The 72089-nt window shown below is 35.3% G+C and overlaps 1 protein-coding gene across 1 annotated transcript; it reads left to right on the forward strand.

Moving 5' to 3' along the window:
* The first annotated feature begins 18650 nt into the window (after positions 1-18650).
* LOC149565095 (uncharacterized) lies at positions 18651-58622 on the forward strand. The gene is made up of 6 exons (XM_089818640.1): positions 18651-19248; positions 56681-56931; positions 57074-57449; positions 57606-57737; positions 57825-58000; positions 58298-58622. Exons 1-6 carry the CDS (start codon positions 18691-18693, stop codon positions 58419-58421), a joined length of 1617 nt encoding a protein of 538 aa, XP_089674766.1. The 5' UTR covers positions 18651-18690; the 3' UTR covers positions 58422-58622.
* Positions 58623-72089: the final 13467 nt, after the last annotated feature.

Here is a 72089-nt window from a genome sequence, read left to right on the forward strand (position 1 = left end):
CGTAGATCGATCTATTTGGAGAAAAAACACTTTGTTCTAGGAGATGACCAAATGTACCACATATTTCAATCTATTTGCAATGACTTTGGAGATGATCTTATATATAGTATTGCATAAAGTAATGGGTTTATAGTCCTCAAAGGTTTGCGAGATCTTTTTCTTTGAAATCAAGGTAATGAAGGTGTTGTTCAAATCTTTTGGGATGAAACCGTCTTGTCTAGATTCCTCCACCATATCCCAAATATCCTAGGAAAAGATGTCCCACATCTTTTGAAATAAACTAGCAAGGAAATGACCAAGAGCTTTGTTACTGCCCATTCCAAACAAAGTAGCTTAACTTCACTAAGAGACATTGTACTTAAAAGCATTCTATTATGTGCCTCACTAATTCAAGCCGGTATCACATTCAAAAATTCATCATAATCATGATCTTGAGTCACATCTTGTATAAAGGCCTCAATGAAGAATCTTATGCCTTCCTGATGTATATCCTATTTTTCACTCAAGGTGGAGCTTGTGGAGTACATAATAAAGTAGATGCAATTTATAATTCATCTAGATTTTATTGAGTTATGGAAGAATTTGGTGTTTTTGTCACCTTCTCGTAGCCACATTTCTCTAAACTTCTATTTCTAGAATGTTTCTTTTTTCTATACGACTTTAGAGTACTCTTCTTTTTAGTTTTTTCTCTACTTCAAAGTCTACACAATTCATCCCTTCAATGATTACCTTTTCATTTAAAGTTTTCAGCTCCTTTTCAATTTTTAGTTTATCTATAAATATATTTTTGAAGACTGCACTATTCCATATTTTCAATTGTTCTTTTAAAAACTATAATTTTTTTTGAAAGACCAAAAGCTTTGTTACCTTCCTAGTGTGGGGTTGTGGTCCACCAGTTTTTTTATCATGTCTTTAAATCCCTTTAAGCACATCCACATTTCTCAAACTTAAAATGACACTATTATGGGATAAAACCCTCGAGGATGTGTAATCTGATAAGGAAGTAGTCTGACCCTATAATAGGGAAAATGTTAGCTAAAAGATCCAAAGGAAACGTGGCCCAGTTGCTAGAAGTGAGGAATTTGTCCATTTTTTTTTAACAATTTTAGATAAGACTTTTCTTCTATATATCCATGTAAACTCCCCCAATTGAAAGGACACCTCAAAAAGATTATTTTTCATTACAAAGTCATTAAAATTTCTTTGTTTAGCACTAACCCAACTTAAACCACCTTTTTTGTCTATTCATATTAGAATAGAGTTGATTTCTCCTCTTAAAACAAAAAAATATGTCCTTCTCTCACCAAAGGATGTCAACAAAGATTTTGTCATAGTTCATACAAGAATGTAGTAGGGTTGGGCCATACACATTTAATAAATCAAAACCACCATTAAGTTGCTTATAAACTACACAACTAGTTCTCATGATCTCTTTGAAGCCATTACATTAATGTCTATAACTTAAGAGTTCTACAACAAACCCAACCCCATGGAAGCTCCCTAAGCCTCAACAAGGCAACACTGCCAATTACAAAAAAATGCCTTGTAAATATCTCCAACTCTTGGCCCACTCAACTTTAACTCTTGTAAGAGAATAGTCTTTGGTTGGGTTGGACAATACATTGTTTGATCAAATGCACTTTGTCAGGGCATTACACTCGTGACATTCCAAGAAAGGGTCTTCATTGACCTTGTAAAAAGGGGGGATACCCCTTTCTTGATCTCAATTTGGCCAAACCAAAGGCACATCCATGAATTATCAAATGAGTTGTGATTATGTTTTTGCTACGCCTTTTCTTTTCTTCCCCTTTGCATCTACTTTTTAGCGGGGAGGTTTGCAAGATGTGCCTCTTTTTAGGGGTACCAACAAGAGCCTCTAGGTTAAGAGGTCATTGCCTTCCCAATACTCATCCATAGTGCACTCAATTTTTTCACTAACACTCTCATCCTTATCGAAATATTTTGCAAACGCCTTGTCCAAGTTCTGTTCTGATGAGATGGAAATATCTTTGAAGATGGAAGGTTCCTCTAGAGTATTCTTGGAATTTGGTGTAGGAGCACCTAGCCATCATATAATTAAAATATATCATAATTTATTCTTTAAATATTTATGTTCATTCATATATGTTTCAATGTCATTCTATGTAACGGAATCCAATTGAAAAGAAAAGTTGTAACAAAAATGTAATCTTGTCGACATTGTCATGGTTAAGGTCCTAATTGGTTTAATATATCAAAAGTTGTAATATGAACCTTGAAGGGATAATAAACATGTAAAAGGTTATTAAATTTCTATTTAAATATGTCTTTAATGTTTATGCAAATTCATGGCATCACATTTGTCAAAAGTCTCAAAAGTTGTTAAGAAGGTGAATAGTTGCAAAGAAAGCAACAATGTAAAATTGCATTAAAGTTGTAAAAGGAAGTCCAAAGGCCATGGCTGGTATTTTTAAGGTCTAAAATGGATAAGAAACTATAAAATTCATTTTAAGGTCAAACCAAATCAGAATGGAAGGAATTAGTAACATTTGAAGTTAATTTAGAGTGATTCTAACTTGTTATTTTGATTGGCTTTTTAGTTCTCTTGTTGTTTTTGGGCTTTGTACATCCATGTACATCCTGAAAATGATGTATTATTGATATGGTAGAGTAGGAAAATGAATAATCCTTCTATTAATTTTGGTTTGAGTTTAATTTCATGCAAATTTGAGAAAGTTATGAGCATTCTATGGATGGCAACTTTTTTTAGATTTTCAAATTACAGTCATATTGAAGCAATGTGTATGAATATTTAATTGTTGTTTCAAGAGATTAAACTTATATTTATGGAAATAGGAATGAATATTTTTTCTAATGAAATTTATTTGGTACATTTTTGTTAAAATTTGTATAAGTTATGACCATTTTAGTAAAAACTAGTTTTTAACCATCTTCAACGGAGTCACAAAAAATGGGTCTCGGTGTAGAGACCATAACTTTCTATTCTACCGTTGGATGTTTATGAGTTTTGGATATATTTTTGGAAACCTAATTACACTTAATGTGGATGGTTGGATTGAAGAAATAAGATTTGGTTAAAAAGTTATGAATCTCTGTGTGAAGGCCTATCTCGAATGACAAAATTGAAGTCTATGTTTTCAAGTTTGATTTGTTATTTAATAATGGGGATTTGATGGATGGTTGTATTGGGAAATATGTATTGATTCCTCTATAATTTTGAATAAATTATATTTAAGATGAAGATACATGACTTATTTGAGGGTTCTTGAAAGGGTTACAATGATACTTGCATCAAATTGGTATTAGAGCTAGAAGCTCTCGAAAGTGTGAAGGATTCACACCAAGACCTTGTTGGGAAAAAGATGGATATTTGATTCTTGTTGTTGAGTTTTGGTTGTAGGTGCATGTTCCCTCGCTACAAAGAGGTGAACATGGAGGTCTACCTAAGGGACCATAGGAGATGGTCCAAGGGCCTGAGAAGGAGGTCCATTTGGTTGCCAAAAGACCTAAGGAGAGGCAAGAGAGGACTCATGTGTGAGGCAAGTTGTTTTTGTGTGATGCAACATGAAGGAGTGAACTACTGATAGTCATAACACCTTGTAGGTAGCCACTCACACTCCATTGATGAGAATCATAGTTCTTGGATAGAAAAACCAACGAAGACATCAAAGCTAAATGGAGGCAAAGAGGCAAAGTTTCTTTTGCAAGTCATCACCACCATATTTCCATGGGACATGGAAAATTTTCAAGCTTGAGAGTACGGTGCAAAAGCACCTAGCCATAATATAATTAAAATATATCATAATTTATTCTTCAAATTTTTATGTCCATTCATATATGTTTCAATGTCATTCTACGTAATAAAATCCAATTGAAAAGAAAAGTTGTAAAAAAAATGTAATGTTGTACACACACCTAATGTGGATGGTTGGATTGAAGAAATAAGATTTGGTTAAAAAATGATGACTCTTTGTGTGAAGGCCTATCTCAAATGACAAAATTGAAGTTTATGTTTTCAAGTTTGATTTGTTATTTAATAATGGGGATTTGATGGATGGTTGTATTGGGAAATATGTATTGATGCCTCTATAATGTTGAATAAATTGTATTTAAGATGAAGATACATGACTTATTTGAGGGTTCTTGAAAGGGTTACAATGATACTTGCATCAAATTGGTATTAGAGCTAGAAGCTCTAGAGAGTGTGAAGGATTCACACCAGGACCTTGTTGGGAAGAAGATGCATATTTGATTCTTGTTGTTGAGTTTTGGTTGCAGGTGCATGTTCACTCGCTACAAAGAGGTGGACATGGAGGTCTATCTAAGGGATCATAGGAGATGGTCCAAGGGCCTAAGAAGGAGGTCCATTTGGTTACCAAAAGACCTAGGGAGAGAGGCAAGAGAGGATTCTTGTGTGAGGCAATTTGTTTTTGTGTGATGCAACATGAAGGAGTGAACTCCTGATAGTTATAGCACCTTGTAGGTAGCCACTTACATTCCATTGATGAGAATCATAGTTCTTGGATAGAAAAAAACAACAAAGACATCAAAGCTAGATGGAGGCAAAGAGGCAAAGTTTCTTTTGCAAGTTATCACCACCATATTTCCATGGGACATGGAAAATTTTCAAGCTTGAGAGTACGGTGCAAAAGCACCTAGCCACAATATAATTAAAATTATATCATAATTTATTCTTCAATTATTTATGTTCATTCATATATGTTTCAATGTCATTCTATGTAATAAAATCCAATTGAAAAGAAAAGTTGTAAAAAAAGGTAATGTTGTCCACATTGTCATAGTTAAGGTCCTAATTGGTTTAATATGTCAAGAGCTGTAAAATGACCCCTGAAAGGATAATAACCATGTAAAAGGTTATTAAATGGTAATTTCAATATGTCTCTAATGTTTATGCAAAGTCATGGCATCACATATGTCAAAAGTCTCAAAAGTTGTCAAGAAGGTGAAGAGTTGCAAAAAATGCAGCAATGTAAAATTGCATTAAAGTTGTAAAAGAAGTCCAAAGGTCATGGTTGGCATTTGTAAGGTCTAAAATGGCCAAGAAACTATAAAATTCATTGTAAGGTTGAACCAAATCAGAATGGAAGGGATAGTAACATTTGAAGCTAATTTAGAGTAATTCTAACTTGTTATTTTGATTGGCTTTTTAGTTCTCTTGTTGTTTTCAGGCTTTGTACATCCATGTACAACCTAAAAATGATGTATTATTGATATAGTAGAGTAGGAAAATGAATAATCCTTCCATTGCTTTTGGTTTGAGTTTATTTCAAGCAGATTTGAGAAAGTTATGAGCATTTTATTGATGACAATTTTTTCAGATTTTTCAAATTACAATCTTATTGAAGCCACGTGTATAAATATTTAATTGTTGTTTCGAGAGACAAAAATTATATTTCTGGAAATAGGAATGAATCAGTTTCTAATGAAATTTATTTGCTACATTGTTGTTACATTTTGTAAAAGTCATGACTGTTTAAGTGAAAATTGGTTTTTAACCATCCTCAACGGAGTCAGAAAAATGGGTCTCAGTGTAGAGACCATAATTTTCCAGTCTACTGTTGGTGTATATGAGCAATGTTAGTATGCTAATAGAAACCAAATTTAAATAAAGCTTCTACAAACTAAACAAAATTCATAAACTTCAAGATAGACTAAGATGAGCTCTCAATTGAGAATATGAGCCATTAATGGGCTCTCTCAATGAGAAGCTCTCTTGTTGAGTGGCTTTATCTAAATGGATAGGATGTATGCTCAATATGCTTCCAAAGGCTTCAATGGATGATGCTGGATTTTTGGTGTGGATAGATGGCTTTAGTATGGATTTGGCTCTCAAAATAGCATTATAACTTTACTTCATGGATTGTGTTATTTTGCAAAGGGGAAGGATCCAATTTATAGGCAAGAGGCTTGAGGGATTGAGGGCTAAGATGCAAGGATGGGAAAAAGCTCATGGAGGGCTCAGATTGCATGAGAGGAGAGCACATGGATTGTGCTTCCTTACAGCCAATCAAGGAGTGACACATGTCACATGGTGAGAGTATGGAGGAAAGGGGAAGGATGAGTCAACAAAAGGAGGCTCAAGAGATAAAATCTTCATAAAGACCTTCATAATGACTTGTAAGAGCAATAAAAGGGCTTGGAAGAGTCATTTATGGCCTAGTGGGCTTCATAAAGTTTTATGGTTGAGATATTTTGAGGGTGATGAGAGCAATTTTGACTTGGACTTGATTAGGAGGGTTTTAAGCTTGCTTAGGCTTGTGCAAATGATTAGAGAAAGGGTTAGAGATGGCTTAAGACTAGGCAAGTGGATGGCAAGTGGATTGCAATTAATGAGGGTGGGTGAAGGAGGAGATATTTGTTAACTTTGGCTTGGGTTAGTAAGTCTTAACCCATGTTTAGGGAATGTGACAAGGTTAGGAGGGGATTAGGATTAGGGTTAAAGACATCTTCTAGAAGAGTCTAGACTTTGGATGAGGATAAAGACTTTTTAGAATAGTCTAGAATTTTTTAGGATGAGGATGAAGACTTTCTAGAAGAGTCTAGAACTTCTTAGGATGAGGATAAATTAGATTTTTAAGAAATAAATAAAGTTTTATTTATTTCAAGGGTTTGGGTTGAGGAGATATTTATTAGAACTTTTTTAATAAACACGAGGATTAATATTTAATTTTAATTAAATATTTTGAGTTGGGGTTAGGGGTAGGAAATGATGAGATTAGCCTTTAATCGAAATTAAAGAAGGATTAGAAGATTTTGGAAGAGGTTAGTGGTCTTAAGGAAATTGGCCAAGTTTTGGGAAAAAAAAAAAAATTATTTATTTTAGGATTTTTGGTCAATTTATTAATTAAATAATTAATAAATAAGGAAATAATGTTTAAATAAGATTTAAACATTTTTGGGAGGGATTTCTTAATTAAATATTTTTAATTAAGATAAAGGGATTTAATGGCATAAAAATAAATTAATTAATTAAATAAATAATTAATTAATAAATGATGATGTCATCAGGACTTTTTCAGAAAATAAAAATACTTTATTTTCTAAAGGTTTTTAGGTGTCTACATTTTGCCCCTCTTTGATGTGATGTTGCAAGTGGCATGGCATCAAAGATAAGAAAATAAGATGCCCAAGGCTAGAGCAGAAGAGGAGAGAATGGATTGTGAGATGCCCCCTCAAGAAGGTAGCGGGGAGAGAAAGCGAGGCTCGATGGCTTCTTGAAAAGGACAAGAATCTCGGATGAGAAAGGAAACTCAGATTGGCAAGGAGAAGGGGCTGAATTAGCTCAAACTCTCACTATGGGAGAATGATAAAGGAGAATCAGATGCAGAAGAGGAAGCAAGCTTAAGACTTTAGGGAAGGTGGAGGATGAAGGAGCAGAGCGCTATAAAAAGGAATCCAGGATGGGGAGATGGATGAGGGGATTAAAAAAGCTGATGCAACAGGATTTCAAAGAGTCAGATTGGCGGAAGATGGGTTTCAGAGATCCCTAGGACTAGGATTGTGGATCTCGAAAGATGAGGCTTGGTGGATTGATTTGGATTGGTGGATCCCTAAGACTAGGATTGTGGATCCCTCAAGCTAAAGGTGAGGAGTGATTCAAAGAGATACTGATGCATAAGCTGGGGTAGGAGAGACGGATGTCGGATATGGATGGGGGATAATGAAGATGAAGGAAAACCATTGAAGCTTTTTGAGCGGGGGGGATACTTCAAAGAGAAGTACCACCATGTAGTTGAGCACTAGATTTGCTATAGGACTATTGGTTAATTGCCAAGGTTACCAAGAACATCAAGGCCTTTTCACCAACTATCCAGAGGACTGAAAAAATGACTCAAAACAAACACGCAAGGATTGCCCTAGCATCACACATGAATCTTGAAAGAATCAGAGTGGAACTGACACTGGGTAACCCACAAGCAGAAAAGAAAACAAGCAAAAGACATGATCAAGACCTTACGCTCTGATTGCCCCATTCGCAGTATACCATGATATGGAAGATCGTGGCAACCTTGAGGAGGGAACAAGGAGATTGCTTGGAAAAGATATTTCAAGACCCAATAGGGAAGAGTCCAAATCAAAAGAAAGCGAAAATCCAAAAGAGAACCGTTTGCCAATGAGATGGGTAGGACGAGGTACTAACGGACCAAGATCAGACATGAGGAAAGCTATATCCTGCAAGGACCTATAGGAGAGCACCTAAGCTAGTGGATTTGGATGAGTGATGCATCTGGCAAGATGAACTAAGAAAGATAACACTTTGGTGATAGGAAATCTAGCTAAAGGATGCATTGGAATAGCTAACCAAGATGTGCGATGGGTGCAAGATGCTGATCAAGGACAAACTGACACGAACGCTGGATAGATGCAATGGTACTAAGCTAAAGAGGATGTACAAGCTGACAGACCAAGATATTTACAAGTGAGCTAATCAAGATATGGTACAAGCTAACGGACCAAGATAGTTACAAGCAGGCAAAAGCTCAAGATGATAGGATAGCGGGATGGTTCGATGTTGTGCAAGATGCGAAAGCTAAGGGTGGGGTGATAGCGAAAGATATGGATTTGGTAGGATGCATCCAATGATGATGAGAGATTTTGTGACCAAGGATAGCTAGAGGAGCAAGATGAGATGGCTGGATAGGATGGTAGATAGCTAGGATTATGATGGATATAAAGAGATGACATTGGGTTTGCATGAGGATAGCCTAGAGCTAGATACCAATGACAAGGGAGGATGGACAAGACAAGATCTCCAAGGAATATAGTGCCCCCAATCAGAAGATAACATGCAAAAGGAGGTCTTATGATAGATGTGATAGGATTGAAGCTAGGATGGAAAAAGCTGAAGGAGCTAGGGAGATGGATGATAGCTAGGATGGTTGGCTAAAGCTGCAGGAGATGAGTGGATGGTGTGAGATGGAAGATGGAGGGTGGAGGATAGGTGGATAGATTGGAAGATGGAGTTGGATGTCAAGAGATGACCAAAAGCATGAGGGTGATAAGCTAAGCTGGGGATGGCGGGATTACGCATGACGCTTGTTTGCCAAGTTTTCATCATGGTACTTGTCCAAGGCGCTTGAATTGCCAAGTTTTCACCAGTGGACGCTTTATTTTTCTTTTTCTTTTTTGAATTTTTGACTTTGGACTTAGCTGAAATGATTTTGGCTTTCTTCAGCTATTTTGGCTTTTTTGAGATTTTTCACTGGCTGTTGGAATGTTCAATTTTGTTGCTAGCTATTGGTACACCGGATGTGTGATTTACGAAATAGATTGGATTAGATGGGATTGATGGTAGGAGATGGAGGGATGAAAATGCTAGAAAGGAGCATGAGATAGGGATGCTTGCAAGAGCAACATTGGCACATGTTGGAACGGGTGTGAAAAGAGCATATGGGGTATAGATGGTAGATGCAGGCATGATGGAGGATTTGTGGAAGCGTGCTTGGGGATATAGGCACCCAAGATGGAGTTAGGAGATGGGGGACATGGGTCACTAGATGGGGGATTAGCAATGGTGGATGCCATTATGCATTGGGTTTCAACTTTTTTCTTGGGGATCCACATGGTTTTGGATTTTCTTTTCATAGGCTTTTGCATTGTTTTGCATTCTTTGATTGAATTTTTCCTTTTTGGAGTATGTCTTTTAGAATAGACATATGATTGCCTAGGATGTGGATTTTTAGCTTTATGCATTTTGAAGTTGGCATTCACATTGTTGTGGTAAGCTTTGGGAAGATGGTTAGGAGAAGCTTTGTGAGATGGAGAGGATATGAAAGAGCATGTAGGGGGATGATGATGGATGATGTGCCCTGATATGTGCCTTTGTTGATCTTGCATAGAAATGGATGGAATAGGATTTTTATGATGGCTGATAGGAGGATGGAGGATGGTAGATTTTGGGACATAGGGACCCAAAATGGATTTAGCGGATGAAGGGGGGATATGGTAGGTTTTTTTGGGTTGCAAAGATGGTGGAGGGGGGATGACATAAGATTTCTTGAAGGAGTGATGGGAGGCTGGCATGGTGGGCTTGGAGATAGTCTTGGTTTGGGGGTGTGGTGTACTAACACCTTTAGATGGTGAGCCTTTGGATACATATCCAAGACCATGAAATCCTAGATTTTTTTGTGCAATAATAGGCTCTCTAATTCCTTGCTCTTGTGGTCCTAAACCTTGACCTTGATAATGCCATCGATTGAGCATTTGAACAAGCTGAGGAAAATTTTTGCTTGCAGAAAATGGTAGAAGTGATTTATTAGGTGTATTGCAATGGGGAGATACTGTTCTTAATTCTTCTGCTGAGAGAGGGCCACCGTGGATGAATGTAAGTGAACCAAGAGGGTAGATTATAGATGGTGGAATAGCTTGGATAGGTGGTAAGATGGAAGCATGGAGTGGGGGAGATGGAAGGATAGGATCTTGATGTAGCTGGTGGGATGACAAGATATCTTGTAGTGGAGGAGATATGGCTCGAGGTTTTGGAGATGGAGGAGATGGTGACTGCACTATGGATGGAAGACATGGTATGATGATATCTTCATTTATGCTTTGGGGGATGTCAACATGATTTTGGGCAGGATCTTGATAGGATTGGTTTGGAGTGGATGGTGCGGTAGGAGGTGAAGGGATGGATTCTTCAAAGGCAGCGGATGGATAGATGGGAGATTCAGTAGTGGAGATGGGTGAGTAGAAGATGGATGCATAAGGGTCATTACGAGAGATTTGGGAAATGCTTGGAGGCGATGTGGATAGGATTTGGAGGGATTTGACAGGTGGTGGGATTTTGATGCTTGCAGGAAGTGGAAGGATTTTAAGCAATTTGATGGATGGTATGGGGATGATAGCTATGGGAGATGGAGGTGATATTATAGATGGGGAAGCTTCATCACTGACTACTTCACATGGTTGGATTAGATGACATAGCTTATCGACTATTGGAGGCAACTTTTCTTGTATTTCCTCTAGGAGATTCCTTGGAGACTCATGTGTCGAAGGTGGAGGTGGATTGACAGGAATAGCTAGTGTGATGGGGGTGGAAGATTGGAAGCTTGGTTGATGGGGTGATGGAGGGGAAGCTGGAATATCAGATGGCATGACTAGATAGTTTGGAATAACTTTTGGATTTTGGGGGATGCTTGGGGGAATGTTTCTAAGGCTTTCAATATACTCGTCATAGTCAACAAGATTTTCATCATCATTGGAATAGGAGGTGGCGGGAGCAAGGACAATGCGACCAAACACATCATGATAGGATTGGTACTTCATGCTTTGATGATGAGTTTGATGGGGATGGGGTCTTGCGTATGGATGAACACGAAAGCTCATGGTTGGATTTGGGTTAAGCACAAATGTTGGATTGGCTAATGAAAGATTTCCTAGGGAGAGTCAAAGTTGCATGACAGACCTAAGGAGGATTGGCTGGAGATTTTTGGCTTTCCTGTGGATGGAAGACTTCAAGGGCATGCTGTCAAAAAGTGAGAGTTTTGCTTTCCTATGCGCTGGATTGGTGGAGATTGTGTCAACCTAAGAATAGACTAATGATCCTATGGGCATGACACGAGATTGATCACTTGTGGATCCCAACCTTTAGCTCAAGGTGATGAGGGATAACAGGTGACAAAGCTAGATTACCCTAGACAAAGCTCTGTCAAAAGGATAACCGTGGTGAGGCTGGTGGATTGGTCGGATTGATTGGATAACAAATTCTAGCAGAATGACAACAACTCTCTAAAGGCTTGGGTGTGATTTTGGATTGGGTTTCTAGCTGGCTAGGGGGGGATGATTTGGAGAGACTTTGGATTTGGGATTGTTCTAAAGCAAGGAACTAGATAGATTTGGTTGCAGCGGGGGAGCTTGGATGATTTTCTGATGAGGCAGTGACTACGCTAAGTATGCCTTGAGCTGGGAGATTTTTGCTTTTTTGGAATTTTGACCAAAGTTGGCAAACATTCATTCAAAAGCTATGAACAAATAAGCAGACAAAAGTTTTGAGCAAGCACGTCAAACACACCAACATCCTAGGAAGCTTTCTACAAGGATGAAATTTGTTATAGCTAGGGAGTCCTCGATATACGCAAGGTACGTGAGGCCCAAATCCATAGATGAAACCAAAAAGATGTCACACAGCCGAGAGGAGCGGTAACCCACTTCTCCTCTTTCACTTCTCAAGGGTATAAAGTTCCTTGAGGCTTAGCCCTCGTGACAAAATTTTGATCCCAAGAGAGGTGTCTTTGGATTCACCTCCCGATCTTTATACTCCACCGGAACGCTGGAGTTGAGGTCGTCCCAAGGGGTGATGAAATCCCCAAGCAAGCCTCCTAAAAAGTGTAAAACAAGACCACATACATGATCTTCGGCTTTAAAAGACACGCATTCATTCCAATTGATGATTTAAATTTTGTAAGCTATGATTGAAGACACTTGTGATTATGGCATACAATGTTCATTCCAATTTGACAGCGTCATTAGCATAATGAAAGTCGAGAGATCGTAAACATAAGAAATGCGAGCGCCATTGAAAATGCGTCAAAACCATGCGATGTTCATTGATTTTTAGGCATTCAAGATTGAGTGTGAGTTTATTTTAAGCCCAAAACAAAGATGTGTGAAACTCGATTGCCAAGCACGCGCCCGGAGGCCCTCCACGTCAATAGTGGTTCAATTTTAGTGCCCAAACTTGAAGTGTGATCGATTTAATCTAGAGTTTTGGTCATTTAAAATTTTTGATAAAGTTAAAACAAACGTTCAAAGACCAAGTGAGTGAGTTAGATTGTGGAACATTTAACACCTTTTTCAAGTAGACCCATCCCCATAAATGGTGCTGAGATTGCAACCAATGGTTGAATTGATGGGTGATTAGAAAAGAGGTGAGTCCAAGGAACTACTCAAATTGATTTTTGCAAATTTGTATTTAACTTAACAAAGTCTCTTAAATATCCAAAAATCAAACTTTACCTAAATTGCATGTGGAAAAGAGATTTGTTTTGTTCAATTTTAGAAGCTCCAAATGAAGTGTTTGATATTGCAATGGTTAATTGATCCTTGGCATTCAAGATTGGATTTGTTGTTTTAATCATGCATTCAAGGAAAATTTGATTTTAATCCATGGCATTCAAGAGTGTGTTTAGCAACATGCATTCAAAGACAAGTGATTAAACATTCAAGTTTTTTCCTTTGAGCATTCAAGATTGAGATTTTGTGTGTTGTTTTAAGAACTTTGAAGTGCTTTGTTTTAACCTTAGATCATTCAAGATTGTTTTGGACTCAAAAGTGAAAATGACTCTTTGGACTTTGATTTTCATTCAAGATTTTGTGTTCTAGTTTGCATGTTTTAAGCCCAAAAATGATATTCCTAGATTGTTTTGATGCATGAAAAACCTAAGAAACATTCAAGATTTTGCAACAAGATATTTGTTTGGAACAAATAACAAAGCTTTTTAGGACAATTTTTTGGAAACCATTTAGGACTCTTAGTTTTCATAAGATTTTTAAAAGAACTTTAAAATATTTGCAAATGAGGTTCATTTTATCCTTGATTGATGCTTTGAGTTTGATTTAGATTTTAGTGTGCACTTAGTGTTGATTTTGAACCTTTTGAAATGGAAACTTGAAGTTCTTTTTAAATTCCCAAAAATGAAGTGTTCCTAACTTTGCATGAATGCATCTAAAACCTTGATGTTGCAAGGATGCAAATGATTAGATTGGTTTAGTTTCACTTGTTAAAAGATTTTTTCTTTTTTGCAAATTTTTAATTTTTTAATGGATTTGAGTATGATTTGGGGGTTCATTTTAAGCACTAAAAAGAAGCGTGTATGATTTTTCTTCCTTAAAAAAAAATGGCCAAGATCTCCCACAAGAAGAAGAAGAAGTAGATGGAATAAGAAGAATATAGACAAGAAGAGGAAGAAGAATTCCAAGTGCTTTGTCCACCTATAAGCTTGAAAAATCTGCAAATACTATGAGATAGACTATGAGTTCCTTTGTCTTCTTCATGCTCATGTGGACCTACAAAACCAATTTATACAATCCTACCAATCACAAAAACAAGAAAAATTAGCCAAAATCAGCAAATGACATACAAAACTTGACTAAAAAAGCTAATGAAGATGACCCATGCGGGGTCCCACCGGGCGTGCCAAAATGTATATGAGCAATGTTAGTATGCTAATAGAAACCAAATTTAAATAAAGCTTCTACAAACTAAACAAAATTCATAAACTTCAAGATAGACTAAGATGAGCTCTCAATTGAGAATATGAGCCATTAATGGGCTCTCTCAATGAGAAGCTCTCTTGTTGAGTGGCTTTATCTAAATGGATAGGATGTATGCTCAATATGCTTCCAAAGGCTTCAATGGATGATGGTGGATTTTTGGTGTGGATAGATGGCTTTAGTATGGATTTGGCTCTCAAAATAGCATTATAACTTTACTTCATGGATTGTGTTATTTTGCAAAGGGGAAGGATCCAATTTATAGGCAAGAGGCTTGAGGGATTGAGGGCTAAGATGCAAGGATGGGAAAAAGCTCATGGAGGGCTCAGATTGCATGAGAGGAGAGCACATGGATTGTGCTTCCTTACAACCAATCAAGGAGTGACACATGTCACATGGTGAGAGGATGGAGGAAAGGGGAAGGATGAGTCAACAAAAGGAGGCTCAAAGGATAAAATCTTCATAAAGACCCTCATAATGACTTGTAAGAGCAATAAAAGGGCTTGGAAGAGTCATTTATGGCCTAGTGGGCTTCATAAAGTTTTATGGTTGAGATATTTTGAGGGTGATGAGAGCAATTTTGACTTGGACTTGATTAGGAGGGTTTTAAGCTTGCTTAGGCTTGTGCAAATGATTAGAGAAAGGGTTAGAGATGGCTTAGGACTAGGCAAGTGGATGGCAAGTGGATTGCAATTAATGAGGGTGGGTGAAGGAGGAGATATTTGTTAACTTTGGCTTGGGTTAGTAAGTCTTAACCCATGTTTAGGGAATGTGACAAGGTTAGGAGGGGATTAGGATTAGGGTTAAAGACATCTTCTAGAAGAGTCTAGACTTTGGATGAGGATAAAGACTTTCTAGAATAGTCTAGAATTTTTTAGGATGAGGATGAAGACTTTCTAGAAGAGTCTAGAACTTCTTAGGATGAGGATAAATTAGATTTTTAAGAAATAAATAAAGTTTTATTTATTTCAAGGGTTTGGGTTGAGGAGATATTTATTAAATTTTTTTTAATAAACATGAGGATTAATATTTAATTTTAATTAAATATTTTGAGTTGGGGTTAGGGGTAGGAAATGATGAGATTAGCCTTTAATTGAAATTAAAGAAGGATTAGAAGATTTTGGAAGAGGTTAGTGGTCGTAAGGAAATTGGCCAAGTTTTGGGAAAAAAATAAATAAATAATTTATTTTAGGATTTTTGGTCAATTTATTAATTAAATAATTAATAAATAAGGAAATAATGTTTAAATAAGATTTAAACATTTTTGGGAGGGATTTCTTAATTAAATATTTTTAATTAAGATAAAGGGATTTAATGGCATAAAAATAAATAAATTAATTAAATAAATAATTAATTAATAAATGATGATGTCATCAGGACTTTTTCAGAAAATAAAAATACTTTATTTTCTAAAGGTTTTTAGGTGTCTACAGTTGGATGCTTTAGAGTTTTGGATATGTTGTTAGAAACCGAATTGCACCTAATGTGGACTTTTGGATTGAAGAAATAAGATTTTCTTAAAAAGTTATGAATCTTTGTATGCAGGCCTGTCTCAAATGACATTATTGAAGTCTATGTTTTCAAGTTTTATTTGTTGTTAGATAATGGTGATTTGATGGATAATTGTATTGGGAGATATGTATTGATGCCTCGATAATGTTAAATATATTGTATTTAATATGGAGATACATGACTTATTTGAGGGTTCTTGAAAGGGTTATAATGATACTTGCATCAAAATCTTGAGGCTTGTGGAAACAAGGACTTTCCAAAGTGTTAAACTTTATGCAAGGAGATGATCTCGATTTGATTTGGCACTGGTACCTTGCAAAGTAGGGACCAACAACACAAGAGGGCATAGAAAGAGGATCTACTAGACTTGAAAATTGTTGAAGTGTCATCAAAGGGGAATCCAAAGATTATGAGCATCACAGAGAATAAAAAAAGATTCAAGAGTCTTGGAGGTTGTTAGAGAGATGATTCACTAAGATGAAATCTTTCTCCAAAGGTGGTCTATACCCATAAAAGAGAGTGGATGTGAATAGATGAGTCTCTCTCAATTTTTTTAATAAACCCTAAAATCAACAGTCATTTTTTCAAAATTTTGTTAGTTTCTCAAAAGATGCAAATCATAAAGGCAATATGAAGTATAAACCTCTAGGCCCTTCTAGGAGAGTGGAAAGGGAGTAGACATGTGTAGCATGAAATTTGGACTCTCTTTCCAAGTCTTGTTTTCTTCTTTGGTATAAATTGTTGAAGAGAATCACATTATAGTCTATTCCCTTTTATTGAGCATTCACCCAAACAATGTACACCCCCTTTGCAATGACGATAAGGTTGTAAGGATTCCTCTATCTCCACAAAAATTTTCCAAATGCCATCACTAGTGACCAACTCCACCATCTCTAGGAGAGGGTGTTCTGCCATCCACAAAATGTAGATTCTAGCATACATGCTAAGATATATTGTTTATACTTCTTGGTCCATTTTAAAAAGGGTACCGAGTTTGTTGCTAATATCATGAAGGGTATTTTCATTCAAGTATTCATGAGGAAGATTATATAGTCTTACCTAAACGAGCACTTCATCCATGCTTTCTATTTTGGGATTGAAATTAGGCGTCTAGTCATTGATGTAAAATCCTTTCCTCTCCATCACGTAAGGCCCATATTGTAGAATATGGGGTTTGCCAAGTTATTCTCACATATCACTAGATAAAAGTCGTTGGGGAGAGTTTTGATAGTTTTGCTCTTCCCCCATTGGGCCTCACATCAATCACTAATCTTTTCTAAAGCTGGCCATGGACCACTCCATTTCATGAAGGAAGCCTTGTCCTAGAGGTCATTCATAGAGCCATTCCATTCATTATTTTGTATTAGTACCTTAACTATTGTGCAATGGATTCTGTGAGGGGTTTGTTCACAACTTTGAGCTATTAAGTAGGGGGTTTTTGGTCTCCAAAAAACTTTGCTCCACCATTTTAAAGTTGAAAGGTTTTTTCAAACACATGTTTACATAGCCTTAAAAATTTAGCGGCCAAACCTCTTGAGATTTGTTGACTAGAATGTGAGAGTTATAAGTTAGTGCAAAGGATTTATCCCTTCCTTGGAGAGGCCGATCCTTCTTGGGTCCTTGGGTATTTTTGAAAATGTGAAGGTTCCCAACCATGCTCCAAACATTCTCTCATGTTGAATAGTCATTGATGCCTAGAGGAAACACATTGTAATGTCTTCTGACACATTGAATAAAATCACGTCTAAGGCGCTGATTGAGAGCCATCATTCAAAGGTTTAAAAGAAATAGTGAAATATTTTGCTAAACAATAAAAGAGTCTGTGATAACCACGTGGGATTCAAACTTGAGTTGATGCATGGCATTAGGATCATTAGCCGAACACTAAACCTTCACACCAACTTGACTATACACACACCCTTAAAAGGTTTGTGGTGACCAGGTGAGATTTGAACCAGAGCTAATGCATAACATTGAGATCATAACACCATGCCTCACAACTTGCCTTCACACCAACTCAACTACATACACGCCCTTTAAAGGATTTACAATGACCATGTGAAATTTAAACTGAAGTTGATGTGTAGCACCGAAATCATTAGCCTAACTCTGTGCCTCACTACTCGCCTTCACACACCCTTAGGGTCCGTTTGGCAATGGGAATACAAGTGGAATAGGCATATGTATATTCTTAAAATTTTAAATTCTTTGTTTGGATGCACCAAATCAGAATTGGAATAGGAATAAAATTGGAATACGTATTCCAATTTTGGCCCAAAAATGAGGATTTGCTATTCCACCTAAATAGGTGGAATATGCATACTTATTCTTATTCCAATTTTTTTGAATTTTAGAAAATTAAAATTTTGAGTCCATGAATTCTGCATCAAATTCTGGGTGAACCAAACAAGAATAGGAATACATAACCTCATTTTCTATTCGAAAATAAGTATTCCTTTCCCATTTTTATATTCCCACAACCAAACATACCCTTATTAATGAATATCACACTTTTAAATATAAATATTTTATTATATTTAGTATTACATTTAAAATTAAAATATTATAATAATATAAATATTAATTATAACATTACAATAATTTTGGAATTTGACGATGTTTAAGAATTACACGTCTCGATAGTGTCATTGATCGAATTAAAATGTGTATGCTTAGTTTATTTCCCCTCCAAAATTCATGCCCTCTCAATAATATTGTTTAGGAAAAAACCGTTATTCTTTACCAATTAGCATATCACTCTAGATTCTGTGTCAAAAGAGGGGTGCGATGAATACAATGAAAGCAGTTCACGTTGGCGCCATAAAAAACCCGAATACAAAACTGAGGCGGAAACCTAATTAAACATGAGCAACAGTTAAAAGGAATTACCTAAACCGTCTCAAACGAGATTTCAAAGAGGATTTGTCGTGAAGCTGCAGGGCGGCCATGGCGAAGGAAGTGGAGAGGATAGCTAGCACCTCACTAAATGTGGTCTTGGTCATGGATTTCGGCTCGCAGTACACCCATCTCATAACTCGGCGCATTCGGCAGATGTCGATATGCTCTGTTTGTATATCCGGCACTTCTCCACTGTCTGCAGTCACAGAGGCAAAACCATCGGTGATAATTTTATCAGGGGGTCCTCACAGCGTTCACCAGAAGGGCGCACCCGTTCTGCCCCAAGGATTTTGGGACTATGTCTTTCAGAATGGCATTTTTGTACTGGGTATCTGCTATGGCCTCCAGTTGATGGTGCAGATGCTGGGCGGTCAGGTAAAGCCCGCAGAGAGCCAGGAGTATGGGAGAATGGAGATACGTGTTCAGAAGGGGAGCAGTTTGTACGGGGAGTCTGTGGAAGAGAGGCAGGCTGTGTGGATGAGCCATGGGGACGAGGTGGTCAAGTTGCCTGAAGGGTTTTCTGTTGTGGCAACAAGTCTGCAGAATGCTGTGGCTGCCATACAAAATCCAGCCAAGAGACTCTATGGTCTTCAGTACCATCCCGAAGTACGGTTTCAAAAATCCCATTTTACATTTTTTTCTGCATCAAGTTCTTTTTCTATTGGAAAACCTACATAAATCAAACAATCTTATAGATTCAAGAGATTATTAACAGCAAACAAGGCGTCTTCAGCATCTTGTGCTCTCTTGTCGTTCGACCTGCATGCTTGCCCGTGAAATTGCAGTTCATATGCTGCATAGTCTTCTTGTTCATCATTGTAAATTTAAATGCAAAGTCGTATCATGTAGATCAGATAACTTCCATCTCTAGCTGGCAATAAATATTTAAAAGTTTCAAGGCTATATCGTATATGTCAGTTTTACTTAGCCTCAAGCCTTTTCGATGAAGCCTTTCACCATTCTTCTCTTGGAATATGATTTGATTTTCAAGGTTTAAGACAGTAGTAATATAGGGGCATATCTTCTCTTAGGTGCCCATGCGAAAGTTTAAAATGCTCCATTAGCTTCGGAATAAACAGTTTGATGGAAACAATCGATGTTTTGTCCCAGTTATTGGGTCAAGTGAAACGTCCATCAAATAACTAACATTACAAAGTGGGTTAACAAAACCAATGTAGGCTCGCCTGTTTTGCCAGATTCCATCTCTAGTGATCAAGTTTATAGTATATTTTCAACAGACAATAAAATTACATTATAAATCAAATTGCAATAATTTTAAGTACAGTACCAAGTTATAAAGTAGAAAAGAAATAGATTATATTAGTATCCGCAGGACAATATGACTTGGAAATATAGCTAGATACGATAGGCCAAGTAAGAGGCTCTAAAGAAGCTACAATCTAAAATATAAACGAAGACAGAGCAAAATCTGAATGGCGTCTTGGTAGGCAAAAGAGGGGGGTTTGTTAATTCCGTAACTTTGATAGATCACACTGATCTGATTACAGATCGAATAGACTTGTTCTTGCATGATTTAGAGGCCTATATTTAATGGCGCTTATTCTATTAGTAATCGACTTTCCTAGAAGCATTATCGAGAGTTAAATCATTGTCACTTTAGTTAGTTTGTTAACTAATTAAAGTCCTCTCCTTAGTCGCCAAGTTTTAGAACTAGTCAGAGGCCGACCTAGGAAAGGACATATTAATATAGGGTAAATTTGTGGATAAAGAACACACAAAAAATATACAGTCTGCTCCTCAAAAAATCTGCCCTATATGAATTATTGCAAAGACAAACGAGTTTCAGAATAAAAATCTGCCCTATATGAATTATTGCAAAGACAAACGAGTTTCAGAATAGCATTTGATATTCTGAAAATTACCTCCTACATTTTGGAGAAGAAGAAGATCAGAACAACAACAATGAAGAAAGGTATTATCTCAGATTTGATACTTAGAATTTGCAGAAACTTTACATGGTATTAGAGCCCTGGTAGTCGAACCTAGGCTCTGCAAATTAAATAATCAGACTTGATATATATCTAGCATCATTGTTCTATCTTCAATGGCATACACAATCAGACTCGAGGACAAGTTTGATGGGAAAGAACACTTTGATGCTTGAAAATTCAGAATCATGACGATTCTCGAAGAAAATGATGTAAAACAATTTGTTGATTCAACATCCAGACAATGTACTGTTGAACCTCATAAAACTATCTAGAGTAAAGGAAATAGGAAAGCCATTCAGATCATATTAGATGGAGTGAAAAACGATATAGTACCCATGCCAACGAAACATCAAACAACATTTGATATGATGAATGCATTATTAAATGCATATGAGGTTATGCAACTACAGTTCGCACACTAAAAAGGCAACTAAATCACATACAAATAAAAAAGGGAGAATCGATGAATTCTTACTTCTTAAGGGCTGCCGGCCTAAGAGATGAACTTGCAAGTATAGAAACCATCATTAATGACACGAAACTAACACTGATGGCTATGGATGGATTACCAGATTCATGGGAAACATTCGCACAAGGAGTAAGTGCCAGAGATAATCTTCCTGACTTCAATAGACTTAAGGGAGATTGTGTTCAAGAAGAATCTAGAAAACTTAAGAAAAGAGGAAAACTAAAAATAGAAGATGAAGAGCTTCATGTTCTTAATACAAATTCCTGTAAAGGCAAGAAGAAACATTTCAAGAAGAAAAGGGGTAATCAAAAGAATGACAAATCTAGGAAAGATCTATCCAAAATAAAATGCTTCAGATGCTTAAAGTTTGGACACTACATATCTAATTGCCTTGAGAATCCTAAACAACGAGTGAACTGTACAAACATTACTAGGGAAGAAGATAACTATGATCTTGAGAATCGTGCATTATATTCGACACTATCAAATGAAGTCTCAAGTAAAGCATTGATAGTGGACCATCTTGACGTATTACAGGATACAAAGAAGCACTAGACTCTATATCAGAAAAGGTTAATGGCGAAGTCATCACCAGTGATAATTTAACACATTTCGTCACAAGAAATTGGAAATTGCACTTTGAAACTAAAGTTGGGTAGTTCTCTTCTTCTCAAAGGAGTACTCTATGTATCGGGAATAAAAATGAATCTAATCTCGGTTACAAGACTTGAAGATGATGGACATAATGTTGCATTCATGGATGGTAAAGTTATAACTTGGGCTAAGAACTCCCCATTTAAGAAAGCAAAATTGATTGGTCAAAGAAAAGGGTATTTGTATTAAATACATTCAGAACCTAGTTGACCTATTCAAGCCTTAATTCGTGAAGCTGATATAAACGAAATATGACACAAAAGTTTAGGACATCTAAATTTCAAAACCTTATCAACTATGGAGAAGATGGTTACTGGTTTACCTAAACTGAATAAAGATCACTTAAGCATATGCAAAGGATGCGCTCTAGATAAGAACACCAAAAGTCCATTTCATGATAGCACTAGAAAAATTAACAATGTTTTGGAATTAATTCACTCAGATTTATGTAGACCTATGTCTGTTACTTCTCTTGGAGGATTCTGGTACTATATACTTTTTATAGATGACTTCTCTAGGAAAACTTGGATTTACTTCTTAAAATGCAAAGAATCAAAAGAAATCTTGAAGAGATTTAAAGAATTTAAAGCCTTAATTGAAAACTTATTAGGACATAAAATTAAAACTCTTAGGAGTAATAATGGAGGGGAATACACCTTAGATTTGTTTAAAAGGTTTTGTAAAGAAACAAGAATTAAGGAGTATACCATTCCTTATAACCCGCAACAAAATGGGGTAGTAGAAAGGAAGAACAAAACAATTATAGAAGTTGCAAGAGTTATAATATTTGATCAAAATCTAGAATATTATCTTTGGGTAGAAGCCTCTTGTATTGCTGTCTATATTCAAAACAAAAGTCCTCACTCCTACTTTAGAGATAAAACTCTTGAAGAAGTGTTTACTAAGGTTAAATCCATATAAGTCATCTTAGGATTTTTTGGGTGCCCAATATATAAACATGTTCCAAAAGAAAAGAGAACTAAGTTAGAACCCTCTGGGAGGAAAGGTATTTTTGTAGGGTATAGTGAAATAGCTAAAGCATATAGGATTTTCATACCTTGTCGGAAAAATGTTGAACTCAGTAGGGATGTAATTCTTGAAGAAGATTTAGCATTCAAAAGAGCCCTAAGTTTTGAAGAACCCTCTCCATTACCTAGTATTGAAAGAAATACTGAATTTGAGTCTCAGAGGGAGAACATTGAAGAAATTGAAGATGAAATTCAAAATCTTAATCTTGAAGAAACTCAAAATTCTAAGAAAAGACCACTTTGGGCCATTAAGTTAATAGAGGAAGCACAAGACTTCGCTGCACCATTTGAAATAGTCAGAGAAAGCAAAAGATCCAAAAGATTTTTTAGTTATACAACAAACATGAATGATTTGTCTAAATTAGAACTAACCAATGTTTCGGATGCTATTAAACATACAACTTGGAAATATGCTATGACAGAAGAATACCAATCCATAATGAAGAATGCTATTTGGGAAATTGTTCCAAGGCTTGAAGGAAAATTTGTTGTTTCTTCCAAGTGGATATTTAAAATAAAGCATGCTGCTGTTGGTAGCATTGAAAAATATAAAGCCAGATTTGTAGCCAGGGGATTCTCTTAGCAAGAGTGGATTGATTATGAAGAAACCTTTGCTCCTATTGCCAGATACACGTTTGTAAGAGCAGTCCTAGCCATTGCAACATCAAAGTGATGGAAAGTACATCAGATGGATGTAAAAACAACATTTCTGAATGGAAAGATTATAGAAGAGGTATATTTGGAGCAACTTGAAGGATTTGAAACTCATGATCTTAAAGTTTTTGTTTGCAGGCTTAAGAAAACTCTCTATGGACTTAAATAGTCTCCAAGGGCTTGGTACAAAAGAACCGATAAGTATCTCACTGGCTTAGGATTCTGCAAAAATGAAGCTGATCCAAATCTATATTATAAAAGGGATAAAGATGATATGGTAATTTTGATACTATATTTTGATGATTTACTAACAATAGGTGATGATCATCTTATAGATAAATGCAAGAAAGATCTAATTAGAGAATTCGAGATGAAAGATTTGAGACTCCTTCATAACTTCCTAGGACTAGAAGTAAGGCAAAATTCTGACAACATTATACTTAATCAAGGGAAGTATACATTAGATATCTTGAAGAGATTTGGAATGTGGAATTGCAAGTCTACGTCTTCTCCAATGGAGACTAATCTACATAAACTTAAAGAAGCGGCAACAAAATCACCTTCCATAGATTCTACTCTCTACAGACAGATGATTGGGTCCCTTATGTACTTGGTAAATACAAGACCTGATATTTGCTATGCTGTTAGTGCCTTAAGTCAGTTTACGTGTGAGCCAAAGGAGATTCATAGTTACAGTCAAACACATTATGAGATATTTACAAGACATTCTTAACCTTGGGCTCAAATATGAGGAAGTTGACTTGGATTTACATGGATTCACAAACTCAAATTGGGGTGGAAGTGTTAAGGATAGAAAAAGTACTGCAGGATGTTGTTTCAGTTTAGGATCAGCAATGATATCATGGATATGCAGAAAGCAATCTTCAGTAGCTCAAAGTTCTACAGAAGCCGAATACATTGCAGTAGCGATGGCCTCTCGGGAAGCAGTTTGGTTTAGAAAGTTACTTGTGGGATTATTTGGTCAAGCCATGAATCCTACGATTATTCATTGTGATAATCAGAGTTCCATCAAGTTTTCTGTGAATTTAGTTTTTCATGACAGGTCCAAGCATATTGAAAATCCTTGCCATTATGTAAGAGATATGGTAGACATGAATACTGTAAAATTAGAATACATTTGTACTGCAGATTAGACAATAAATATTCTTACCAAACCTCTCTCTTGAGTGAAGATAGATCACTTTAGAAAAAAACTTGGTATGGTTGAATTATAAAATTTTGTATTCTTTAAAATTATAAATAAAATAATTTTATTGTCAGGCTATTGACTGTCATGGGATTCACCATTTATATTCATTATTTAAAAGGTGATGATCTTTGAGATAATGAACACTTGTACGAATGACATTATAAGAGATGACGATCTCTTAGATAATGTGCTAAATAGTAGAGTTCTATTGTCAGGTCTAGATGGGTTCAAGTTCACATTGTGATGTAGACATTGTTATGCCTATAAATCACAATTTAGATAAAGGGAGAATTTTATTATTCTTTGGAGTTTATCCTGTGTTCTGGTAGATCTCAACTCAAAATCATGTTATGATATAGGAATACCAGTACCTATGAGTCACAACTTGGATAAAGGAAGGATTTCCCAGTTTTATCCTATATATTACATTCCATGCAATATCATTATCACTAGTATGAGTGATAAGTCATATCACAAGTATAGTAATATGACAAAATATCACGTGTTCGATGATACCACATGCTAAGAAGATTCAGATAGATATAGAGTATCAATCTATGCTTATTTATCTTATTTGATGATGCTAGATATGTCATCTCTCAGTATGATTGTTAAGTTAAGAGGGAGTGTTAATTCCGTAACTTTGATAGATCACACTGATCTAATTATAGATCGAATACACCCGTTCTTGCATGATTTAGAGGCCTATATTTAATGGCGCTTATTCTATTAGTAATCGGCTTTCCTAGAAGCATTATCGATAGTTAAATCATTGCTACTTTAGTTAGTTTGTTAACTAATTAAAGTCCTCTCCTTAGTCGTCGATTTTTAGAATTAGTTAGAGGCCGGCCTAGGAAAGGACATGTCCCTTCTAGGGACATGCCCTTAGGTGCATATTAATATAGGGTATATTTGTGGATAAAGAACACACAAAAAAATATGCAGTCTACTCTGTAGCAAATCTGCCCTATACGAATTATTGCAAAGACAAACAAGTTTTAGAATAACATTTAATATTCTGAAAATTACTTCTTACATTCTGAAGAAGAAGAAGATCAAAAGAGCAATAGTAAAGAAAGGTATTATCTCAGAGCTAAAACTTAGAATTTGCAGAAACTTTATAATAGGGTTCATGTTACTTCCCAAATTTTTGACCTAATTTTAAATTTGTTCATAAGCATTGGATTTAACGAATTATTCTTTCATGATCATGTGAAATAGTTAGTTATTTCTATACGTTGTATTAACTGTTAATGAAGATGGTCGTTAACCAATAACTGTTATTAGGTGATTAATAGTTGTTTGATTTAAAATAGTAATTAATATGTTTTTATAAATTATTATGAAATTATTATTATGGCGAAAATGTTTTCATGGGTGATTGCAAGAGAAGATGAAGAGGGGGGAAGCATTGCTAAACGAGATCATCGGAATGGGGTGTTCGCTTAGTTCAATCATTAGAATCGGTAGGTATGACCTTAAACTTCCTTGGAAAGGATGCGATGACTTGATCACATGATACATTTACGGGACCCGCATGAGCTATTAAGGAAATAATCAAGGAAAAACATAAAATAATCTAACCTAAAATATAATACATACCTCGAGATTTTTAAATGATCTTCATCATATTATTATAATAAATACTTACACACGTAAAATATACAAATGAAATGGTACCTATAAATTATAATAACATAATTTAATGATGTCACCCCATTTATATACTTACATAAATGTATATAAGTACTTATTATAATAACAATGAAATTATGACCTTTCAACTCCCCTTTTCGACTTTTTATTTTATTTCTTCTTTCTTTCCCTATCTTTTCATAATCGAATTTAATACTTGGAATTTTGAATCGGCTATGATCTTTTGTAACCGATGGAAGCCAAGGAGTTGTAAATGTCTCCATTTATGGAAGCTGTGAGGGAGAGACAAGATCACCATTTCCCTGGGTGCCCGAACTTCTTCCACCTTGCTACGTTTCAAATCTCCTTTGCTTCACAAAACAATTCAACTCTGCATTGATGCATATACACCTTGCCATTGAATCAACTGCAAATTGCCATTAAAATGTCTGCAAATGCCCTTGATACGTCTGCAATCTGCCATTAATACGTTTGCAATTTCCAACCTTGTTCAGTTTTGTGTGTTTCCAACTCAGCCGAGCAAGCATTTCCGGCTAGGATACTGAAGACAGGCGCTAAAGAACGAGAGGGAGTCGATTAGATCGTAAATACCCCCAAGAATACATAACAGTTCATGAGTTATTTTTCCATGTTTTTGAATGCTTCTTCTTCTATTGCAGCCGGCTATATACTTAGGAGTCTTTTCTCAATGACTGTGATTAAATTGTATGATTTGATGACTGTCCCCTGAGAATTATAATGAGTTTCTCCTATTTTCATTGTATCCAGAACCATCTTTAATAGAGGTTGAGTAGTATTTTTTTAAGGAGTCTCAATATGTGTAAAAGCCTTAATGAAGTTGCTGATAATAATAATAAGTCTTATGTTGTCTCAATTATGATAAAAGATAATTAAGAGCAGATTGCTCATAGCCCTTCCAAAATACCTGGGATTCTTAGGCAATGAAGCCATGAATGGTGAAGAGGTGAAAAAGGGTAGTGAACTCATAAATTTTAATGCACTGGGGATTCACCAGCTGGTAGCCATGAAATGGTGAAGAGGTGGAACAAATCTGCAAGGAAAAAAAAAAAAAGAATCATACATGAATAATTTAAAAGAAATATGTTTAATAGCTCATGCTTATCCCTAAAATGAAACTTGTTGTCAAGTCGAGTGGTGGTGATTGGGTCAATGTACCCATCGGAAATCCTTGGCCAAGGTAGTTTATAAGCATATGTGCCATTTAATGATCACTTGATGTCCATAACGTCAGTTATATAGGTATAACTGAGTGGGCACTCAAAACACCTGGATGCTCGGATGGCTGGAGTGAAGAACATCCCAAGCCCAATCTCGAGGTAGGGAGGGCCATTCTAATAAAATAGAATGTGTGGGGATAAGTATGGTCCGAGGTTGGGAGGTTAAACCTATGACAATGGTTCTCCTCTCACCAATGTTGAGGCTTGCACAACCAGATAAAAGATCCTCCGATGATGCTTGTATGTTCCTTCCTTCTTGTTAAACATTTGCTTTACTTGTTAATCATTGATCATGAATATAGTTATGATAGTTAGATGCTAATCTTTTATTTCAGCTGAACATGACTACAGTTAGGAATAGTTAATTGTTATTTCAATTGCATATGATTACTTTATTTTCAGTTGATCATGATTACTGTTATGATAGTTAGTTGTTAATCTATTTGTTTCAGCTGGCCATGAAGTTACAGTTATGAATAGTTAATAGTCGATCTTGAATATGATTACAATTATTTTCTGTTAATTGTTAAAAGTAGTCATTGTCATATGAAAAGGATCTAGTTATCTATATAAATGTTGAGAGGTTTTAGTATAAAAACTTCTTTGATTTGGATATGAAAATCTATTTGTCAAAATTCACCCTAAAGGGAGGAAATTCAAGTATTGTCAGAAAGAAAGAACCCATGAGATAAGAGATTGTTGCTCTATGAACCACATTCAAAATCTTTTGGAGGCTTGAATGCTTTCTTTTACAAACGTCCCATTCTTGATCACCATGAACCATTATCCTGCACCCCTACAATTTTGAAAGGGGAAGGTAAAATTGGACTTAGTTGAATTTGTTAACCTGCTTGGTCATTATCATATTTTGTTGAAGGTAATAGGGTATTAAAGATCAAGAATAACTTCTCTGAGTTTGAAAAGAGAGACAATTATTTATCTACTGTCATAGTAAAAGACATACTTTTGCTAACAATCCTTGTGCACTCTTCAATGATTTGGCAATGTTGGTGGTTGCAACAAAATATGATAATGATCAGGTAGGATAACAGATTCAACTATGTCCTATTTTACTTCCCTCTTTCAGATTTGAAGGTGTGCATATAATGGTTCATGGTTATTCTAAGTAACCATTTTAGGAAGCTATCCTAACTAATTATTTTAAGTAACTATCTCAAAAAAGTCTTGTAAGAAATGATAATGTTGAGCAAGGAACGAGAAACAATCCAAGTAAGTTAAGTGTGAAACAATGTTACCATAAGATAAGCAAACTCCAAGAGCATACACCAAGATGGTTCAACAATGGAGACAAGGATTTATAAGAGGAAAGCAAAGAAAACCCCTTGTGAGTATTATCAATGAAGGCAAATGCCTAGAGAAGAGAGAGAGAGAGTGTTGGAGCAAAAGTAGCTCAATACAATAACATCAAGTGCTAAGAGTGTGTTGAAGAAAGAAGGAGGAGCATCTCTTATATAGAGATGAGAGAGGAGTTGCATTTGTAACTCCCATTTCTATGAATGCCACATTCATAATAGGTGTGTGCAAAGTGTCACAATCCTCTTAAGGAGGATAAACTAAATAAAGAAATAAACAAGAGTTGTCCTTACATGTGGAATAAAGGACAAACAATGACATGTCCTCCACATGTGTACAAGAGGACAAACTATATTTAGGGACCCTTGGAATATCCCAATTAATATATCCAAGGAAAGATTAACCAAACAAGTCTCTCAAGTGGGTACTGTTGGCTATTTTTGCTCCCATTCAGCCCATCATTGATAACTAATATGAGAGATCTTCAGTGGGCCGGATTCTTTGTAGTGGGTTAACACGTTAAAGTTGGCGGCTAACATTTTGTGTTAGCTTGGTTCCTTCTTTAACTGAGTTAGCTCGGTTTACTCTTCTTTCGAGTGACTTAGTTTTGGCTTGTTTCCTTCATTAACCGAGTGAACTTGGGTTCTTCTTTTGCTGAGTTGCTCAATCTCTAGTGTTGACCAAGTTGCGTGCATCCAACGACCCTCGCATTTTCGCATTACTGCCTTTTGCCTTTTGTGAACATGCGACAACCGTTAGATCTAACCTCTTTTTAGAAGATTATTTGTTGCATCTTAGCAGTCTGTTTGATATGAATAGATTTACATCGACAGTTGTGTTTTAATCTTTCATTGGGGAGATTTTCATAGTATTTGGTCTGTCCATTTCAAATGGAAGATTTATATTGACGGTCCACATTTCTCTTGGGCAAATCAGATCTTTTCCACGCAGGTCAACTGTACAAGTGTACGCGGTGGGTTAACCTTGTGTGTTATCCCATCCTGCATTTTTTGACAGCGGTGCGAATTGATTTGTTGCGGCCATGACATGTTAAAAGGACCATTTCTTCATTGCTAATATATATGTCGCATATCGGCTATAAGCAGAGTTGTAACCGTAGTTCTATCTTGGTGCATCACCATTTTCCCTTTCAACATTTAATATTTGTTTCCTTCTTCCCTTTTCCTTCCAAGTCTTAGTTTAGGTGCACCCTGCTAGTGAGGAAGCCGGCCTTCTCCGGAGATTCAGCCTTAGAGAAAAGTCCCACACTTGGAGGTTGTTTCCATGTTACACAAGGTTGCCCAGGGATAATACGTCGGGTAGGGTTGCAAACGTATGTGTCAGCAAGTACCCTAAGTGATGACCTTAGGTAGTTATCTTAAGTAGTTACATAGGTGGTAATTCTAGGAATGTTAATGTATACAAGCTCATTTGTAATATAAAAGGGAATCTTATAGAGGGGAAACTATGGAGAATTTTTCAAAGAGGCTTTTGGCTTTGCACTGCGTAGATAATAATTTTTGAACTTGCGTATTTTCCAAGGAATAATGAAGAAGGTGATGGATGTATTGTGTTTGATGTCAAAGGACTTCATAAGTATGAACAAAACCATAGTTTGTAAACTCTCCGAGTACTCTTAGAGTTGCCGAGTACTGCCAAGTTTTTTTTGCTTGGTGAGTACCCTCATGTTTAACTCTCGCATATTTATAGATGAAAAAATGTAGGTAAAAATGTTGATGCAGGGAAAACATTGGATTAAATGCAATTTTCACATCATTTTACTGCTATAAAACTACACATTTTCTCTATTGAAATGTTAGGTACTAATTTAATACATTTTGTAATTGTATTCTGCAAAAAAAAAAAGTTTCTTTAAGAGATTTTAAATTTTAGTACTATATGAGTTGCTGAGTTTTTGTCGAGTATATGCCGAGTTTTTTCTGAGTTGAAACTTTTGGGCTTGCCGAGTACTCTCTAAGTCTGAGTCTGCAAACTATGAACAAAACTATAACTATTAATGTCAAGACACTTGGTTATGTTTGTTAGATGTCATCATCAATGTCAAGAGAAGAGTGTAGAAAGAAGAATATAAGGGCAAGGAAAAGTTTAGTACAAGGAATTTGTTTAAGAAAGCACTATGGCAGCCTCGAGTACACTGACTAAGATTAATAAATATTGTTCTTGAATAAGCCTTAGATGGCAAATATACATACCTTGCTCAAGAGATATATAAATGTGTAAACTCAGCAATAAATCAGCACTGGAGTTTATGACAGATCAAATATTATGGGCACACATCAAAAGTGAAGAAGCAACTATTCAAGACTTTATATCAATCATCAAAAACACAGCTTCAAGGAATATGTTGTGAGGTTTTCACACATCGCCCCAAATTCTTGGGGACCCCCTTTTTAATCGCCTTTAGGGCCAGTGGAGAAGGTTAGATGTATTTTTCACCCGGTTTCAACTTGATTTTCCAGAGCTATCAGTTCTGTCCTTAGGTCGAATAAGTTCAAAATTGATTTCAACTTGGCAGGATAAGATTGTGAATTTTGTACTTAGACGATTTCTTTTGAAAATTTGGATTTAATTGTAAATTTGAATGATTTTCAAATAAGGAAATTTTTCGTTAGACTTAGGTTCTTGGAAAATCTTATTTTTTTGGTGAAATAGAATTTAATTTTGTAAGATGAAGTTAAATTGCAAAATCGATTTTTACTCTAGAGGCAATTTTATTTTTTTGTCATAAAATTTTAATTATTTAGCAAAATCGATTTAGAGGAAAATTGCAAAAATTGGCTTTAATAGATTAAATTCGCCTTGAAAGCTTTTGGTATTTAATGAAATTGGTAAATTAATAATTTAATATTAAGAAATGGCTTTTGGTTAGCCAAAATTCAACTTCAAGAATGTATTAATTAGCAAACCATCATTAAATAGAAATTTTTAGCATCCCCAAGGCACCATTTAATTTCGTTTTGCAATTTGTGGTTAATTAGTAAATTAAAAGTGCAGTTTTCATTTTAGAAAATTAAAATTTTGGCAAAGTATTTAAAGTGGGCCACTAACTTAGCTTTAATTTTGGTTTTTTTTTTTCTCTATAGGACCAAGTCGGCCAGCCTGGGAGGAAGGTGAAAGCTGCTATAAAGGGAGTCCCCTCCCATTTCATTTTCATCAATTCATTTGCTCCTCATGCTTGGGCGAATTTGAAGCAAGGGCAGATTTCCAGACTTGGGCGAAATTGGTGGAAGGCAGTTTTTTGGCGATTTTTGGGCAATTTCTCCATTGCCATTGTTGGGCGATTTGTCTAAGGGCCAGATTTTTTGCGTTTTTGGGGATTTTTGCTCCACTTTGTGGGCTGCGATTTGTGCCCTAGGTGGCAGATTTTACAGATTTTGCTCCTTCTTTGCTTGGGCGAATTTTGTGGAAGGGCAGATTTTTTTTTCATGCTTAGCCGAATTTTGTGGGGGCCGAAATTTGTGAAAGACAAAATTCTGATTTTTTAGAGGGGCTGCAATTTTTTATATCAGATTTGGGCAATTTTGTTGGGAGAAGAGATACATATGAAAGTTTGATTTTTGCATAGAAGGCAAGTGTTGGATAAGCTTAGAGGCTTTGTTTTCTAATTTGCAAAGGGATTTGTAATTCTTTGATGTCATATCCCGGGTTTCGAAAAGTTGCTGTAAGATTATTAGTTAAGGTGAAAGTCATCATCTAGAGTTGCAAGGAGTGCTTAAGCTGACATCCATTCTTTCGCTCTTTTCTAAGAATTGCACTACTTGGTTCTTCTTGCCTTTTGGTCCACCACTCTACCATCCCGTAATAGGGCGACGAGCATGGAGGATGATAGTGCAAGTAAGAATCCCAAGCGGGCAAACGCTAAGAAAGACAAAGAGGATATGACGCCCAAAACTTCCTTCTTCTCGAAAATGAAGAAAATAACCGATACTAATATCGCTACAGTGGACATGATACGGATGAGGGACAGACTAAAGGAAGGACAATCCCCCTTGGCAAAGAGGATATACAAGAGCGGAATTGTACATGCAGCAGCTTTTCCTCCTACTTTGCCTTGTCCGGAATTGATTATGGAGTGTGCATCCAGATTTGATCTAGACAGTAAATCCATCATTTTTGGCGAAGGGAAGAGAGTGTTGGCCAACATTGGCGAACAAGCAATTGAAGAGACATTTAATATTCCCCAGAGCAAGGGCATGACAGTTGTAATGGTGGATCAGGCGGCCAAATCATTTCAAGGTAACCAAGAGGCCTACTTCTCACATCTAAAGCGGAATTGGATACACGAAGGAAGGAAAGGAGTTAACAAATCAACAAGGCTTACAGTGGCAGATTTCAAGCCGGAATATGGCGATCTCATTGTTCTTCTCAGCCGGATCATGGGCCTAGCTCAAGCTATGCAATTCGAAAACTGGATGTACTTCTTCATTGATGAAATTGAAAATGGAAAAGGAAAATTTGATTGAGCTAGGATCATAAGTGAAAATTTAGAGTTGCAACTTAGAACAGTTCAAAACCAAAGGCAATTCTACATGGGATCCTATCTGTTTTACTTAATTGCTAGATTGTGTGAGAGTCCGGGACTTAGGGCCTTAGGAGAGATTGGTAATGGGCCGGGGCAATATTTGGTGCATGAATGCTATCCGCAGCTTCATTTGCACAATAACAAGGATTACAAGATGTTTTGCGATGCATTCGCCATGAAGACAGTAAAGGTATTACAAGGGGCGCCTGCTAAGAGACTTTCATCGGAAGCAGAAGCAAGGATTAAGAAGTTTGGGAGTTGGTTCATCCAATTCCCGCAATTCACATACATTAGAGTGGCAGGAAGTACAGTTTGTCCCAAGAGGCTTCCAAGATACCCGCCCGACAAGGTAGTTTTGATGGAATTGGTTAGGCAGCTTGAGCACTATGATAGAGTAATGAGGAATGAGGGGAAAACAGGCGTTTCCTTCTCAATTATAATTGGCAATGATAGTTGCCCAAATCGGGCCACCTTTGAGGCTGCGGAAAAGGAATTGGAGTGGTATCATCTAGGATGGTACAGAGCAAGACAAGGATTTGACCCTGTTGGTCTTATCAAGGCATCTCATGGAAGCGAATTTAAGCATGTTCCCACTATAGAGGACTTTTGGGCCAATGCAAAGGATGATTTTCACGTGAGAAAGCTAGCTTTCTCGAGATTGTCGGTGAACATGATGAGAGATATCAGATGGAGAGGCCTTGATATTCCCGATCAATTGGAGGATGATCGTAGTGTGTTGAGAGAAGACTATGAGACAGTAGTTGGAACAGAGTTGAATCCAGTGGATTGGGACGATCATCAGGATCCTTCCTTGGAGGCAGTCACAAGGACAGTAGATTTGCATACCGAGTCGTGGTATAATGCCAAGTTGAGAAAGCTACAAAGACAAAAGGTTCTCCTTACTTATGAGATGATGAAACCGAAGGAAGGTCTAGTAGAATCAATCGGACAGAAGGGTGAAGGAAGTGGCCGGCAATTGGAGACAGTTAGAAATAGCAAGAAGAGGGCTTTGGAGGTAGAGAAAAGCCAAGAACGTTCGGAACCTCCAGCCAAGAGACAGCGGGCAGCACCGTCAAGGGAGAGTATAACTAAGGCTAGAAGCCAAGAGGTCAATTTGAGTGATAAAGGGGCCGCAGTGGAGGTGAGCTCTGATTCGGAATCAAGTGGCTACAGTGAAAGTACGGAGTACTCCCCTCTCTCGGAGAACCAGCAAGGAAATATGGCAGAAACTAGTAGAGAAGAAGATGGGCCGATTGATATTGAAGAGATAAGTCAGGCGTCTAAGACCGTTGGTGATGCTTTGTTGGTCGAACCGAATCCGGATTTGGGGAGATGCACTGCACCACTATGGTTAAGGCAAATGCTTATGCCGAGAGGCGAGGTGGTAATGGCTCACGCAGTTGATGATATACAAGGACTAATAGAAAAGGATGATAGCGAGGACCAAAAACAGATGGCAAATACGGTGGCAAGGGTAATTAGAAGCCACAGTGATGGTCACCGAAGGGTTCAGATTGCTATACCAACAGTCAATAAGGCAGCGGATGAGATTGCAGCCCAGGAGTACGAAATAGTAGAACATAATTTGGGAAGAAATACAGATGATATGGAATGTGAGGAGGTTCAGGAAGGCATAGCATCAATCAGAGAAAGATTGAGGAAGGCAAACGAAAGGATAGTAAAGTTGGAGGCCGAAAACAAATATTGGAGAGATTGCCAGCCAATCCAACAGCTGCATCAGGCAGCCCTTCCTCAAGACAGCGGGAGCAATTCAGAAGAGGTATCAGCTCAGTTACATGAAGTAAGGGGTTGGATTTATGATACAATCCAAGATGGGCGAAATTTCTTGCCCTCCTTCATCTCAACATTCCAGTCATTGGTGACTGTTAGAAACAAATTCAGATTATTTGAAGAGGAATGGAAGAATTTTCTTCCCATCAAGGATTTGGTTATTCCTAGGCTGCAGGCGTTCATTAGGCTACCGGAGGCATATTTGGAAAGAGCCCGGTTGGTTGATGAGAGAGGATTGAGCATAGTTGAATCTTGGTATGTCGCATTGACTACCAGATTCAGAACACTTGAAGAAATTCATGATGAGATTGCACAACACGGCCCAAGCGTCGACACTTCCATTTCGACCATGATGAGCGACGTTGGGGTGGCGCTTGATTTTGAGGGTATTAGAGAGGAGGATGTCAGTGAGACAGGATTTGGATCGAGATTGGATGAGTTAGGCTGCCGTCAAAAGGAAACATCTGAACACCCTTTCCTCACTCAATGCTTTTATTGGGTTTGCAAAGGAATATGAGAAGGATCACGAAAGGATACTACAAGCAGCAAACAGCGTGGCAAAGTCAGCAGAACTCCGAGCGAAGCACACACCTTGTCCTCCTATGGAAGAAGTTAACGAAAGGCTAGCTAAGTTCATTGCCTTAGCTAAAAGAACAAAAGAAAAAGGAAGAATTATATTAGAAGATCATCTTATGTAAGCCCAAGTGGCAACTTTCTCTTTCTTTTAGAATAGGACAAGTGTTTGTTTCTGATTGGCCACCATTTTGGTGCCTTCTCATTGGTTGCCACTTTTGCACTTTTTTCATTGGTCCATTGATGAGGTGGCATCTTCTCATTGGCCGATGGGGTGGCAACCCTAATTAGGGTTTTTGGATCCAATCTGGATCGTCGATCTTGTTTTGATCTCTATCGTCCATTGTATTTTGGACCTCTATATAAGGCCATTGGCTCTCATTTGTAAAGGGGGGGGGTTGGAGAAATTGTTGCGAAAATAATACCAAAGTGCTCTCTTTTTCATTGCATGTTGACTAAGAACATTGGGTGTTATTGCATGTTTTCTACTTCCACATAGTTAAATTTTCTTTTCAAGTTGAAGCAATTTCATTTCAAGTTGTTAGAGTAAGAGTAAAATAAAATGGATTGTTGCATGGTAGCTTTGGTAGATGTTTGATAGGGGTCAACACTAGGCCACTAGCATCCTAGCGGCTGGTTGGGAGGCTTTGTGTGGTGATCTAGTTTACTTTCCTTTGAAGCGTTGCATCTATGGAGGTAGGGCCGCTGGTTAGCCTTCATTAGATTCGATCCCCGTCCATCTGCTAACCTTCCATTCTTAGGAGTAGGAGTAGTTGAGCAGCCAAATTTCATGCTTAGAAGAGGTTAGTTAGAGAAGTAAACCAAAACATCGGCATTCTCACCTTCCATCGCCATTCACCCTACATTGCCATCATCGCGCCATCAACATCATCTAGCATTCACACCGAACCACCATCTCCATTTTCTCACCAAGATCCAAATTTTTCTCAAACAAGAAAACGTAAGGCCGCCTATGTGATTACCAGCAAATCACATTGATAAAACTGAGCGAGTATCCAACGGTGTAAGGAACATTGGAGTTATACTCATGTCCCATGAGAGATAACTATTCAAGAGAGGAATTGTGTATTTGATATTCTGTATCAAGCATCCAATTACTAATATGTTATGTAGTGACACAAAACTCGCATCAACAGAATAGTTATCTTCAGTGGTCCAGATGATTGGACAAATCAAACAAATATATTAGCCAATATGCAACATATGTTCTATCATTATGTATGTGTTATTATATGGTTGTGATTCTCTTGTTTTTATTTAGCAGTGATAATAATATAAAGACAGCAAAGAAATTGTGACAGCAGCGTTGAATATTGCGAGGACAAAGAAATTCATTAAATTCACTACAACAGTGTTGAATATGACTCCCATATTATACATATGATTGCAAAGACATTATACAAAGTATATTAAATCTACATATGCAACAATTTGTGCGTCTTTCATATAATATAGTAATTGTGGAGCCGTTTGATTTGAGGAATAAATTTTGTCTTAAAAATAATTAAAGAAAGGGCCAACTCATGCATATGCTACCAGTGGCAAATCAGAAATGAAATTTCTATTTATGTTCGCGAAGTTCCAAGCCAGCATTGAATTGGTATATCTAATACAAACAAAGCAAATAGTAAGAGCAGGACTAACAGCGGTGATAGTGTATATATACGTATCAGCAACTATTTATAGTTCCAACGATCAAACTAAAGACATTGAACATGCAGAGGCAATATAAAAGCTGCAGCAACATCTATTAGATATAATGACAAAGAAATATGTAACCATTAGATGTAACAACAACGGTTGATATGTCAGTATTAATAATGGAATAGTGGTTCTGAATGAGTACACAAATGAGGTAGTGATAAGACAAAGACTTAGGCAGTGATACTCAACAGTATATATGCTGCAGCATGAAGACTAAGATGGTTCCAGCGTGATTAGAAATGGATAATTTCAGTGATCGTTAAGATTCAAAAGGCATATGTAATCAACAACAAATATGGACAATATGTTTCAAGATTAATGAAGACAAATGTTATTGAGGAGTGTTATCAAAACTATGATCAAATATCTATCAATGACATAATGAAGATAGTAACCGATTAACAGATCAGTGATAACAAAGAAATCCAAAGTATCAAGTGCATATGAAGCATTGAAAATTCTACAGACATAATTAAGAGACATCAACAATAATGAAAAGTATCATGGTTTGATGCTATGACAAACAAAACATATTTATATTCAACGATTATAAAGATTAAAATAAACCACAAAATAATAAAGTAAGAGATTGAAGTTTATTTGTTAAGAGGTGAAAGAGGTGCAATTAATAAAATATTAAATTAAGGATGAAGTATTACTTAAAGAAAGGACATAACTCTTTATCTAGAAAGGTTAGGTTTCTTTATACCATCCATTATAAATAAGGAATGTCTTGTTGGTCAAAAACATGTGAAATGGATCTTTTAAAGTAAGAAGAATAAGGGTGTGAGCAATGGATTAGAAGAATATTTATAATAAGGAGTAAAGTGTTATATGCATATATGTATAACATCAGATTCTCAATCTGATTTATGTATATAAGCATTTATGTATTTAGAGTTAAAAGGCAAGATAATTATGTATGGAGTACATATGTGAAGTTGAAAATAAAATAATTAAAGGCCATTGACAAGAAGGAAAATTACAGATTTGTTGAAGAAAACATAGAGGAGTTAATATTTGTAGATATGAAAATCTAAAGTGGAGAAGAACAGTTGTGCTGAGAAAGTATCCACCATTAGTTGAAGTAAGCAACATTGTGAAGGCAGAAAAATAAGTTTGTGTGTAGTGGGTTGGTGCTCACAAAGACAAGTAGTGGGGGTTGATGCTTGCAATAGATCGGTGCTGCAAAGTGTGTGAGTTGGAGCTTCCAATAAGTCAGTGCTCATAAACATAGGGGTTGGAGCCTATAAAACATTGTAAAAGAACAAGTTTATACATAAAGCAATTATTTGTCGTGGTTTTCTCCCGCTTTGGATTTCCACGTAGATATTGTGTTATTGTGTTCATGTGCATAATTGTTTATTTTAGTATTTGAAGTTATTTTGTGGATAAAATTTATAAATTGTAAAAGTTGTTATTATAATGATTCACCCCTCTAGTATAATCATGTGCTCTTTAATTGGTATCAGAGCCGGTTCCTTCTTTAAAGCCACTTGAAGGTAGATCTACAGAGCACAGATGGTCAAAAGTTGTGAAAACAAGACACCAACTTTTGATGGGACAGACTACACATTCTAGAGTATAATGATGGAAGCTTATCTAATTGCCATTGGATTCGCTGTTTGGCAATCAGTCCTAGATGATTACAGGCCGCCAGCCACACCACCTATAGATACAACTAGAAAGAGAAGATGTGAAGTAATGGTAAAGAAAAACATGCAATCTTGTCGAATCATATTTCACAAAAGTTATGCATTGTAAGCTGCTAGAGAGATATGGGACAAGTTGAAAAATATTCATGAAGTAGACTCCAAACACATCGAAGGGTATTTGAAAGTCTTAAAATGAAGGATGAAGGAAACATAGCCTCTTTTCTTGATCGAATAGATGAAGTTGTGAATTCAATGAAGGCCCTTGGTGAAGATGTGGAGGAGCATCTTGTGGTGGAAAAGATTTTTGAGATCCTTACCAATGAAATTTGGTTCTAAAGTATCTGTAATCCAAGAGAGGAAAGATTTAGATACACTAACAAAAGATGAATTACATGGGATTCTTATTGCTTACGAAATGAGAATTAGGGGCAAAAAAGTTACTAAAGAAATAACATTCAAAACATTCAAGAAAGGAAAGCATAAAAAGAATAGTTCTAGCAAATGCTTGAGTAGCGAGTCAGAGGAATCAGATACTTAATTCAAAAGAAAGTTGAAAATGGGTAATGGAAAGAACAAAGGAAAATTCAAGTGGTTCAATTGTGTAAGAGCGAGATATTTTGCATCAAAATGCCCTCTAAACAACAGTGACTTTAGTGGTGATGAAGAGGAAGAATACACAAAGAAAAAAGGAAAGATGCATGCTAAGCACAATCACAAGAAGAAGAGGTTTCATAACCACAAAAAGAGTTTTTACTCGAAGAAAGAAAGCAACTCATTTTTAAGAGAGTGATGATGAATACCAAAGTGAAGATGTTGATGAGGATGAAAGTGCTGTTGAGGCAAGTAATGAAGATGAAGAAATTGATGAGTCATCTAGCAAGGAAAAAGATGTTGATGACATGGAAGAATTACACTATGCATACAAACATAGTAAGAAACTAAAAGAGGAAGTTACTAAGTATAAGATGCAAATTAAATAAATGAAGACTCAACTAGAAAAATCCAAACAAGTTGAGAATGATGTGAAAAACAATCTAAATGCAAAAGAAGGAGAATGAACCAAATTGAATCAAGAAATTGATAAATTGAAAAATGATCTAGAGGAAAGTAAATTAAATTTATAATAGTCTCAAATTTGAAAAAAGCTCTTAAATTGTAACATATTATTGATTGTCAAAGACCATCCACGAGCAAGATGAGAGTAGGTTATTAAAGAGAGGTAAACAAACAAAATCTTACATTCAAAGGCTTTGTCAAGGAAGGAAGTAATATGGAAGATTCATTCACAAAATGTAAAGAAGATCATATAAACTATGGATATAAACATAGATCTCAACGTAGATTTAATGGATATTGTTATTAATTCAGTTATTTTGGTCACAAGGCAAGAGATTACGGAATGCAAATGAGAAATCCTCATGAATTGAGAAGCATAAATTATAATCCATATTTGAACTATAACACTGCATGTAATAAGTGCAATAAATATGGGCATATAGCAAAACATTGTAGACTTGATGTTGGAGAAACTCATATTGATGAAAAGAGATAGGATACCAAAGATAATCACAAAGGAAGAACCATACAAGTTTGGAGAAGAAAGATATCCAAAGAAGAACACAATATGAGTGCGAGCGCAACTTGCAATTCATATACCTCTTAGATTGTAAGGAGAAGCATGAACTTACGGGGAGATACTTATGAGATTATCCATTAGTCCCTTGAAGTGAGTTGGTGAAGACAAATTGATCTGTTGAAAATTAGAAGATTGACAAGCAATTTGCAAGGGGGACCTTCATGAGGAAGATGCATTAATTAAATAACACTAAAGCATGCAACAACATTGGAGAATCCTTCTTAGGGAAGTACTAGAGAACCTTCAAAGGGGGACCTACATATCCATATGCATATGATGATTGCTTTGTAGATGGAAGGTTGTTAATCGTCCCTTTGCCATTGATGCCAAAGGGGGAGAGATATTGAAAGATGGAGAACCAAAAGAGATAAGAAAGTATTGCCACCAATGGCAAAGGGGGAGATTGATGGATGCAGTGTTATTCATGTCAAAGGACCTCATGAGTATGAACAAAACTATAAGTATTATCAATGTCAAAGGGCTGAACAAAATTGATGTCAAGACACTTAGTTGTTAGATCTCATCATCAATGTCAAAAGAAGAGTGTAGAAAGAAGAATATATGGGCAAAAGAAAGTTTACTGCAAAGGATTCATTTAAGAAAGCACTATGGCAGTCTCGAGTACGTTGACTGAGATTGATAAATATTATTCTTGAATAAGCCCTAGATGGCATATATACATATCTTACTTAAGAGATATATAAATGTGTAAAGTCAGCAATAAGTCAACACTAGAGTTTACGACAAATCAAATATTATGAGCACATAGCAAAAGTGAATAAGCAACAATTCAAGACTTTATATCAATCATCAAAAGCACAACTCAAAGGGGTAGTTATCTTCAATGGTCCAAATTGAAGAGCACACAATTATAGTGAGGGGAGGGTGAGTCAGTATAATAACACTTGCCTTTTTAAAATTTTATTTAAACAATTACCTTAATAACTTCGAATTCTAAAATCAACAGTTATGCACATGAACACAATGACACAAAGATTTTACATGGAAACCCAATGCGGGAGAAATGCTTTTTGTATAAATTTGTTTCTTTACAATGTTTTGTAGGCTCCAACCTACTAGAAGCTCCAACTTTTAAGTTTATGAGCACCGACTCACCAAAAGCTCCAACTCCCACACTTCATAGGTGTTGACCTACTGGAAGCACAACCCTCATTGCTTGTTTTCATGAGCACTGACTCACTGATTCACTGCACACAAACTTCTTTTCCACCTTGTAAATGTTTTTTGCTCAACTGATGATAGACAATTAATTCATCCTCTTCAATCTAATATTTATATCTATATGTAACAAACAAATTTTCTTAACAAAAAAAGAAAAGAATTATCATCTTTCTCTAAGAAAAAATGAGAATAATACTTCAACTAATTCCTAAAACATAACATCTTATAATCCAATTCATGAGATATCAATTAACTAAAATAACGATTAACTAAAGTAACTAATAACTGAAATAATGATCAACTGAAATAACGATTAATTGATATAACTAATAACTGAAATAATGATTAACTAAAATAACGATTAACTGAAATAACCATTTCCTAATCATTCCTTGCAAACAAGTAAAGTAGATTATTGCCATTTTACTATAGTGTAAGAGGAAAACAAAAGCTTAGCAAGGATATAAAAGAACATACTAAAAAAGTAGTTGGTGAGTCTTTAACTGGTTGTACAAGCTTCGACTTTCAAGTAAGAGGAGAAGCATTGACTTACGCTTAACCTCCCAACCTCGGACCGTATCCATAGCTACACAATCTTTTGAAAAGAAAGACCCTCCCTACCTCAGGATTTGGCTTGGGATACTACTAGTCCAGCCACTTGAGCATTTTTGGTGTTTAGAATGTCCACACAGTTATGGACAAACATGTTTGAATAATTGGCACTACTGACATCAAGTGATCTTAAGAAGGCAAACTTGCCTTTAACGACCTTGGCCAAGGTTTTTGGATGGGTTTCTATTACTCGATCACCACTGCTCAACTTGACAACAAGAACAATATAAATGGACATGCATGAGCTATCATATGATTCATTTTTAAAAAATTATATAAGTATGTTATAACTAATTTTGTTTTCATCTTATTGCAAATTTCTCTCACCTCTTCACCCTTTTCCTTGGCCATACAGTTGGGTGAGTCCCAAGTGTTTATAATCTTAGAATATCCACTCTTTTGATAAGCCCTAGCAGGGGTTGGAACATTGCAATTTTCAGTATATCAAATAACAGAGAGTGATCTTAATAAGATCGCAAGGATATACATTCTGATATACTACAGTAAAACAAAGTTGTGTATACTTATCATGTACAATTGGTCTTGACTCAACAAGGAAAGATTAGACTCATTGATAGCACAATACAAAATTTCATGGACGTACTTCCTTCTGCTATAGTTACAAATACAGGAATAAAAGAATGAATATGTATCATTCAAAAAGGAAGATGATCACTTAACCTAGTCTGATTTAATGGAAATGTGAGCCTTGGCTTGATGTGAAACAACCGGTTCCTTCATAGAAGCAATCCACATGCAATTTCCAAAATAATTATGATTTTTGACCTTCGACAGGGGGTAGAATATGAAAGAAGTAACGTAGAAAATGCAGAGGTAAATCGTGTGGAGAACAATATTATGTCATAGCTACTCTTGGCTTCCAAATATAGAGTCATTCGATATATCAAAGGCTTTCAAGAAGCCGTAACTCTTAAAGAGTTAAAAGATTTGTCTTCTTATAACACCAATATCCTATGCCAAGTGTACATTTTGGCCTCTTATAAAGAAATGGATAAATATGGAAAAGAACTTGAAGGTTATAAAACAAAGGATAATTTATAACATATTTATCTACTTGCACATAAATGTATTTTATTAAGATGACATCATATTATATATTTTATCCAAGGTCATATCTTTTAAATAAGTATATCTAAATACATGCTTCATTTGGAAGATTATTTTATCTTCTTGTACACGTATTTAAATGTATGTATTAATCAAATAGAATCCTGTATAAAAATAATGCTATGGTGTCACCTTTATTTCTATATCTATGTGTACGTACATAAATATGTATTATAATGAAGTGATAGAAATGTCAACCATAAGTCGTTATAGGTATGTATTTTAATTAAGTTAAAATCATTAATGTTTTTAATGTTTATCTAATAGCTCATGTGTGTCCAAATGATTGTACCCTACTATACAAGTGGCTATGTCCTTACCAAGATAGTTAGAGGTCATACCTATCGATTAGATAAATGGACTAACGTAATACCCCATTCTGTAGGTCCCGTTAAACAATGCTTCTCCCCTTCATCTGCTCTTGTACTCACCTGTGCAACAATTTTCCACAATATTACCAATTTCCATGATAAATGCACAATAACATTTAACATTGATGTTTAACAAGGAATTTAGTTAATAGCCATAATTCCGAGATCAAGCAACTGCTAACAATTATCATCATCATATGACAAATAACGGATAACGACCATCCCCGTTAAAAGTTAAACCATTTCATAGGATACAACCATTATATTTAACTACCCTTTTCACATGAATAGAAAAGTAAACCATTCAACTCAACGGCTATAATAATTTAAATTAGGTCAAAATTTGGGATGTAACACTACATAGCTTCTCATGCACCTCTGTTATTTATTGTCTCATTTAATATTTTGAAATAACCCTCTTTTATTCTTTTATCCAATGCTTTGAATATAATACACAAATATATTAGATTAATATATGCATATATTTTATATATTCTGTACTGTTCTTTTACAGCCCATTCATATGCTCTTCATTTTTGAATTTTATTTTATGTACCACTATTTTTGGTTTAACTATGAATCCTATTATTTTCAAGCTTCAGATGTTGCCGTGTACGGTTGCCGTTCGATTTTTATCAGAGTTTTTGTAATGTTCCATTCTAGAGTTTCCTTATGAAGTCCTGTAGTATGCTTTAGGTAGTTTTGTCGTGCTTAAGGTAGTGTGGTTGTGTGCTCCAGGTAGTACTCCATCAATGCTTCGAGTGACCAGTGCTTCAGGTCCGTGCTTTAGGTAGTTCTCCCTAAGTGCTTCAGGTGGCCAATGCTTTAGGTCAGTGTTTCAGGTAGTTCTCCCTTAGTGCTTCAGGTGGCAGTGCTTCAGGTAGTTCTTTCTCAGTGCTTAGGGTGGCTAGTGCTTTGGGTAGCACGGTATTATCTTGATGGTCGTACGATAGAGCGTATGGCCGTATGGTGTAGGCTTGAAGGTGGTATGATGTTCACTTGAATGGTCATACGATAGTGTAAGTGATCGTACGGTGGATGCTTGAAGCATGTATGGTTCTCCCTTGGAGGCCATACGGTGGTGTGGTGGCTGTACGGTGGAATACCACTATGGCTGTACGGGATGGAGGTGCAATGGCTATATGGTGTGGGGAGAAGACAAGCCGTACGATATGATAGCAGCAGTACAGTTACGGAGTTGTCCAAGTCGTACGGTTGCAATATGGAAGATGCACTTCGTGATTTGGGGGGTGGATGGTGTACGAATAGAGGAGGAATGCTAAGTTATGCAACCATAAATTTATAGATCCAAATCCATCAATAAACCAAACAAGAATGGAGATTGAACACGAATATCCTTCAATTAATATTTGCAATAAGATGGTGCTCTTATTTGCTAGATTCGAGCGAAGTATTACATGCAACGAAATAGGGTGAGGGTTGAATCCCATTGAAATTGAACAAGCCAAGAAGGGAAGATCTTTCACTTCCGAAATGGCGAAGAACAGAGAATCTCTACGGAAATTCGCAGTACAAAATAAATAATTAGAATGCATATCTACGACTACCTACAAGCCATGCTTAAATACCTGTCGGGGAAAACCTTTCTGAGGGTGTACAAAGATAGCCAATGACAACACTGACCAATGGAAACTAAAATAAAAATAGGTCTGAGATATATTAAATCAATCGGAACCACAAATACAAATATTAACTTGGGCGTCATATTAATTAAATAAAGTAACTAATTAGAGGTCCTTACATTATTTAAATTCTGGGACCAGTTAATTAATTAATTAAATTAAAAAAAAGTACATTAAAATTTGTGGACATGACAGTTTTAGACATTGCAATCTGACTGGATACACATATTGATTGCTCAATATCTGACGGGATTACTGTTCCCATTTGTTTCAATTTTTCTGTTTGCATGCAAAATTGCTCGCGATGCCGTGCATCTTCCTTAGTGGACTATATATACATTGATCGATATTTGCTGAGGAAGGCTCGACTAGAATTCAAACTTCCATATCTGACTTGACTTCTTCATTCTTTGACCATATTAATTATTGCATGTGTCATTTCTATCGCTGTTTCAGATTTATGTCATCACAATAAATAATTCGTTATTTATATGATCAAGTTGCTTTATATTATGGATTGCTGTCATTAACATATATTTTGCAGGCATGATATTCTTGCACAACGCTGTCTTATATTTGTATCTCTGTCATATTTTATTTGCTGACATGGACTTTATATCCAAACTGTTCAATATCGTATATTCCATTTTTACTTAAATGCAACTTTAGTGTATTGTGACGAATCATTGTCGCTAATACACATTTTTATCGGGCCTTGATATATTATCTCTCTTGGTTCTTTTACATTGTCTTGTTGTTTCTATAGTGGAGTATCTGTTGCCTCTGTGTATTGTGGTTCGTTCTGACTTATCGCTGCTGTATGTCTTTCTTCATTTTTTAACAGGCACACTGTATCATTATACGTTGTTGCCATGTATTTATGTGTCTGTATTTTCAGATTGATATATCTCTTTATAATATCATTTTAAATTTAATCTCTAATCGATACAGTCACTGTATAATGTACAAATTCAGTATTCTGTGCTCACATATCTGTTCATATAAACTTCTTATAAATTTGGAATAAAACATTTCTCTATTCTTCTTGTAGTCTGATCATAATTCCCTTTTATTGCGGTGAAACACGGGGACTCGAACCCCTTCCCAAACCTCAAAGTACATGTCCTCGAGACGTCCTTGCACTGGGTACTTGGAGTACCCGAGTACCCCTACCTCCGCCTTTTCGCAACCATGCTGCCGATGGGTACTTGAATTTCTATTTGAATTTTACTATTGGGTATGTACTATGTTACTATGTCATATGTTCAACTGTTCTTGTTCGTGTTGCAATTTTTCTATGTTAATGTATATTAATATGGTATGTTATATTGAAACATCATTTCATAACTAGTATTTCAAGTTCTATATTTATATTATATAACACCCCCTCCCTACCCCATCCTCACCTCACTGTTATCCCCCTGCTGTCCCAAAATTGAGGCCTGTTGTCCCCCTATCCCAAAAACTTGTCCTGATGTCCTAGTGTCTTGATGTACCCCAGGACTGGTGTTACATTGTTATATTGGCAACTTATTTTTCACTTCAAACATCTTTATTATAATGACATGTATTTTTTCTTACTCACCCTCTTTTCAATGTTAGATGATAACGTTTGTTTCTTCAATACTGTTATTTCTTGTTTTATTAATTATACCTTCAATATAAAACCTGTTCATTATGATATGTTTGCCCCTTTGACATTGATGATGATTATAGTTTTTTATTCATCCTTTGACATCAATGAAAATACTTTCATCAATCTCCCTATGACATTGATGGTAATACTTTCTCATCTCTTCTGTTTTTTCTTTCAAACTCTCCCCCTCAACATCAATGGCAAAGAGATGACTATCAAGCTTCCACCTGCAAACTAGTCATCAAATGCATAGCTCCTCTATTGAGGGTTCTGTACTACTTCCCCTAAGAAGGATTCTTCAATGCTCTTTCATGCTCTAGTGCTGCCATTAATACATCTGCCTCTTTGAAGATTCCTCTTGCAAACTTTGACATCAAAACAATCAACTTTTAGTCTTCTTAATCTTTAAAAAATCAACTTGTCTTGACTATCTCACTCTTTTCTCCAAGGGACTAATGAATACTCTCAAGTATCTCCCCTCGAGTTCATGTATCTCCTCACAACTAGGAGGTGTATGATCTGCAAGTTGCACTTGCATTAGTTTCTCCTTCTCCTTGAGTTATCTTCCTTCTCTACTCTTTTATGATTATTCCTTTGTGACTGTCCTGTCTCTTGTCATCTTTATTAGTTTTTCCATCATTAAGTCTGCAATTTTTTGCTATATGGCCAAAGTTATTGCACTTATAGCATACAATGTTATAGTTCAAATATGGATTATAATTTTTGCCTATCCATTCATGAGGATTTCTCATTTGTGTTATGCATTCCATATGGATCGGGCTGATTGGTTATGTCAGTTATGTACTCTGATGGAGGTTGAGACTGAGATTCACTTCATATTTTGTTGTCCTGTTTACTATGAGATCAGATTGAGATTTTATTGTCTTTTCAGAGATTGTTCTTCTTTCTTGATGTTCTTCAGCTATATTGATCAGCGGTGTCTTGCACTTTATCTTCAGGAGGCCATCCATCTTCGAGAGAATACCCTGTAGTCCTTTCCTCAGGGACATACTTTTGATCAGCTCATTACCACCTTTTTCTCTCCCTTGTCTCCTCCATGGGGTTTGAAAAGGCCTTCCACTACTTCTCATTCCAGATTAGTCAGACATTGTACCAGTCGCTCCAGGCAGCAACAGTCCTATAGTAGTTCTTCATGGCATCCGAAGGCTATGGATCGTCCATGGATGTACCTCTCTATTACTGATTTCTTTTTGGCAAGGAAGGACCTTTAGTCCTTACCTTGTCTTCCTTCTTGTTTATCTCTTGCTTTGTTTCTTCTCAGTTATCGTTTGGTGCCTCTGCCTTGGCTGGCTCTTTGTTTGTATGCTGAGTCCCATAAACCGTGTTGGGTTTTTGTGGACATTAATACTATTATCTTATCTTATCTCTTGCCTTGTGACCAAAATAGTTGCATGAGAAATAATATCCACAAAAGCTAAGTTCATATCTATGTTTATATCCTTGCTTTCCATAATCCTTTTGAAGTTCTTCTCCTACAGATTTCATGAATGAATTTGCCATACTATTACTTGACAACGGCTTTGAATGTATGATCTTGATTGTTTGCTTCTCCTTCATAACCTACACCTATCTTGCTTGAGATGTTCTTTTACTATCAATAATTATTAGAATTTCATAGCTCCTTTCAAATATGAGATTGTCATTCATTTTGATTTTACTCTCCTTCGGGTCAAAATTTTAATTTATTGACTTAATTTGGTAAACTCTTCTTTTGCATATAGATTGTTTTTCACATTATTCTCAACTTGTTTAAATTCTTCTAGTTGAGTTTTCATTTCTAAAAATTTGCATCTTGTACTTGGTAACTTTCTTGTTTAGTTTCTTATTTTGTTTGTATGCATAATGTAACTCTTCCATTACATCTACATCTTCTTCCTCATTAGATGACTCTGTTAGAAATAGGGAATATTGAGGGGCGTGGGGGCAGGGGCGGGGGGGGGCGTAGGGGCAGGGGGTATTAGTATTTCACAAGTAACACAATGCAACTCATAACACCATTATTCATTAACTAGGGAAACCTCGGGTGGGGATGGTACCTGCAAAATGATCCACTAATTCAAAATATCTTGTGAAAGATACTGACCCTATTAGGAGTCTATTACATTCGTATAGTGTCTCTGCCTTCGTTAGAGGACTAGGTTTTGTTAGAATCCTCAACCTTGTTAGGAGTTGGTATTACAATTACAAAATATATGCAAGATGAGCCCACTGTTCAAACATGCATTTGCAAAGATACTTTGTGTACACAAAAGGACCAGTTACAAAAACCTTTTGACAATGCTGATATCTAAAGTATTTGATTCGTCCTTTGTAGCTCTCTGTACACAACTTCACATATACTGTCCTTTCACTACTCTAACATAAAGTTGCATCATATAGCAAATATATTTCAATGTCCAAAGACATCACACAACTTCGCATAACCAAAAGTTTCTTTATGCCTTGTTGTTCTGTCCTGTTGGCCTTCATGTCTTTACACGTGTCCCAAAACACAAAATTAACTTTTGCTAATTTATCACTTTTACATCTTTTACATCATCACTTTGGTATTTATCATTGCTCTCTTGTGACGAGCTGCTTTCTTTCTTTGAGTAAAAATTCTTTTTGTGGTTGTGAAACTTCTTCTTATGATTGTGCTTAGCATGCTTCTTTCCTTTCTTCTTTTTATATTCTTCCTCTTTATTATCACTAGAATCACTGTTATTTAGAGGACATCTTGATGCATCATGTCCCACTTTTCCACAATTGAAACATTTGAATTTTCCTTTGTTCTTTCCATTACCTTTTCCAACTTTCTTTTGAAGTATCCCTTTGTTTCATCTGATTCACTACTTGAGCTATTGCTGAAACCATTCTTTGTATACTTCCCTTTCTTGAATGCTTTAAATGCTATTTCCTTTGTACATTTTTCACCTACGATTCTCATTTCATAAGCGGTAAGGATCCCTTGTAATTCATCTTTTGTCAATGTGTCTAAATCTTTTCTTTCTTCGATTACAAGTACTTTAGAATTAAATTTCATAGGTAATGATCTTAAAATCTTTTCTACTACAAGTTGTTCCTTCACTTCTTCACCAGCGGCTTTCATTGAATTGACTTCTTCATCTACACGATAAAGAAAAGAGGCTATGTCTTCATCATCCTTCATTTTAAGGCATTCAAATATGCTTAAATGAGTTTGTAGTTTGTAGTGCATAACTTTTACAAATTTTGAATCGACAAGATTGTATGTTTTTCGTTAGCATTATTTTCACATCTTCTTTGTTTGATTGTATATCCGTTGGTGGTGTTGCTGCTGGTTTGTAACCATTTAGCATTGATTGCCAAACATTGAATCCAGTATTAGTTAGATAAGCTTCAATTTTTATACTCCAATAAGCATAATTCACCCCATCAAAAGCTGGTGTCTTGTTTTGAAAACTTTCGGCCATTTGTGCTCTTTAGATCTACCTTCAAGCGGTTAGGCTTTAAAGAAGGAATTGACTTTGATACCAATTGAAGAGCACACAATTATACTAAGAGAGAGCATGAATCAATATATTCGCACTTTTGTATTTTAAAACTTTTTATATAAACAATTACCTTAATAACTTTAAATTCTGAAATCAACAATTATGCACATGAACACAATGACGCAAAGATGTGGAAACCCAATGTGTGAAAAAACACGACAAATAAATGCTTTTTATATAAACTTATTCCTTTAAAATGTCTTGTAGGCTCCAACCCCTAAGTTTATGAGCACCAACTCATTGGAAGCTCCTACTCCCGCACTTTGCACGCACTGAGCTATTGGAAGCATCCACCCCAATTGCTCGTCTTCATGAGCACCGACCCACTGCACACAAACTTCTTTTCCACCTTGTAAATATTTCTCGCTCAACTGATTATGGACAATTATTTCATCCTCTTGAATCTGATATTTATATCTATATAACTTGTCGTTCACCTCAGTTATTTATTATCTCATTTAATATTCTGAAATAGCCGTCTTTTTCTTCCATCCAATGCTTTGAATACAATACACAAATATATTAGATTAATACATACATATATTTTATATATTCTGTACTGATCTTTTACAGCCCACTCATATACTCTTTCATTTTTGAATTTTACTTTATGTACCACTATTCTCATTGCTCTTTTCCTTCCATTCACTTCTGACTTCTAACCTCTTACTTCTTTGTACTCCACTGACATTTATTTTACAAATGACTCATTCATCTCATATATTTGACTCACATTAGAACGTAACTTTTCATGTCAAAAGTTGTATGTTTTCAGAAATAAATTATATACTCTCTAATCATAATCATACAAGGTAATGCCAATTTTTTGCCTTTGACAAATACTTGCCATTAACATTTAATCATATCAAAAGGTTAATATTATTTGACTTTAGGAGGTATCGATGCATTATATGGTTTGACTATGAATCCTATTATCTTCAAACTTCAGATGCCGCTGTGTAGGTTTGCCATTTGATTTTTATCAGATTTTTAGACATTACAATTTGACTGGATACACACATTGATTGCTCAATATTTGATGGGATTACTGTTCCCATTGTTTTTAATTATTTTGTTTGTGCGTAAAACTGCTCCTGATGCTGTGTATCTTCCTTACTGGGCTATATATACATTGATATTTTCTGGTGAAGGCTCGACTAGAATTCAAACTTCCATATCTCACCCGACTCCTACATTTTTTGACACTATTAATTATAATATGTATCATTTATAATGCTGTTTCAGATTTATGTCATCACAACAAATAAGTCGTTGCTTATATGATCAAGTTGCATTGTAGTATGGATTGCTGTTATTAACATCTGTTTTGTATGCACAATATTCTTGCATAACGCTAAGTCTTATATTTGTATCCCTGCCATTTTTTTCTTTGCTGACATGGACTCCATATCCAATCTGTTCAACAGCATCGTATATTCCATCTTTACTTCAATACAACTTCAATGTATTGTGACGAATCATTGTCGCTAATACATATTTTTATCGGGCCTTGATATTTTATCGCAGCAGGTTCTTGTACATTGCCTTGTTTCTATAGTGGGGTATCTGTTGCCTCTGTGTAGTGGTTTGTTCTGACTTATTGCTGCTGTATGTCATTCTTCATTTTTTAACAGGCACACTATATCGTTAGATGTTGTTGCCATGTATTTATGTGTCTGTGTGTTTTCGGATTAATGTATGTCTCTTTATAATATCATATTAATTTAGTCTCCAATCGATACAATCACTGTATAATGTACAAATTCAGTATTCTGTGCTCACATATCTGTTCATATAAGCCTTTATAAATTTGGAATAAACTTCTCTTTATTCTTCTTGTAGTCTGATCATAATTCCCTTATATCGGCAACTCATTTTTCACTTCAAACATCTTTATTATAATAATATGTATCTTTTCTTACTCACCCTCTTTTCAATGTCAGATGATAATGTTTGTTTCTTCAATACTGTTATTTCTTCTTTTATAAATCATACCTTCAATATTAAACTTGTTCATCATGACATGTTTGTCCCTTTGACATTGATGATGCTTATAGTTTTGTTCATCCTTTGACATCAGCGACAAAACTTTCATCAATCTCTCTCTTTGTCGGTCATAACTCCTGGAATCTTTTCAAGCATACAATATCTTCCACCCAAGCATTCTCTTGTTTGTTTGAATTGGAAGAAATTAACTCACGAATTGGACAACCTTTATATAATTTGTGTCATGAAGAAACTTGTGCCAATACAAATGTTGAATCTGGTTTTTGAATTTCACCTTCTTTGGAATTACTTGTAAGAACATGTTCCTCTGAAAACAAAGGACCAAGATAGACACTTTCATCATTATGGAAATTATCATCCAAAGCTTTGAAACACGAATTTGAGATACAGATATTATGATTTAATTTCATTTGACTCCGCTAAATCTCTGCTACAATTTTGCTCTTCATTGTAATATGTCTCATCTGATGAATTGGAATGATAAGGCATCAAATACTTACATGCATCTCCAGTAGTTTCCAAAAATATATCTTTATAATGAAAAGATTTAAAAGTTGGACAATTGATTGCCTCCCTTATTCAACAAACACAAATTCCTCATATTCAGGTTTCATTGATGACATTGAATGGTAACCTGACAACTAATCTTCTTTCGCTTGGGGGTTTGGGGCTGATCTTTAAGCTTTCTTTCAACCGTACCACTAATTGCAAGTCTATCAATATCCTCGAATATGAGTATCTCCATTTCTGAAGGAAAAGAAGATATCCTCAAGGGTTCATTTGTGATTGCTTCTTCATCAAGTACGTTTACAAGGTTTTCCAATAGCTACTCAGAATATGATTTCATCGACAAAAGTTTCTCAAATTTCATCATCTTAAGTATTGAGATACCAACTAGGAAGAAAAAATACATGGCATTGACCTTTTCTTTGTCATTACTTTTAAGTTGGGGCTGCATATAGGTACTAAAAACACTGGATAACTCTTAGGTTGCATGGTTACGTGTACCCATACCCTTGGGACAAGTACTGGGTACACGTACTCCAAGTACCGGGTACTCAGTGGAGAGCATCATAGCTAAGGATCTTGATTAAGATTTCTGATTTTTGTTTCAGTTTTTTGTTTGCATATCGATTTCTTGTTTGTCAAGCTTAATTCAATATGTGACTAGTTTGAAAATTTGATAAAATATTAATTAGCAGTAAATGTTATCACTGTTCAAGTCAGAAGTTTATCAGTTGCAATATGATGCAGAGCAAATATGGGGCTTAGGGTTTTCTAACCAATTGTATGTTTCAGACTTCAAAATTGCCCAAACCCACAACACTTTCTTAAACAACTATTGGCTTAATGTGATCAAACAATGAACTCAATTTTCAAAGAGACAAACAATGGTCCTACGGGTTTCTACTAACCCAATCCAATGTAAACAACTTTCAAAGTTACAAATGCCTATCTCCTAGGTAAAGCACAATTGCTGTCCTATTAGGCCTAGTGGGCAATTAGGCCTCCAGTGACTGTCATTAATGTTTTTCTCAGAAACTTTCCAAAACATTCCCAAAAGAAACTTCAGATCCAGACATTCATTTGGCTTCTTAACAACATATCAGAAACTTGGCATAGGTTACTTTGGACCAACTTTCCTAACCTACCAACGGTGACAGTTTTTAGGCCAAAATAAGCCCCCTCCTTTACAAAGGAACTCTATCATAGACCTAACACCCAACCTTGCAACCTTGCACAGAGTGTTATTATGGTTCCAATTAGAGGAATATGATGTCAATTTGACTCTGAAGGATTTCTACATATAAAAGCCCCAATTTGTCCTCACAAAACCCTCAAAATCTAGGGCTTTCTCAATCGTCCTTCCAAACACTATTTTAACCCAACAGTAGGCGGTTCACCTTCCCCTTATCATTCTCCTACTGTTTCCATCATAAAAACATGCCCTCATGAAGGCCAAATTCTTACTGCAATACTCTTGCACCAATTTAGTGTTCCTTTCAACTATTCATATGATCACCAAACTTCAACACTTATCTGCACTTTTTGGGGTAGTTTCATATTATACATGTTAATTCATGACCATCCCATGAGAAACAGAGAAAGGACATTCATGGAATGGCCATTTGAGCCTTGTATGTATTCAAACTGTCAAACTTAGCAGCAAATGAAAGGAAATGCTTTCAAAGTATTCTTATATCATGCACAATGCTTCTAGGGATACCTTCTGGTATCCCTCAATCATTCGAAGTTCATAAGAAGCAAATGAGCAATCAAACTCACAAGGAGAAATGCAGAAATCAATTGTTTTATTGCTTTAGAACCCCACAGTCCGTACAATGCTGCTGTATCCATACACCCCCTGATTCTCTTATGCTTTGACCAGGCTATATCGGGTGTATTCCAACCGACCCAACAAAGTTGGTTGCAAATCATCACAAATTCGTTACAGGCCTTAAACATGTTTTCCCTCTAAAATAAACTAACCATTAGAATTAATTTTTTTTGAATTTCTAAATCTTATTTAATTGCTCTATTTGCATCCTAACTTATTTAACTTTTAAATCTTATTTCTCCTAGGATCTATCTAACTCACCTAGGGCCTTACTAGCCTATCTTGATCCCTCTTAGGCATTATTGGCCCCCCATACAACAATTAGGTTCCAAGGTCTTTATTAGGACCTTTAGGTCTTTTGATTTTTACATTCAATTCATGATTACAAATGGCCATAATTAGTCTTAAAACATCCCAATTGGCTTTTCTTGATACTCTTCCACCCTCCAAGGTGTCTTGGGTCTTCATGTGATAATTGGCTTGCTTAGGTGCCCCTGCACCATCTTCTTGTTCATGTTTAAAGTCTGCCTTCTCTGTTATGCATTTAAACATTTATCATATATTATTATTACAAACATATTGCAAATCTGAAACTGAAAACAATACATTACATCTGCAAACTTCATCACTGTTCTTGTTTTTAAAAACCATTGTCATGACTCGTATTTCCAGATTTTCTATAAATATTAAACTATATCTAAAAAAATGTTTGACGTACCCAAGTACCCCCATCCTCTGGTTTGAAGAATAGACGTGCCAGTACCGGTACCCCAAGTTCCCAAGTTCCCCTGTCCCCATACAACTTTAGTTTTAAGTTTTCTACAACTCATGTAGAAAGTATTGTGTAGGAGGTAGTTTCTAAAATTGCAACATAACTGTCTTTAGATGTGGAAAATGATTTTTGATCTCGGATGATTCATTTTGACATTTTTTGCAATACCAAGTTTTGCCTTTTATCTGCTGATGATTTTTTTTGCAGCATGAAGTTCAATGAACTTCTGTATTAGAATTTTGTATAGATATCTCTCTATAATGCCCACGTACTGAGACATCTTATATTTCACATTTCTAAAAATGAGACTATAAAATGGAGAGCTTGCACAATCTTTTGCTTAATTCATTGTACAAGGCAGGGATACTCTGATCTGGTTGGAAATGCTTGAAAAAAAACCCTTTTTCAGACATACATGTTTATTTGTGGCTCAGCAGCTGTACCTGCTGCCTTTAGCTGCCTTGGCTGTATTTAGTTGTTTACTTGAAATTAATGTGCTATTCTTTGGAGTAAAGCTCATCAGTACAATTCATGCTTTGTCTACATTGCAATAAAAATGATGGGCTTAGAAAAGGGCTAAAAATTTATGTTTCAAGATTGCTATGGCATATGTATACCTCATTGTTAATAAATGAATGTAAGTACTGCCATCTGAAATTCATTATTTTGCAACTGCATTGTTTCTAACCTCATTTGAATTTGAAAACATGCTGTACAGGTGACCCATTCAGTAAATGGTATGAAGACACTACACTATTTTCTTTTCAGTGTTTGTGGCATTGAGGCTGATTGGAAGCTACAAGATGTATTAGAAGAGCAAATCCAAACAATTAAAACTATGGTTGGAGCAAAGGACCATGTTATTTGTGCATTATCAGGTGGTGTTGACTCTACAGTTGCTGCAACTCTTGTGCATAAAGCAATTGGAGATAGGCTTCATTGTGTTTTTGTTGACAATGGGCTTCTGAGGTGAGAAACTTGAATTATGTATATATTTTTAAAGAGAAAACTAGGTTAGAAGAACAGGATTTCTCATTTTTGTCTTGTGAAATACTTGAATGTGACCAGTGATTAAGGTTCCCAATGACATTGATTCCTGGTATTCTGTCAGGTATAAGGAAAAAGAAAGAGTTTTGGCCACATTTCAAAGTGAGCTTCATTTGCCTGTGACTTGTGTTGATGCAGCGAGTCAATTTCTTTGTAAGCTGAAAGGTGTAACTGATCCTGAAAGAAAGCGAAAAATCATTGGAGGGGAATTCATCCACATCTTCGATGAGTTCTCTTCAAATCTAGAAAACAAACTGGGGCAAAGGCCTAAATATTTGGTCCAGGGTACTCTTTATCCAGATGTAATTGAGTCATGTCCACCACCAGGGAGTGGGAGAAACCACTCCCACACAATCAAGAGCCATCATAATGTTGGGGGGCTTCCAGAGGAAATGAAATTGGAACTCATTGAGCCACTTAGGTGGCTTTTCAAAGACGAGGTTTATTTACTTTACTATTAGTATTATTTCTATCATGTTTATTTGTTTGATACTCTTCATTTTGGCAATGTCACTGTTTTTTCTAATATGCTTTCAACTGTACTTTATTTTGTTACTATGACCTTGGATTCACGAGTATTATAAGATATTTTTCAGGTACGCAAGCTCGGAGAACTTTTGAATGTTCCTCAATCTTTTCTTAAGCGCCATCCATTCCCTGGTCCTGGTTTAGCTGTACGAATTTTGGGGGATGTCACTCAGGGAAATGCTCTGGAAACATTACGCCAGGTACACATACATGAATAATGTAAATGCACCATATACTGTTGTCAGAGAGTTGCCTAAAATTCTGATTGTATAATACTCCTTTCGCAGGTTGATGAGATATTCATCAATGCAATCAAAGATGCAGGACTATATGATTCAATTTGGCAAGCATTTGCTGTTTTCTTGCCGGTGAGGAGTGTTGGCGTGCAAGGTGATCAAAGAACGCATTCTCACGTTGTTGCATTGAGAGCCATAACTAGTGAAGATGGAATGACTGCAGATTGGTGTGTTTGTCCTTCCAATTTCTCTACCATTTCTCTCTGGGCTTATATGATCATTAATCTTTTTTTGCTTTTGTAATGCTAAATGAGTTCTTACAGTTGCAAGGAAACATTTTATCTGTCCAGGGTTTAGAACCACTATAATTATGACTACAAAATGATAAATTGTAGAACTAGGAGCAAGTGTGCTTTATCATGAATCTGGACTTGCTTTCAGTGTTTCTGTACCTTGTTTTGTAAGTGTTTGTTAGAATGGTTAATTTGCTCAGGTTAACTTGCATATTATTATTTGAGTTACAGGTACCAATTTGACCCAAAGTTCCTCGCTGAAGTTTCTGCAAAGATTTGCAATAGTGTTCGGGGAGTTAATCGAGTTATATATGACATAACCTCAAAACCTCCATCCACTGTAGAGTGGGAATAATTAATGTAAAGCACTAATTGCGTTGAGCTGCCTCTGGATTTGTTGCTTATTATTCTGTCTATGTTGTTTGCATATCTTTCAGGTACAAAAGTTTTGCAGGAAAACAATTTCAATTATTTACCATGAGCTCTATACAGCTCCATTTTTTTAGCAAATTGTAATATATTTGATTTCTTCAAGGAGTAATTTATTATTTTCTGATACGATGAACCAGAATAAGTCCATTTAACCTTTTTAATTGTTTTTATAGAAACTTTTGCATTAATGCATGACCGGACACAAGTTGAGTATGATAAGCTTTGAGTTACATGTGATGTTTGTGCTTTATAGTGGCTTGCTGGGCATAGCATGCCTCTTTTTAAAAAAATGCCTTGCTGGTGTTGTGACAGTTGGCAATACTTTCCTATAGATGATAATGTTGCTATGCCTGGCATCATGTTGTAGGTGCTCCACTGGAAGCCTGTGATCAAGTTCTAAAATTTGATGTAGAATATCATTGGCATGGTAAGATAGCCTAGAAGAAAACAAGAGAGTCTCTAAATTTTGATGAAATGCATGACACATGTACAATGCTCTTGGCTTTCTTAATAAATGAGATAAAGTTTCTTTTGTGCTCGATTGTGAGTCTACTTGGAACAATATATTCAAAGTAATTTTGCAAATTTTCTCGTTCATGGTAGGTTATAAAAGGCCCTGTGAAGGGGAAAGACATTCCACTAACCAAATGCAAGAATTCTGGTGGAAGAAAATCAAAGGTAAGGATTTATGTTTTGTATTTTTGACGGGAGCCTTGGGTTATATAAATTCTTTAATTCATGGAATACTCTTAACACCTACTCATGATAGGCCTATAATTTGTTAGCTGATAGGCTATTTTTTGGAGAAAACCTCTCGACCCGAGTCATGTCTCATGATAGGATAATTAAAAAATTAGAGAAAAACAACAATAAATACATATCCGATGAATTTGGTTGAGGGAATAGATGTTTGGATAGGGTCCTGTATGCAATGTGCCAACCCAACCACAACTGGCATCCTCTCACGGGCAGTTCATCGCCGACTTAACCTGACTGACTGCTGTGCAAATTCTATAAAATGGACTGCACCTGAATTAAACTGATATGGAAGAGTGGATATAGTCCTCTGTTGGAGTTCATCCTTTGGCACGTAGGGCTGATCAGAAGCATACTGAGGTAGGTCTCAAAAGAGAACAGAATTCCTCCTTTAAATAATTGTGTACAAACAGATTGAACAGTTTTTTTTCTCCGGTTAGTAGATTATTGTACAAAACAGATCCTCTAATAAGATCGAATAATAAATAAATAAATCATGGCATATCAAGACACTTGAATTAAGCTCCAGCCAAAATCAGGTCTTCTAATAAGATCCAAAATAAATAAATAAATCCATGGCATATCCAACCTCTTCAAACCTCCACAAAGAATTTGGAATTTTTCCAACGGTAATGACAATGAAAAGTTTTCTGTTAAAGACTACTTACAGTTTCAACTTGTTCCTGCAAAATTTTCCAACCAAATCACTCAAAACTAAGTGAATAATCTCCATCTAATGGCAACAATCTATTATCATCCACGGGCCAAAGATAATGAAAACTATGCCAAACAATTTAAAAAAAAGGAAAAATCGAACCAAAGATTCCAAGTAATTGTCTCAGGAAAGATGCATTTGAAATTTGTATTTGTGGTGTCCACAATAAATTTTATTTAGATACTTGATTGTTTAAGGAAAAAACAAAACACGAATGGTATAAGATAAAAAGCACAATAATTACTGCTGCAACACAAAACTTGCTCTACAGAGACTTTGAAGCTCAAAGCTTTTTTGGAAAAAACAAACAAATGAACTGACTACAACGCTCGTCAAGTACATAGCAGGCCCACTACTTTGTTAGACTTTTTATAAAGTTTAATTTATTTTAGAATTAGGCTATGCTACTGTTGGAATAATTAATATTGCCGCCTTCCATGTTATCTGTCTGTTATAACTAAACTGGCAGTGTGTAAAATTTCCCAGCTATCGGATTAAGAGAACTCAGTGGTGTCAAAGGAATTTAAGTTGACTACTTCCTCCACAGCCTGCATTCGCCCATGTAGAGGGTAAGTTTTTTTAATTATGAACTCTAGAAATTTCTGCCGCCGTATCGATATTGGAAGCCCTCTATATATAGAGTGACATGAGGGTAGTTAGTTTTTTAATTATGAACTCCAGAAGTTTCTGCCGGCGTATCGATATTGGAAGCCCTCTATATATAGAGTGACATTGTAATACATGTCATATACAGATCAATAAAATACATGTTTCTCCATTTTCTGTAGCAGTTCAGTTGCGGTCATGCATATTTAGAATGATTTCTCTGATCAGCTGCAAGCATTTTTTCAGATTTTTTTCAATTTCTCATATGGTATGAGAGCATATTCTGATTCTTGGGCAGTTGTATGTTTTTGTTCTGATCTATTATTGCAGGTTGTAATTTGATTGAGGGGCATCAATTTTTTTGTGGTGTCAAGTAATCTCTACTCGTGTGCTGCAGGAGCAGCTATAGAAATAATATTTTTGTATTGTTTATCAGGGGTACTTATATGTTTTAGGGCATATTTTATCATTTTATGGCATATTTTAATAGTTTTCTATCACTTAGTAAATAATTGATGTTTAGGGCACATTTTAATATTTTAGGGCAGAATTTGATGTTTTGTTAAAGGATTAAACAAAACATTTACGGGATTGTTGGTTGCCAAAAACAATTTTAACTGTTTATCATTGTTTATATATTCTTGCAAAGTCGATCATTGGGAGAGGATTTTTTATTGGAAGAAGGCTGAGATATTGTGAAGATTATTTGTACTCTGCTTTGAATATATGAAATAAATAATATTGTAGTGCTTTCTTGCTACTTGGTTTTTATTTTGTTCACACTGCAAATTGATTAGGGATGCATATCATATCTATTGGTTTCTGAATAAAATAGTAGTAGCATTGCTTTTTTTGTGCAGAAGTTATTGTTGCAGGAAGCCGGACTCACACAAGAATCTTTGGAAGTTAATTTGGGCAGTAATGCCCCTTGCTCGCATAAACACCATGTGAAGTGGCCTAAGTGTGGTGAAGAGCGAGTAAGAGGAATTACTGCTCAAATTAACTTCCAGAGATTCTTGTGTGAGTTTGGCTTCCTGCAAAAATAACTTCAACAAAATAAAATAAAAATAAGAATGCTACTACTATTTTATTCAGAAACCAATAAATATGATATGCATCCCTAATCAATTTGCAGTGTGAACAAAATAAAACCCAAGTAGCAAGAAAGCACTACAATATTATTTATTTCATTTGTTCAGGGCAGAGTACAAATAATTTTCACAATATCTCAGCCTTCTTCCAATAAAAAATCCCCTCCCAATGATCGACTTTGCAGAGAATATATGAACAATGATAAACAGTTAAAATTGTTTTTGGCAACCACGTAAATGTTTTGTCTAATCCTTTAACAAAACATCAAATTCTGCCCTAAAATATTAAAATGTGCCCTAAACATCAATTATTTACTAAGTGATAGAAAACTATTAAAATATGCCTTAAAATGATAAAATATGCCCTAAAACATATAAGTACCCCCGATAAGCAATACAAAAATATTATTTCTGTAGCTGCTCCTATAGCATAATTCATGGCAAGCATATAGGGATGCTGCCTTACCAAACACATATTTCTTCAAATTGTAGCCCATTCCTGCAAATGACCACAGAGAACATATTGTACATTCCTCCTACCCACTCTTCACCACACTCGGGCCATTTCACATGGTGTTTATGCGAGCAAGAGGCATTACTGCCCAAATTAACTTTCAGAGATTTTTGTGCGAGTTTGGCTTCCTGCAACAATAACTTCTACAAAAAAGAAAAAAGAAAAAAAAAACAATGCTACTACTATTTTATTCAGAAACCAATAGATATGATATGCATCCTTAATCAATTTATAGTGTGAACAAAATAAAAATCAAGTAGCAAGAAAGCACTACAATATTATTTATTTCATCTATTCAGGGTAGAGTACAAATAATCTTCACAATATCTCAGCCTTCTTCCAATCAAAAATCCTCTCCCAATGATTGACTTTGCAGAGAATATATAAACAATGATAAACAGTTAAAACTATTTTTGGCAACCACCGGTTTCGTAAATGTTTTGTTTAATCCTTTAACAAAACATCAAATTTTGCCCTAAAATATTAAAATGTGCCCTAAACATCAATTATTTACTAAGTGATAAAAAACTATTAAAATATGCCCTAAAATGATAAAATATGCTCTAAAACATATAAGTACCCTTGATAAACAATACAAAAATATTATTTTTGTAGCTGCTCTTGCAGCATCGTGTTTGACATCATAGCTACAACTTTGGGTATGCAATGTTTTAACACTTTTTTGTGAAAGGTGTTTATTTTTGAAGGTGTGGATACGTTGGGGTTGAGTGATAAAAATGTATATTCTTTTGGGTAGAAACGAAGATGTAGTAGAAATGTCTAACGTAATAATATCTAATCACATGGTATGTTAGATTTCCCAAATCTGTTTAATCACATGGTATGTTAGATTTCCCAAATCTGCTTAGAATTTCAAGCTAATGAATGTGGAAGGTCGTAGTCTTTGAAGGAAAAATATTGGTGCTAAATATATCACAGATTACAAGGGGAATATAACAGAATCTAAAATAGTAAATAAGATATGCAAAAGTTTCTTGGAGGAGAGTAAAATAAGTATAATCGTCTACTGCAATGGGTAAGCAAGGTAAACTATTTTTAAAGGAGAATGCATGTTTAATTTTTGTTATAAATAATTTAGAAGAAGAATTCAAGAAAGTGAAGAAAGATAATATAAGTTTAATTTGCGAAAATAATTCTTTGAAACAAGTGAGAAAGTTAAGCAATTATATGTGAGTAGAAATGTGTAAATATTTAAATGAGATAATTGTTTATATAGATGCAAATGAAAAGTTAAAATGAAAATTGAAGTTGTTTGATGATATTAAGAGAAACAAAGAATTAGAAAGAAAAATGAAGAAATTAGAAGATGACAATGGCATGTTAAAAGATGAATTAAATCAAGATAAATGTATGCTTGAAGACAAATTAGTATGTGATGTTTCATGTAGTACATATGATTTGCATTCACCACTAGATAAGTGTGATTGTGCTGAAGTTGTTTGTGATAAAGAATGTAAGAAAAAATATGAAATTATGGCATCAAATACTATCAATTGTGGTAGTAAAAGTGTCGATTGGAATATCATGAAGAAAATGGGTTACAAAGGTAGAAGATTGAGAAAATATGAACAAGGAATCATAGAGCCTATTGAGCTAACCATGAGACCAAAGTACGGAGGACTATGATTTACAACATATAAAAGAAATGATGATATGGGTTCAACCAAATTTGTTCGATGTAAACAATAAATGCAGTGCTCAAATTGTAATAGGAAAGGACACAAAAAACAAGTGTTGGGATTTACATCCATGTAATCTTTGTGGTTTAAAGAGTCAATGTGAAAAGACATGTTCGAATAAAGAGTGTAAAATGAATTCTATAGAGAAGTGTTTTAAAATGAGTTTTAGATGGAGCTATGGATCAAGTTGGCAAAAGACTGTAGATAAGATCAAAGGTTTGTTTGAGTACAAATGTTCAAGTGTGAGCAATAATAAAAAGTGTGAATTCTCAAGAAGGATTACAAATGGTTTGAGCAAATTGGAATCATTGTCTAGCAAGATATCTATGAAAAGTGAGATTTAATAAAGGAGAAAAGCTCAAACTTAGTTTCCCCATCATTGATGATATTTGTGCCAAGTCTCTGAAGGGTTTGTGGTAAGCTAAATCAACTGTTTAAGTGAAAAACCTAAAAGTCTTTGAAGGGTTTGTGGTAAACCAAAACCACATACTTGGGTTAAAAAAACTAACACAAAAGCAATTGTATTAGTTGGGGGCGTAATCCCAAATGGATATGGGTGAACCGGTTAAAAATCCAAAGCATAATGACAAGATGAATGAATTTTCCATAGTGATAGTGATAAGGGGAACTAAAATTTGATGTTGTAAATGGGTACCAAGAAGACTTTATGTCGGGAACCATCCTACTTGATTATACTTTGTACATTTTTAGTTTCAAGGAAGTTGGTATTTGAATTTTGTAATTTTTGCCACATAAAGAGTCTTTAATGGTAGAAATTAAGGGAGGGTGTTGGAATAATTAATATCGCCGCCCTCCATGTTATTTGTCTAGTATAACTAAACTGACAGTGTGTCAAATTTCCCAGCTATCGATTTAAGAGAACTATCAATGGTGTCAAAGGAATTTAAGTTGACTACTTCTTCCATAACCTGCATTCTCTCACGTAGAGGGTAGTTAGTTTTTTAATTATGAACTCTAGAAAATTCTACCAATGTATAGATATTATATACAAATCAATAAAATACTTGTTTCTTTCTTCCATTTGCTATATCAACTTTGTGTTGTGGTCATGCATATTTAGATTGATTTCTCTGATCTGCTGCAGGCATTTTTTCAGATTTATTTCAATTTCTTATCAGCTATAAACATAGGTTTAGCTACACACATAGGTCTAACTTTAACATTCTTTTTGATTAGTCAATTTTTTATATTTTATTATTATGGTTGATATTATATTATTAAAAATTTGCAATTTACAATCTGAGTTATATTTTTACCAATTTAAATTTACATAAAAACTATGTTATTATTGTAAAAAATGTTCAAAATATTAGATATTTTGGTTTAATAAAGAAATATTGTGAAATCTAAATTTCAAAATTTATTTAGATGTATTAAAATTAATAATTGAGTTTGAATTTACAATCAAGATTTTATTTTTGTTTGATATTAATAATAAAAAATAATAAAGTTTCTTAAAAAATAAGGAATATTACAAACTACTTTCATGCTTCAAAACATTGCAAAAGTATAATTAGTGGTATATAAAATTAAAATGTATAATAGTTATATATAAAATATTATCTTTGTATCTAAAATTTTAAAGAATATGTAAAATGTAATAAAAACAAATTTATTGAATGAAATTATGAATGTTACCATACTTAATTGAATACTTCAAAATAAAATCTGTTAAGTACAATTGGAATGTACTTCTTACACGTTTTTATTATTTGTCACCTATAAAGAAAACTATTCCTCTATCCTTGGACATTGCACCCGTCCTGTATTCAGGTAATGTTCACATGTTTAACAATATTCATTTGACCAAACACTTATATAGTTACCATTTTCAACATGCATAACATGGACTCCTATAGTGGAAAAGGCTAAGATGAAGCCTAACTAATTGAATTGAGGAGGTTGCAAAATTGTAAGAGAAGTCGAGATTACTATGCTTGAAACAAGGATGAAATAGTTTCTCGCAAACAAATTAGAAAAAAGGGAACAAAATTAGAGCAATCCCCAACATGAAGTGCTATGATTGCAAAATCATATTTAGCAGTTCAAAGTTTTTGGGAACGGAAAATAAAATAAAATGAGTGCACATGGATATCCCACAAACTTAGACAAAGAAATACATTGTGAACACTAGACTCATCAACGACAACACAAAGACGATGCAATGTTGTTTAGTTGCGACACTATCTTCATAGATGCACTAAGAAGATTCAAACAAATAAATAAATGCAATTTCCAATTTGCGTACATGCACAATATGCAAGGAAAATTACCTGAGCTTGCTCCTTCAAACATCATTTCCTAGCACTACTTTCAAAAGATGTTTCAATGAGAAAGACATACATCGATTCTCATCACTAAACAACATGGATCCAGGAGAAACCATTGTGTTGAAAACATTGACCCAGGTGGAAGAAACACTCATTGCTAGAGTCAACCCAGCATCATAGGTAACCCACACTTTTGGAGGTCAATAAAAATACAGTGGTCACACCTTCATCTATGCGCAAGACATAAAAGAGGTCACAAGTGTGCTTCCATGAGGCATACAAGAAATAGATATTCTCATAGTTTCAAGATTGAATATACAAGGTCAACACTTCAACTGCTATGTTAGTAGAAGTCATGTTAGGAAAGATTTGCAATACAAGATCAATAATGACCCTTGTTAAAATATATATTTTGAATATTTAGTAGAAATCACTAAAGTGAGAACATACATTTCAAGCACACTTACTAGCATTGAAACAAATGAAGACATGACCATGCAAAATAATGAACAAGAAATTGATGAAGACCATAATGAAAATAAAATGTGTCTCACAACATCATTCATGTCTAGAAATCCAAAAATATCTCGTGAACTTGAAATCATTAAGAAAAGATTGGAACTAGAGGATGGTGTAGAAAATATTTTGAAATAGACTCTTCTCTAATAAATGAGTACAATACAAAGGGCTTGAGTGATATGGTGTTTCAAACTCTCTTTCCAAATGGATCAACGCAACACATGGAACCGAGGCTTATGGAAGTGCAAATCCATGGGTTTGCATTACACTTGATGAGGTTTCATGATCAAAGATTTGGAACACACCCCCACTTTTGATATCTTATTACAATCTCATGCTTCACCATCGCACCCAAAGCCTTGCAACTCTATTCATTCAAAGAAATGTAGAAGAAAAAATGCCAGCCACTGACGTAGGGAAGAGGGAGATTCAAGCAGAATTAACTCAACTTAAACCTACAAATGTCCCTTGCTCAAAGTTCCATACAGAAGCAAAATTCAAATTGGAGAAAACACGATGTACACGAGACTATATCACAAGCAACCACACAGGTATAATAATTAAAGATCAAAAAACATGCCTGACTATGAGGCTTTCTGAGTTATGACCATATATAATGAAATTAGAGTCCAAGATCACATTCTCTCTAAGCTTCTCCTATTCTTCTACCATTGAATTGCTATGCTTCAACATCTAACCAAGCTTCTTATATAGTGAGCTAAGCCACAAGTCGGCTAGTCAAGCATTTAATTACATTATAGGTCTAATCTCTAATGTGTAAACCAAAACTGAAGCAAATAGAAACATGAAGCTACACACACTTAATGAGAGGTTCACACATGTCTCTGGAGTCAGCTTCTAACTTCGCAACACACCAAGTCAACATAGGAAACCACACCAAAGAAAACATCACATGAAACAAGAACCACGAAGAATGATAGAGAAATCAAGAAAAACCAACAAACAAGACTTGCACATTCAAGAGGAGGATCCAGGATAGGTCCTTTGTATGAAATTAACTGTGCATAGAACGAAATTGCAAGCAACAATGACTACTTCACGAACAACAAACTGGTACAAAAACAAGAAATATTTTTGGTTGATGCAAGATTGCTCCAAGACCCAAGATGCTCTCGCATCAGACACCTTGGGTTAATAAAGAACCGATGTCCACAACATGCATTGCTCATATTTTGATATGAATCATAAAGATCCAACTCAACTTGTGTAATCCATGAACTATCTTCATCTGGTTTGTCTTTCCATTGAACTAAGTATTCCATGTAGCCTTTTCTTCTTGTACTCTTGCTTATTCTATTATTTAGGATTCTCTCAATGTTGTCTTTCTGTTTCGTAGGATAATTTGGGTTATCTTCAATCTCATCATCAGATTCATAGTACTCAAAGATATATATAATGTTGAATATAGGTGATATATCCATGTCTTGTGGTAATTCCACTTCATTAGCATTTCCACTCTCAAACTTCTTCAGAATCTTACAAGGACCAAATTTCTTCATTTTCAGGTTACTATAAGTACCAATTGGAAATCTATTCTTCTTCAAATGAATCATAACCTCATCTCCAACTTGAAAAGATTTATTTCTCTTTCTCTTATCAACTCTCTATTTATATTTCAGATTACTGTTCTCCAAGTTTCCTTTTCTTTAATCATGTAAAGCTCTCATGAAAATTTAAAAATCATCAGCTTCAACACTTCTTCTTGTCTCAGTAGGCGATTTTCTCAGTTGTGTGATTCCTTTTGGATGAAATTTAGTAACAATTTTAAATGGTTTCTTCTTAGTGCTTCTATTCACATAATTATTGTATGCAAACTCTGCCTATGCCAAAACTAAATCCCAATTAGCAGGCTTATCTCCAACCAAATATCTTAGCAAGTTACCCAAACTTCTATTCACAACTTTAGTTTGTCCATCCGTCGGAGGGTGAAATGAAGAATGAAACTTCAATTTTGTATTCATTTTCTTCCAAAGTGTCTTCCAAAAATAACCAACAATCTTAGTATCTTTGTGTGAAACAACAATCTTACTACTTCCTTGAAGAATAATTCAGCTACATGTAATGCATCATATATCTTCTTACAAAGCATGAAATGAACCATTTTTGAAAATCTATCAATGACTACAAAAATATAATCATCACCTCTCAGAGTTCTAGCCAATCCGAGAACAAAATTCATACTAACACCTTCCCAAGGATTATTAGGTACAGACAACGATGAATACAATCGCACATTCTGACTAGTTCTTTTTGCTGTTTGACAAATTCTGGAACCTCTAATCATTCTTTGTCCATCCTTATAAATATGTGGTCAAAAGTATCTCTCTGAAACTAGTTTCACAATCTTATAAATCCCAAAATGTTCAAAAAGTCCACCACTATGTTTCTCCTTCATTATGTTATCCCTCATAGATCCTCTAGATATCCATTACTGAACTCCTTTAAATAACATATCCTCTTGAATGAAATAATCAATCCACTTATTGCTTACTATGTGTTCCTTACAAGATTTCTAGGGTTATACAAAATCAAGATTAGTTTCATACAAAAACTTTAAGTCATCAAAACCAAGTACCTCAACTCTCATTTCTATTAGCAAATTCCTTCTTCGGCTTAGGGCATCAACAACTTTGTTCAATTGTCCACTTTTATGTTTCAATGGAAAGGAATTTTTTTGCAAGAACTCAACCCACTTCACGTCTTTGATTCGACTTATTCTAACTTCCCAAATACTGCAAAGCTTTATGGTCGTTATATAACACAAAATCCTTAGTCATCAGGTAATGTCTCCATTTCTTCAAAGCTTGAACAAGAGCATAGAATTCTTGATCATAAACTAAATATTTTCTCTTAGCATCATTCTATTTCTCACTAAAGAAAGGTATAAGTATTCCTTCTTGACTCAAAAAAGATCCTATTGTACTTCCATTAGCATCATTTTCAACTTGAGAAACTTTACTGAAATCAAGTAAATCAAGTGTGGGTAATTCCACAATATTTTGTTTTAATGTCTCAAAACTCCTTTGTGCTCAATGTGTCCACTTGAAATCCCCTATATCTCCTCTCATAGGTTTAGTCACAACATTACAAATAGAACTAAAATTCTTGACAATTTTTTTTAAATAAAAACTTGCCAATCCATGAAATGATCTTACCTCTCCCACATTCTCTAGTGTAGGCCAATCAAGAATAAATCTCACCTTTTCAAGATCCATCTTCAATCCATCAGCTGAAACTACAAAACCAAGGTACACAACCTCTTCTTTCATGAATGGACATTTCTTCAATTTTTTCAACAACTTTTCTTCTTTCAACTTCTGCAATAGTTGTCTGATATGTTCAAGATGCTCTTTCTTCCTCTTACTGAATATCAAAATGTCATCAAAATATACAATTACAAACTTACCCAAGAATTACTTCATTCATCAACCTCATGAAAGTACTAGATGCATTAGTTAGACTAAAGGGCATAACCAACCACTCATACAACCCTTCATTAGTCTTGAAAGAAATTTTTGATTCATCTCCTTGTCTGACTCTAATATGATGATACCCACTTTTCAAATCAATCTTTGTAAAATACTTTGCTCCACTCAAACTACCCATTATGTCATCCATCCTAGGCAAAGGAAATATATACTTCACTGTTATTTTATTTACAAGTATAGAATAAGTGCACATTCTCCATTCTCCATTCTTCTTAGGTGCTAACACAATAGGTACCGCACAAGGACTCAAACTTCCTTTGATCAGACCTTTCTCAAGCAATTTTTGCACTTGTCTATTCAACTCAATCTTTTCATCATGTGTTAACCTATGTGGTGCTTTATTAGGCAAACTAGCTCTAGGTATCAAATCCATGCAATGACTTATACTTCTCATAGGAGGCAAACCATCAGGTACAATATCAAAAATATCTCATGAAATTCAATCAACAAAGGTTGAATCTCAGGTGCACGTTCTAACTCATCTTGTTTCTTAGTTTTTCTAGGAATCAAAGCATAGCAAACATTTTATTCTTTCATTTCTCTTGTAAACTTATTACCCTCAACCAAGCACACTCGGACTGTAGTACAATGACTTTCATCAATCCTTTCCACCAAAGACAATGATACTTGTTTCTTTCCATTGATCCTAATAGTATATTGATTCAATCTACCATCATGCAAAACTTGTCTATCATATTGCTAAGGTCTACACAAAAGAATATGACAACAATCCATAGGCATATTATCACACAAGACTTCATCATGGTTATTCTCAATTTTGAATTTAACAAGGCATTGCTCACTTATAAGTAATTAATGCTCCTTCTAGATCCAAGCAACATGGTAAGGCTTAGGATGTCTCAATCTTTGCAACTACAATTTGTTAACCAACTCTTCAGATACCAAATTATCAGAAGTCCCACTATCAAGCACTAGTAAAATTGTCCTCATTTTTCTATGCCAGTTGGTCAAATTTTTGATAGTCATTGGTCAAAACTTCAACCACTAGTCTTGTCAGAGTGTTTTCATCAAAACTTAGATGACTGACCAGTATAGTCGAAATTATGACACCCATTTTGTTAAAAAATGAAGCCAAAAAGATTGATCAATATGCACCTAAATATAAGTAGGCTCATTGAACATTCTACATAGACTTCATAAAAAATACCATCATAAACCTTAGTAATTTCAACTGTTTGTAGAGCCATTTTTGACAAGCATGCCATACCTTTGACGAAGCCTTTTCAACAGGGATACCATACATTCGACGACCATTTTGTCAAGTTGTCATCAAATGTGTCATCAAAACTTCAACCATTTTATAATAAGTTTTGACGAGGATGCCATACCTACCACATGCCCTTGTTCAACATGTTCGTCAAAATTTTAACAACTCCAAAATGATTTAAAAAACAATAAAAACAACAAGAAATTAGACTTGGTCGGCATGGACTTTGAAATCTAGTCAGTATAAAAGGACACACATCTCAAGAAAAGATATATTTAGACAACATAATAGTTCAAAATATTCATCAAATACACAATCAAATCAAATTTTATATAAAAGGAAAGTATAGTGAATAAACATGATGTATGTATGTGTATGCATATGCAATGCATAATGTATAAATGCATAATTGGTAATCATAATTTGAATTGTATAAATTTATTTATTAAGTAGAAATGAATTAGAAATACACAAATGCACACACAGTACATATGTGTGCGTGCACACGCGCGTGCGTGCATGCGTGTACATACACACACACATGCATATACACACATACAAATGTGCCAACCATCCAAGGCCTTGAATGAAGCACATTAGTTCTCTTTGAATTGTTACAATATACATATTTTCATTAAGAAGCCCTAATATTCTAGTTAAAT

Source organism: Cupressus sempervirens, chromosome 3, assembly GCF_028749045.1.
Source record: "Cupressus sempervirens isolate cs-2001-9-10 chromosome 3, ASM2874904v1, whole genome shotgun sequence".
Taxonomy (NCBI): domain Eukaryota; kingdom Viridiplantae; phylum Streptophyta; class Pinopsida; order Cupressales; family Cupressaceae; genus Cupressus; species Cupressus sempervirens.

Excerpts from the sequence above, each read along its gene's own strand:
- LOC149565095 (XM_089818640.1), top strand. The coding sequence starts at position 18,691 with ATGGCGAAGGAAGTGGAGAGGATAGCTAGCACCTCACTAAATGTGGTC. Across the intron at positions 19,249-56,680 it reads GTCTTCAGTACCATCCCGAA|GTGACCCATTCAGTAAATGG; the intron begins GTACGGTTTCAA and ends CATGCTGTACAG. Across the intron at positions 56,932-57,073 it reads GTTGACAATGGGCTTCTGAG|GTATAAGGAAAAAGAAAGAG; the intron begins GTGAGAAACTTG and ends GTATTCTGTCAG.